This window comes from Lucilia sericata, unplaced genomic scaffold, assembly GCF_015586225.1.
Source record: "Lucilia sericata isolate MDLA Ls3-8-SP2 unplaced genomic scaffold, ASM1558622v1 Contig000990F_arrow, whole genome shotgun sequence".
NCBI classification, from domain to species: domain Eukaryota; kingdom Metazoa; phylum Arthropoda; class Insecta; order Diptera; family Calliphoridae; genus Lucilia; species Lucilia sericata.
The window spans coordinates 13-72,101 of NW_023994973.1; the positions used below are offsets into that span (position 1 = coordinate 13).

The 72,089-nt window shown below is 30.3% G+C and overlaps 1 protein-coding gene and 7 non-coding genes across 8 annotated transcripts; 1 reads left to right on the plus strand and 7 right to left on the minus strand.

Moving 5' to 3' along the window:
- Nucleotides 1–5,901: 5,901 nt before the first annotated feature.
- Nucleotides 5,902–17,219, plus strand: LOC119609487 (homeobox protein B-H1). The gene is made up of 3 exons (XM_037964306.1): nucleotides 5,902–6,893; nucleotides 13,068–13,296; nucleotides 16,420–17,219. Exons 1-3 carry the CDS (start codon nucleotides 6,134–6,136, stop codon nucleotides 17,006–17,008), a joined length of 1,578 nt encoding a protein of 525 aa, XP_037820234.1. The 5' UTR covers nucleotides 5,902–6,133; the 3' UTR covers nucleotides 17,009–17,219.
- A 6,891-nt stretch (nucleotides 17,220–24,110) lies between these two features.
- On the minus strand, nucleotides 24,111–24,192 carry Trnas-uga. The gene has a single exon. It is a non-coding gene; the product is annotated as a tRNA-Ser (tRNA).
- A 274-nt stretch (nucleotides 24,193–24,466) lies between these two features.
- Nucleotides 24,467–24,548, minus strand: Trnas-uga. Its single transcript has one exon. It is a non-coding gene; the product is annotated as a tRNA-Ser (tRNA).
- A 120-nt stretch (nucleotides 24,549–24,668) lies between these two features.
- On the minus strand, nucleotides 24,669–24,750 carry Trnas-uga. Its single transcript has one exon. It is a non-coding gene; the product is annotated as a tRNA-Ser (tRNA).
- A 282-nt stretch (nucleotides 24,751–25,032) lies between these two features.
- Trnas-uga lies at nucleotides 25,033–25,114 on the minus strand. The gene has a single exon. It is a non-coding gene; the product is annotated as a tRNA-Ser (tRNA).
- Nucleotides 25,115–25,403: 289 nt separating this feature from the next.
- Nucleotides 25,404–25,485, minus strand: Trnas-uga. The gene has a single exon. It is a non-coding gene; the product is annotated as a tRNA-Ser (tRNA).
- Nucleotides 25,486–25,573: 88 nt separating this feature from the next.
- On the minus strand, nucleotides 25,574–25,655 carry Trnas-uga. Its single transcript has one exon. It is a non-coding gene; the product is annotated as a tRNA-Ser (tRNA).
- A 1,138-nt stretch (nucleotides 25,656–26,793) lies between these two features.
- On the minus strand, nucleotides 26,794–26,865 carry Trnag-ucc. Its single transcript has one exon. It is a non-coding gene; the product is annotated as a tRNA-Gly (tRNA).
- Nucleotides 26,866–72,089: the final 45,224 nt, after the last annotated feature.

Genomic DNA, 72,089 nt, shown 5'->3' on the forward strand with positions numbered 1-72,089 from the left:
TTCTCCTCAAGTCGAATCAAGATGGATATCCTCTAGTCGAATCAAGTTTGTTCTCCTTTGGTCGAATCATCTTGATTCTCCTCTGGTCGAATCAAGTTGATTCTCCTCTGGTCGAATCAAGTTGATTCTCCTCTATTCGACTCAAGTTGATTCTCCTCTATTCGAATCAAGTTGATTCTCCTCTATTCGAATCAAGTTGATTCTCCTCTAGTCGAATCATGTTGATTCTCCTCTAGTCGAATAATGTTGATTCTCCTCTAGGAGAATCATGTTGATTCTCCTGTAGTCAAATCATGTGGATTCTCCTCTAGTCGAATCATGTTGATTCTTCTCTAGTCTAATCATGTTGATTCTTATCTAGTCTAATCATGTTGATTCTCATCTAGTCGAATCATGTTGATTCTCATCTAGTCGAATCATGGTGATTCTCCACTAGTCGAATCAAGTTGATTCTCCTCTAGTCGAATCAAATTGATTCTCCTCTAGTCGAATCAAACTGATTCTCCTCTAGTCGAATCAAATTGATTCTCCTCTAGTCGAATCAAATTGATTCTCCTCTAGTCGACTCAAGTTGATTCTCCTCTAGTCGAAACAAATTGATTCTCCTCTAGTCGAATCAAATTGATTCTCCTCTAGTCGGATCAAATTAATTCTCCTCTAGTCGAATCAAACTGATTCTCCTCTAATCAAATCTAGTTGATTCTTCCCTAGTCCTATTTAGTTGATTATCCTCCTCTAGTCGAATCTAGTTGATTCTCCTCCTCTAGTCGAATCTAGTTGATTCTCCTCCTCTAGTCGAATCTAGTTGATTCTCCTTCTCTAGTCGAATCTAGTTGATTCTCGTCCAGTAGAATCAAGTTGATTCTCCTCTAGTAGAAACAAGTTGATTCTCCTCTAGTAGAAGCAAGTTGATTCTCATCTAGTAGAATCAAGTTGATGTTCCTCTAGTTGAATGAGGTTGATTCTCCTGTAGTCGAATCAAGTTGATTCTTCTCTTGTCGAATCAATATTATGTAATTGTAATTCCTTCCTTTATAAAGTTCAAGAAATATTTTAAATAATAGAAAGACGCTCGCTTCATGGTTGTTATCCTATATACATCCAACTGTGAGAGTTTTGTTGATTTAAAGTTCAGTCAACGTGCAAAAGCAATAATACAATACAATTGCATGCAATGTAAGTGTCCATGAAGGAAATAATGAAACCACAAACTATATTATTGTTATTGTTGGTATTTTTGTTGCAATGAATTTGAATGAATGGCATTTGCAAAACAATTTTAACACGTGTGCTCTATAGGAACACACACACTCTAAATTTTCTGAGCGGCTGCATGCCACAAACTGCAGGCTTTTTTTGTATTCTAAGTACTTGATATTCTTCAACAAAGTTGGCAAATTTTTTTTCTTATACACAACAACGCTGTTGTCTTCTCTCTAGCATTTAAAGGATAATTACAATTATTTGCAATTATATATACAATTCAACCGCAAACACACCAAAAATACTATAAAACCACAAATAAATTTTAAACTAAAATTTCTATTTAAATAACAAATATTTCCAATAATTGAACATGATAACAAACAAAAGAAACAAAACAGATGGAAAAGCACCTCATTTGTAACTAATAAAGGTTAACAGAGGCACCCTTCCTTGTTTTTTCATTTGCACAATGAAAGACAGACAGACAGATTGGTAGATATTTTCTTTCTTGTTGATGCTCCTTTTTTAATCGTTCACATTCGCATTTGTTTTTCCATTTACTCGTTTCTCCTGTCAAATTAAACATGTAAAACCTTTAGAAAGCCGACATTAATTTCATGATCACAGTGGGCGCGCATGCTCATTTACAATGATCGTATTAGACGAGTTATTGTTGTTATTGTTGGCGTTTGTGGTAGAGTTTTCATTTTGCTTTTAGGTTCATTTAACCTGAAACCGCACAATTGTAGTCGTCGTAATTAGAAAATTACTTTTCTTGATCAAGCAGACAATTGTTTAAACAAACCCACTATTTGTGTGTGTGTATGTGTCTGCTTCAATCATCATTATCCTTTTTAAAGGCCCCTTCACAATTGTTCTCTTTCCGCCATAGCGTTAAGAAATCAATCAAATTGTTTAGAAGTCTTGCCGCGTTTCATTTTAAGACATATTGCGGACAAATTATTATTGATCTAATTACGTTTTTTTTTGTAATTATTGTTCTAGTTGTTGCTGTGTTTTCTGTTAAAAAGCGTAACATTTGAAATTTTACTTCCGTTTTCGTATTTCGAATGTTATTGGTAATTTTGTGGTTGATATTTTTTGCACTTTCATTGGTTAATTAAAGAATATTAATTGAAGAACCATCTGTTGGGTCATGGGAACAGCAAGGAAGCTTAGTTGTATTTAGTTAAAATTATTTTTAAGTCAATGTAATGTAATTATCAAAGAACTTTTTGAATTAAATTTTTTTTCCGGACCTTTTAAAAGAAAATTTAGGAAAATGTTTAGTTTGAGTGAGAAATGTCTTTTAATTGCCCAAGCTTCCTTTTTGTTATGTTTGACATTCTTGTCTTTTACCATATTGCTAAGCCTAGTAAACTGCGAGGGTTAAGATTCGCAATATCCCCCATTTCGTTAAAGAACCTAATCCCTAGCCATTTCAGCCTGAAATTCTGTATCCTATGACAGTAGCATATTATATGCTCGATCGATTCTATTTCCTCCTTATCCTCACTTAACCTACGATAGTCCGGTATACTGCTGTCTCACTTACTGAAAAAGGACCTAACTGAGCAATGCGCCATAAGCATCCCTATCAAAATTCTTAGACTGCGTCTATGCAGTCCTATAAGTATTTTGGTAGCCCCCATATCAAGTTTTGGCCAAAGGGGTTTGATACTCTACAATCCAATCTACTAATCCAGGACTGGTTTATGATGTCCATCCTTTCTCTGTCACCTATATCAAGGTTCGAACCTAATCTAGCTAGTTCGTCCGCAACCTCATAACCATGCACATTACAGTGCGCCGGCACCCAACACAATCTAATTACAAACAGTCTCATAATGTCCCTAAGGGCATTTCTTCAATCTACAACTAGGCGCGAATGTACCTTGTGACAACAAGCCAATGCTCTAAGAGCAGCTTAACTATAAACATAAATTGTCATAACTGACCCCGGATCGATATGATTCCGTATCAGTTCCGTCGCTAGGATCTCTGCTTGGAAGACACTACATTCGTCAGGGAGTTTGAAGGACTGTTTTATGTTGATATCAGCGATATAGACACCAGCACCCGTACGGGGAACCATCTTGGATCCGAGAGGAATTACCCTGATCAAGTAGACCTACATCATACAGAATTTTTGTGTGGTCGTCACGCGAAGGTTTGTCTAACGAAAACTCATATAGTCTTAGAAGATTCCTAGCCGCCACGCCCACTAAAAGAAGTAGTAACCTTGAGTTCCTATTGAGAGTATAGAACATTCCAGTTTTAACTGGGAGTCTTTGGTTGCCTTGCATGCCTCGAACGGGTACTGAAATAAAAAGTCTTAAGACTTCACAAAGAGGATTAATTACACGATTATTGAACAACGATTTTCTGATGAGCTGAATGAAAAAAAATGTATGTGGCTCAATCCTTTAGAAAAGTATAGATTGGTCTCAGGGTTTTGACTTTTTTCAAATATTGTAGGCCTGTATTATCCAAGTTCATATCTTTCAGTTTAGCACATGGGGCTCATCTTTTTAAATTAATAACGAGGATATGTTCTTGGCTTACGGTGCAAGCCACTTGGTCATCGTTACGCACCATGAGAGTTGTGGACTATTAAGCTAATCTTATGAAACTTTTGCGCAGAGGGGGGGAGCTCCATTTCGCTTAAAATTTTTATTATCTTTCTAGGATTCCACAGGAAATGGTTTGACTACCAGAAAGCTTTCATAAAAACTATTTGTAATGTTGTTTTTACTATGAATTCGCCAGAAAGCTCTCTAAAGGAACGATTTAAAAACTTGTTTACAAAGTGTTTATAAGTGAATTTTAGGCTATCAAGTCATTTTCTCATTTTCAAATGAGGCCTGATCATTACGATTTTTGAAGTGATACAAAAACATTTAACATATTTATGAGCTCAAAAGCATTATTCGGGGGGTACGGTTGTATGGGGGCTATACAAAATAATGGACCGATTTTAACCATTTTAAATAGACATGATCCTTGTGTCAAATTTCTTCAAATTATCTTGCAAATTGCGACCTGTAGAGTGCGCACAAGGTTTACATGGATACACAGACAGACAGACAGATAGACGGACGTAGCTAAATCGATTCAGAAAGTGCTTCTGAGGTCAGTATTAACTTCTAAGACGGTCCAGCCTTGCACGTCCACCTGTCCGTCTGTCTGTCTTTTTCGAAAATTAATCTGATGCTCAACGATTTCTTTACATATGTACATACATATGTATATATGTACATATGTCAAGCGTTTGGTCGTGGTTATATAAAATTCGGCATCTACCACTCGTATATACCATTCTTACTTGTAATAATTTTAAATAATTTTCACATTTTTAGCCCTTTTTACACAGAATTCAAAGTTTTAGAAAAATAAAATGATTATATAATTTGCCAATTTTAACAAGAAAAAACTTGCATAAAAATTAATTATTTAATTAAAAACCCTAAAAGCAGCATTCAAACAAAAATAAAACGCACATAAAATTTTCAAAAACATTTCACAATTTGAAGCAGCAAAAAAAGAAACGCTTTTGCACAAGTATGAGTTAAAATAATTTCTCAATACGAACAATTTGAAAAATGGCTGTCAACAGCCCCTTCAATAAAAAAAACGACAAATTCAACTCAAACAAAAAACAACTTAAGCAGACGACAGACATGCTATAAAAAGAAAACAAAACTAACTGTAACACAAAACTCACTTATACTTAAGTAAAAATAGACTCCCCTCCAAACAACTGAAACACCGTAAGAAAGAGAGTGGTGAATTGAAATTCACCTCTTTGAATTGAAAGCAAATAAAGGGGAAGTTTAACATTTTGTTGTTCAAAAATATGTATTAAGAAAACAAAAACACAATTGCTTCCGTTACAAAATTGTCTAATAAAACTGACAAAACAAACAATTAGAAAATCAAATGGTAGAGAAAATATTTAAACACTCTGGCACTCTTACAAAAACACACAAGCAAACATTGTTTAGGCGAGTGTAACTGAGAGATTAAAGGTGGTGAAAAGGAAGATTGAACACTTAATGTTTTTGAAGAAAAAAAAAACATGACAGTTAAATATTGGTACTAAAGACCAGAGACCTTAATGCTAACAAAAAAAAAATTTTTTCAAGAGGGGTCGCTCTCAAAATGTTTAACTGAGAGATAAAAAAAAAGTGATAAAACGATAAGACTTTGTACGCATAGAGACAGAGATACTTTTTTCCTAGGTGTATGTATATGTAATGGTACTACGAGCTAGTAGTGGTGGTAGTAGGAAGACCAATATGGCGGATGTTTGTTAAAATATGATTTGAATAAGTCCCCTAAGAAAGACAGGGATGGCTAGAGTTAACTCAAGAGCGCATGTTTTGAAATAAAAACAAAAGCAATAAAACAACCACCACCACCATTTGAAGTTACAATGAACAACAACGACAAGAACAACAAAATATAAAAAACCTTTTTAACTTGGCAATCAACTACCACTATTTCATAAATACAACAAAGTGAGCAATTACTGGTTTTTATTTCATTCTACAAATATTCAGCTCATTCATCACACACTGCTGCGGCACACACAAGTTCAGGCACACTCAGCAAAAATAATCAAACTACACAAGATACTTTCGTATCGGAAACTCAGGCAGGTGCGGTTAGTTTCGTTTTGAACGTGGATGTGAACGTAGCAAGCGCGTTAAAAGAAATAAAGAAAAGATAAAAAATAAAAAAAAAAAATATTAAAAAATAAACGTTTACAATAAATGTAACAATTTATAACAAAATAGAAAAAAAACAAATTTTTCAAAAAAAAATCTTAAAGATATTTAAAAATTTCATTAACAAATTTATTACATATTATTTTTATAAAATAAAAAACCAAGTGTTAAAACAAAGTGTAAGCTAAAAAAGTTTTATGAAAAGTGTTGTGGAAATGAAAGATTCAATGACCATATTACAACCTTCCTTAACGAATAGCGAACATCAAAAAATGTCCAATATGAAACCGAATCGTTCACGTTTTATGATTAATGACATTTTAGCGGGTAGTGCAGCGGCCGCTGCAGCTGTTGAGGCGGCCAATGCAGCAGCCGCTTTCTACAAACAACATCAACAGCAGCAACAAAATATTAATAACAACAACAACAACAACAATGAGGAACAATCACCTTCAAATTCTCCACAACATCAACATTCCCAACAGCAGCAACAGCAATTACAGCATGCCCAACAGCAACATCACCATCATCTTCAACAACTTCAACAGCAACATCTACAGCAACAGCAACAACAACAACAACATCCTGCACATCATCATCCTTCAATACCTTTAGGACATGCCACACATCCTTTGGCTCATCATCAAAATGGCTCTGGAATACCTCATCATCATCATAGTACACCTGCCCCTCATCATAAAATGCATTTTCCCGTCGGTGCCACACAAATCGGTTCGAATGGTTTAAATGTGGCTCAATATGCAGCCGCCATGCAGCAACATTATGCCAATGCCGCTAATGCTGCTGCAGCAGCTCGAGCTGCCGCTGTTGAGCGTAATCATGGTGTTGATTTGGATGATAGCAGTGATTATCAGGACAATGATGATTGTGACAGTGATAATGGCAGCGGTGGAGGTGGTGGTGGTCATTTGGATGATAACAGCGTTTGTAGTAATGGTGAGGTGAGCTTTATTTTTATATGGGAGGGTGGGGTGCGGTGTGAGAGGATATGCGACGGCGTTGGTGGGGTTTAGGAAGGTTAGGGTTAGTAATGAAAGCAAATGGTTTAAGGCTAGAGATTTTGAATGCAACTTTTTAGAGGAAATTTAACACGACTTTTCTAGATGTCTTTTAACAGTTAGAAATAGACCAGAAATTTTTCAAAAAATTATACTTTTTAAAATTTTTTTTATAAATTAAAGGAAATCTTTTAAACAAAACTATCGAATCTTGACTTTGAAAAGTTAAATTGCTGAGAAATACTAATTTTATTGTCAAATTTCTATTGCATAGTTTTTGTTAAAAGTATAATATCAAAAATGTTGCATACTTTAAGGATGAAAACTTAAAACCATTTTAAAAGAAGAGCGACTTAACTTACAAATATTGTTTTCAAATTCGCAATTTATTGTCGTTTTCATTTAATTTATCTCTATTTACTTTGCCTACTTTAGTTGGTGGGATAGTAGTTAAATTTGTTGCATATTTTTAGGTTAGTTTAACAAGCTGCAAATAAAACCAAACTTACAATTGATTTCATGAATATTTCTTAGTAAAATAATGAATAATTCCTTAAAAAATTTAATTTTTATTGCATATTTTTGCTAAAAATATATTATTAAAACTGTTGCCTACACTTACATAGGTCGTAAAACTGTAAATAGTTTTAGAATGAAAGCTATTAATTTCTAAACTGCAACTATATTAGTTTTATGAACGCGTTCTATAGTTAACTTTGCCTACTTTGGTTTGCAGGATATTAGTTGAATTGGTTGCATACTTTTAGGCTAAATCTGCATTAGCTGCAAACTGATCTTAAGTGCAATTGCCTTAGATTTGCGAATTAATTTCCGGAAAGAAGAGCCTAATTAGGCTCTAATTTAAAGAAATAATATAATATCTTCTCTTTCATTTCAATGCTAAAGTTATGTGTCAAGCACTTGAAAATTTTGTTGAAATTGAGCAAAAATCCAAAAATATATATTTTATAAAGAAAATGTGCGATAACGATTTGCCGACGGCAAAGTTATATTATGTAACAGTCCGAATCTATTAATTACGTTTAATTAAGTCAAGATGATATACAATTTTGAACTAAGGGGGTGGTACATCACACCCCTCTAAAATGTTTCTTTCAAAAAGTTTCCTATGACCACATTTATCATCAACTTTTATTCCACAATTTAATTCTAATCTAATCTCAAACACTCTGCAGATATGGAAAGAAACAAAAGAAATTTGGAAACAATTTAATACATGACCTTTGACCTTTTTCCAAAGAGTAGCAAATTTAAAGCTTTCAGCAAAAAATTAAAGATTTTTCTCCATAAGAAAAGATTTTGAAACAAATAAACTTATAAAAGTGACAAGTAATAAATTTAAAAACAATTTAATTCATAACATTTGACCTTTTCCATAGAATATCAAACTTAAAGCTTTCTGCAAAAAATAAAATATTTTTCTCCATATGAAAAGGTTTAAACAAATTAACTTATAGAAATGACATTTTTTAATAAAATTTAGCTTTTCTCCTAAAAAGCTTTGTCAGCTTAAAAGCTTTTCATAGCAAAAGCTTTTGGCCCAAAACAAGCTTAATCACACAACAAGCTTTTTAGCTTAAAATTGTATTTTAAACTAACATTTCTAAAGAGAATCGTTTTCATATCATAAAAATTAAAGATTTCTTTAACAAAAAGCCTTTTCAAGTTTATGACTTAAAACACTATAATAAAAATATTACATTTTCAATAAAAATGTGTTTAAAAAAAGCTCAATTAACTTTAGGTTATTCCCTAATACATTATTATGCATTTCTCTGCATAACTTTTTCACATATTTTTTACAATCATCTCCCACTGTTCTTAGTTATTAACTTAACATATTCATGTTAACATCTAACCTACAATAAATTATTTTAACCCCCTAGTTCCCATTAACAAAAAGAAAAGGAATAAAACTAAACAATTTATGCCAAAATCCCCTTTTTTGAAAATTACATAAATTTTGTCGCTTAAGTCTTTTGTTTTTTCTTCATGCATATGTATGTATAAATAAAGAACAAAACAATCAATTTAGCAACATTACCACAATGAATTTCAAAAAAAATCTATTTACAAAAACAATTTACAAAAATATACAACATAAATTGTTTAAACTAAAAACACACTCTGAAAAAAAAACAATTCTAACTAAAAAACTTTGTTTAACCAAAAAAAATATGGAGAATTTTGTTAGGAAATTTAAAAATCACTAAAGCATGTAAATAATAAATGGAAAAAATAGACAACAAGACTACAACAAATTTGCAAAAAAAAAAAAAATAATAAAATAAATTTTTGAACATTACATTAATACACATATTAACAGTCTTTTCTTTCTTTGTTGTCTGTAAAAGTGTGCTTTGTAATAGATTTTTTTGCAGTGTTTTTCCTTCTTAACTTTATACACACATACATACATATGTATGTATGTATGTATTTACTTTAGTTAAAAGCAAGAAAAAAATTTGTAATTTCAATTTAATGTTTTATAAAATAGCAACAACAATGTTTTTCTAGTTATAGTTGCAAGTTGTATAAAATTGCATTTTCACGGTTTGTTTAGTTTTTCGTAAGAAGCGCAATCAGCAAAAATTTTTTTTCAGCATAAAATGTCTAAATGTTTTCAATCATGCCTCTTGTCTAGAATAATTGTTTTAAGGAAGTGAAGATTATCTTTTGATAAAAGCTTTTAAATGAATTTTAGAAGATTTGGATTAAAGGTATTTAATTAAAAAAATATGAAATTTATTACTGGATTTTATGGAGTTTTTAAGAAAGAACTGTATATAGTTGGAAATAATAATAGAGTGGTTATAAAGCTTTGAAGAGCTTTTGTTTGTTAAGTATAGAAATATGTAGTGGATTTTATAAAATTTTAAAGCACTTAATAGTTGTCATAGTTTACTTAAGTTAAAAAGCTACATCGATCATTACATATAAAGCACTTTTTGTAACTTTAATTAAAGTTTCGGAAATGAGATTTACGATGATTTTAATTAAGAAAAGCTTTATTTATAAATAAATATTCCCAGTTTTTTTACATTTTTCAAACAAATTAACTTAATTTTGGAAGTTTTTATTTAAAAAGCTCACAAAAAACCAAATAAAAAGCTTGTTATTATAAACGGTTTATTTTGCCAAAAAAGAATTGAAAAAAGCTTTAAAACCAAAAAAGTGCTTTTTTCTTATAGAAAATCTGCGTTTTTTTTTTAAACTTTATGCTTTATGCTTTCGAACAAATGTATTTAATTTTAGAGCTTTTTATTCCAAAAGCTCTCAAAAAAGCTTTCTAGTCACAAGGTTTAAAAAGCTTTTTATTATCAACGCTTTACTTTTCCAAAAAAGATTTCCTCTTTAATATCAATAAAAGAAAACATATAACATTTTATTTTCGAAAAAGCTTCAAAACCAGAAAATAGTTTGTTCTTATAAAAAATCAGCTTATTTTTAACAAAAAGTTTTTCATTCCATTTTATTTTCCTTAAAACTGCTTTTGGACCAAAATGATTTTTCAATAATTTTTGTTTTAAACAAAAGCTTTTGGACCAAAATTATAAAATACAGACTTTTTATTAAAAATAATTTTTTAAAAATCTTTTTTTTTTTGTTTTTTTTAAAGCTTTTTAAATAATTTTTCCCAAAATAATTTTTCAAAAAAGCTCAAACAGTCCAATTTCTTTCTTTCCTTTCCTTACATTTTTAAACCTAAAATGTTTTTAAATCTAAAGAGCTTTTACATCGAAAAAGCTGCTGCACAAAAAAATATTTTGAGTTTAAAGTTTCTGAGATTTCAAGTGTAAACTTAAGTTTTTAAGCTTATTTTTTTCAAAAAACTCAAAATGCTTTAATTTAAGAAAAATATCTTTATTAAAGCTTTATTTAACCAAACAGCTTTTGCACTTGAAATTACATTTAAAAAGTTTTTGTACAAAAAACCATTTAAAGCAAATTAAAGCTTTCTAAGTTACTTTCTTCAAAAAAGCTCAAAAAGCTCTTATTGTCAACTATCTGCAGAAAAGTAAGAAAAATTTCTCTTTAACTAAAAAGCTTTTGACCAAAAAATTTTTTCCAATTAAAAAGCTTTTTCATAAATTTAAAAAAAACGCTATTTTCGCAATAAATCGTGTACATTCAAAGGATGAAAGAAAAAGCTCAAAAAGAAAAATTAGAAAAATTACTCTGTAACTAAAAAGCTATTACATCTTAAGCTTTTGACAAAAAAATATTTTCCACTTAAAAAGCATTTTTATAAAAAAAGTTTAAAAAGCACTACTTATTTTCGCCATAGATCAAGTACTTTTAAAGGACCAAAGAAAAAGCTCTTATTGTCAACTATCTAAAAAGCTTTTACATCTTTAGCTTTTGACCAAAAAATCTTTTCTACCTAAAAAGCTTTTTTAAGCACTATTTTCGCCATAAATCAAGTACTTTTAAAGGACGAAAAAAAGTTTTTTTATTAAAAAGAGTTAAATAAAACTCTATTTCAAAAACAAAACTTTACTTCTTTGTCTACATTTGGTTTTCAAAAGCTTTAAGTATAATTCCCAGAAACAATTTCACATAATATTTCCTTTCAAATAAAATTTAATTTCTGTTTTTAATATAAATTCCTAGTAATTTAAAAAGCATGGTGGTAAAAAGAACACATACAATTTTGCTAAATTTACTTTTCATTTAACGGAAATGGCGATTATTTTCGCCTTAATGTGGGTGTGTGTGTGTCTGTAATAAAGAAAATAACTAAATATTAGCTAAATTTACATAAATTTTGCGGAGAACAACAGTCTAAAAAGAATAATGGTTTTTTAATGTTTTTGTCTATTTTTCGAAAATTAAATACAACGTTTATTTCCATTACTTGAGGGGGAGTTGTTATTTGGATAATTCATGGTTTTTGTTTATTTAGCTAAATTTTGATTTTATTAAAGAAATTTGGGCTTTCAAGAACGCAAATTACATATTTTGGCAAATGACCTCTAGGACTAAAGAAAGCAGAAGGAGCTTTTGTATATTAGGTTTTAGAAAAGGAAGTTTAAAAGAACATAAATATTAATATGGAATAATAACTTGTTTTGTGATTTATATGCAGAACTTTAGTTAGACCTTTTTGTATACAATTTTGCATAAAATTTTATATAAAAAATTACATACCAAATCCATAATATGACAGCTTACCTGCAAATAGCAAAACATATTTAATTAATAAGTATTTTAGTTGTATAATTTACTGCATTTTTCTTATTCATATAGCAGTTCATAAATAATCAAATTTTTCAGAAAAACAAATATTTTATAAGATAAATTTCAATAAATTTATTTGCTAACTTATTAAACTCCTTCTTATCATCAGCGATAACCATTTGTTTAGCGTTAATTTCAATAAATATATATTTTTATCACAAACTTTCAAATCTCTGCTCAATTAGCAATTAATAACTCATTAAACAAAGCTTTAAAAAAGCCGCCTTTATATTATTTCATAGTTAATAATTTATATATTATTAATAATAATTTTAAATAATTAGTAAAAAAAACGAAAATAACAAACATTCTTAAGATAACAAGCAATTAACATTTAAATAAAATAACACAAAAACAATTATTAAATAAGCAAATAAGTCTAAGATTGTGCAATTTGTTAATACCCAGACAGCTAGACAGTTACACTTATAAAAAAAGAAATATGCAAATTATTTTTAAATAAAAATTTAAATTTTGAAAAGATGTTTTAAATAAAATAAAGTTAACATTTAATGATTTAATAAATCATTGAAAAGAAATAAAAAAATTTTAAATTAAAGCTAAAATAATTAAAATTAAATTACGCTTAACACACCAGACAATTAAAATAAAATGAAAGAAAATTAACATTAAGACAAAAGCAAATTTCAAAGAAATTAAACTAAAACAAGTTTCTGTTTTAAGTCTTTTGTTTTTTGGGGAAACAAGGTTTATGTAGTTTTTTGTAGATTTACAAGTTTATGTTAATTTAAAGTTTTTTTTTTTTTATGTAGTTAAGTAAATAATTTGTTTTTATATATTTTTACTAATCTCCGCCCTTTTTTGTGCGTTTTCTTTTGCGTTTTTTTAGGTGGCAAAGATGACGATGGCAATAGCATTAAGAGTGGCTCCACCAATGACATGAGTGGCTTGAGTAAAAAGCAGCGCAAAGCTCGTACTGCCTTTACCGATCATCAGCTACAGACATTGGAGAAATCTTTTGAACGCCAAAAATATTTAAGTGTCCAGGAGCGTCAAGAGTTGGCTCATAAATTGGATTTGAGTGATTGTCAAGTTAAGACTTGGTATCAAAATAGAAGGTAAGAGAAGTTACTTAGACAAAAATATTTAATAAAAATATAAGTTATTTTAATAGAACATGCATAATAAGAATTCTAGAAATTAACTAGAACAGAACTAGAACTGAACTAGAACAGAACTAGAACAGAACTAGAACAGAACTAGAACAGAACTAGAGCAGAACTAGAACAGAACTAGAACAGAACTAGAACAGAACTAGAACAGAACTAGAATAGAACTAGAACAGAACTAGAACAGAACTAGAACAGACTAGAACAGAACAAGAACAGAACAAGAACAGAACTAGAACAGAACTAGAACAGAACTAGAACAGAACTAGATCAGAACTAGATCAGAACTAGAACAGAACTAGAACAGAACTAGAACAGAACTAGAACAGAACTAGTACAGAACTAGAACAGAACTAGAACAGAACTAGAACAGAACTAGAACAGAACTAGAACAGAACTAGAACAGAACTAGAACAGAACTAGAACAGAACTAGAACAGAACTAAAACAGAACTAGAACAGAACTAGAACAGAACTAGAACAGAACTAGAACAAAACTAGAACAAAACTAGAACAAAACTAGAACAGAACTAGAACAGAACTTGAACAGTATTAGAACAGAACTAGAACTAGAACAGAACAGAACAGAACTAGAACAGAACTAGAACAGAACTAGAACAGAACTAGAACAGAACTAGAACAGAACTAGAACAGAACTAGAACAGAACTAGAACAGAACTAGAACAGAACTAGAACAGAACTAGAACAGAACTAGAACAGAACTAGAACAGAACTGAACTAGAACAGAACTAGAACAGAACTAGAACAGAACTAGAACAGAACTAGAACAGAACTAGAACAGAACTAGAACAGAACTAGAACTAGAACAGAACTAGAACAGAACTAGAACAGAACTAGAACAGAACTAGAACAGAACTAGAACAGAACTAGAACTAGAACAGAACTAGAACAGAACTAGAACAGAACTAGAACAGAACTAGAATAGAACTAGAACAGAACTAGAACAGAACTAGAACAGAACTAGAACAGAACTAGAACAGAACTAGAACAGAACTAGAACAGAACTAGAACAGAACTAGAACAGAACTAGAACAGAACTAGAACTGAACTAGAACTGAACTAGAACTGAACTAGAACTGAACTAGAACTGAACTAGAACTGAACTAGAACTGAACTAGAACTGAACTAGAACTGAACTAGAACAGAACTAGAACTAGAACAGAACATAACTAGAACAGAATTAGAACAGAAGTAGAACAGAAGTAGAACAGAACTAGAACAGAACTAGAACATAACTAGAACAGAACTAGAACTGAACTAGAACTGAACTAGAACTGAACTAGAACTGAACTAGAACTGAACTAGAACTGAACTAGAACTGAACTAGAACTGAACTAGAACTGAACTAGAACAGAACTAGAACTGAACTAGAACTGAACTAGAACTGAACTAGATCTGAACTAGAACTGAACTAGAACTAGAACAGAACATAACTAGAACAGAACATAACTAGAACAGAATTAGAACAGAACTAGAACAGAAGTAGAACAGAAGTAGAACAGAACTAGAACAGAACTAGAACAGAACTAGAACAGAACTAGAACTGAACTAGAACTGAACTAGAACTGAACTAGAACTGAACTAGAACTGAACTAGAACTGAACTAGAACTGAACTAGAACTGAACTAGAACTGAACTAGAACTGAACTAGAACTGAACTAGAACTGAACTAGAACTGAACTAGAACTGAACTAGAACTGAACTAGAACTGAACTAGAACTGAACTAGAACTGAACTAGAACTGAACTAGAACTGAACTAGAACTGAACTAGAACTGAACTAGAACTGAACTAGAACTGAACTAGAACTGAACTAGAACTGAACTAGAACTGAACTAGAACTGAACTAGAACTGAACTAGAACTGAACTAGAACTGAACTAGAACTGAACAAGAACTGATCTAAATATAGCTTTCAACACCTCTGACTCATAAAAAACTTCAAATATTTCTTCATTTCATTAATACAATGACATTTTTGCATTTACAAACATCTGTAAATTACCCAAATTTCCAAGAGAGAGAAAGATAAATATTTCTTAATACAAAAGTCATAAATTATATTGGTTAGAAAAACGTATGTGTTATACGTTAAAGCAAAATAATGTTTTTAACCGGGAGCTACTTTTCCAAAACACAAAAACAGACACACACTTACATATAAACATTGGTGGTAATGGTCACTTTAAAGCAGCCAGACAATACTCAAACTCTCTAGCCAAACAACAAGTCCAGTTTGCAGACATAAATGTTTAAGCAGTCATTTGAAAATTTCATGGAATTCTGTAGAATTTATTAATAAACGCAATGAGTATTTGAAGAAAAACTTGTATTGTATTTTAATTGCCACAAGTAGCAAAATACTGGACACTATTGCAGCAGCACCGAGTAGCAATAGTAGTATTCTGCTTAAAACAAAAAACACATTCATTATTATTTCCAACCATAAAACATTTTGTAGCGCAAATAGTTAACTGCTGCAACAAGAGACAAAAAGGGTAACACAAAATTAATGTCTACAAAACTTGCAACCGTATGCTGCAGCAGCTAGTTAGAGAGAAGTGCGTGTGGCACTTTTTTATTTATTTATTTGCCAACTTACTTCTACAAACACTGAGCTGTGAAAGCATCAGCACTAGTTTATACATACAAATAAATAAATTACAAAATTATTTGTTAACAAAAATTTACGTTAATTTGTTTTGTTAACGCAATTCTCTTAGTCAGGGAAAAAATTTAAATGTTCTAGGAATTTTAAAAGTTGCTCAGTTAGAAAATTGTTCATGGAAAATGTTTGGCCCGCAGCCATAGTTTTATGGTGAAACATTATAAAAAGAAGAAAAAAATCTTTAGATAATTTCTTGTAATTTAAGCTATTTAATGGTTAATGTTAGGAAAAGAAGTGATTTTATTAAGTTGGCGCCTAAAAGTAGGCTTAATGTGGCAATTTAATTTTATATAACGGTTAAATTACAATAAACTTGTAATTTTTATAATTTTTTTTAATTGGGCATAAAAAACTAATAAATTTTCTTTTTATTTCTTTTCTTTTAGAACCAAATGGAAACGTCAAACTGCTGTTGGCTTAGAGCTTTTAGCTGAAGCTGGCAACTTTGCTGCCTTCCAACGTTTGTATGGTGGTTCACCCTATATAGGAGCTTGGCCCTATCCCGGGGCCCAACCTGGACATGGTGGTCCTCCTGCTTCCTCAATTGATTTGTATTATAGACAGGCTGCTGCAGCAGCTGCTATGCAAAAACCTTTACCCTATAGTCTATATGCTGGAGTGCCAAATATGACACATTTAGCTGGTCTACCAGTAGCGGCAGCTGCCGCCCCCTTTTCACATCTAACCGCTTCTAGTTCTTTATCCTCCCTAAGCAGTTACTATCAAACGGCCACAGGGGCTCAAGCTACTTCCCCCACGGCAGCCAATGGTGGTCCTACCGCAGGCACACCTCTGGGTGTTATTAAACCTATAGCTACCACCCCATCACCTACTCCTCTGGCAGAATCTTCACCTATACAACGTTCCGATACCCGATCTCCCAGTCCTACTTTAAATCCCGGTAGTCCACCCGGACGTTCAGTAGATAGTTCTTCACAAGCCCAGTCAGATGATGAAGATCATATACAAGTTTGAAGTTATAACAACAATAAACAAATAAATTATTTATTAAACACAATTTGAAAAAAAACAACAAGAGATTAAAGGAATTATTAAGATTATTAAAAATAAACATTTTTAGTAAAACAACTAATTAAGCTAAAGTTTAATAATATAAAAATTACTTAAAATGAAAGTCTCAATATTGATTGTATTAAATGTATTTTGTTACTTAATTATTATTGTTTTTTCTCTCCATATTTAATAATTTTCTCATTACTAATTATTATTTTTTTTCTGTATTTAAATGTATAAAGAAATTTCGTAGTTTAGCAAAAATATTATTATAAAAAAAATCATATTTATGAGTTGTTTATCTTTTTATTTAGCATGTATTATTTAAATTATAAGTGATAAAGATATGTATAATTTAATAATAATTAAATTGAAATTGTAAATTATTACTGTGTGAATTGTTTCAAAATTAATAATCTGAAAGAAAGAGTAAATAATATTGTTTGTTTTTCTAATATCTGTATAATATTATTCTGTAATTTGTGTAATGTACTCGTATTTAAGTCGTAAATGTAATTTAATGAAATTTTTCTTTAACGTATAAAAAAAGCAAAATAAAAGCTCAAAAGTATTATAAATTATAAAAAGGAGGCGTTTTTTTATCATCGCATTTGTAAGGCATATCATTTTACAAAAGGAAAATATGAACCGTATGACCAAATCTTTTAATTTCTATACATGTTATTCGATCTTTTAAATGGTGCACAAGAGTGAGAACATACCAAGAACGCGAACTAAACTAGAACTAATTAGAACTAAATTAGAACTAAAGTAGAACTGAACTAGAACTGAACTAGAACTGAACTAGAACTGAACTAGAACTGAACTAGAACTGAACTAGAACTGAACTAGAACTGAACTAGAACTGAACTAGAACTGAACTAGAACTGAACTAGAACTGAACTAGAACTGAACTAGAACTGAACTAGAACTGAACTAGAACTGAACTAGAACTGAACTAGAACATAACTAGAACATAACTAGAACATAACTAGAACATAACTAGAACATAACTAGAACTGAAATAGAACTGAACTAGAACTGAACTAGAACTGAACTAGAACTGAAATAGAACTGAACTAGAACTGAACTAGAACTGAACTAGAACTGAACTAGAACTGAACTAGAACTAGAACTGAACTAGAACTGAACTAGAACTAGAACTGAACTAGAACTGAACTATAACTAGAACTGAACTAGAACTGAACTAGAACTGAACTAGAACTGAACTAGAACTGAACTAGAACTGAACTAGAACTGAACTAGAACTGAACTAGAACTGAACTAGAACTGAACTAGAACTGAACTAGAACTGAACTAGAACTGAACTAGAACTGAACTAGAACTGAACTAGAACTGAACTAGAACTGAACTAGAACTGAACTAGAACTGAACTAGAACTGAACTAGAACTGAACTAGAACTGAACTAGAACTGAACTAGAACTGAACTAGAACTGAACTAGAACTGAACTAGAACTGAACTAGAAGTGAACTAGAAGTGAACTAGAACTGAACTAGAACTGAACTAGAACTGAACTAGAACTGAACTAGAACTGAACTAGAACTGTACTAGAACTGAACTAGAACTGAACTAGAACTGAACTAGATCTTATCTAGAACTAAACTAGAACTGAACTAGAACTGAACTAGAACTGAACTAGAACTGAACTGAACTAGAACTGAACTAGAACTGAACTAGAACTGAACTAGAACTGAACTAGAACTGAACTAGAACTGAACTAGAACTGAACTAGAACTAGAACTGAACTAGAACTGAACTAGAACTGAACTAGAACTGAACTAGAACTAGAACTGAACTAGAACTGAACTAGAACTGAACTAGAACTGAACTAGAACTGAACTAGAACTGAACTAGAACTGAACTAGAACTGAACTAGAACTGAACTAGAACTGAACTAGAACTGAACTAGAACTGAACTAGAACTGAACTAGAACTGAACTAGAACTGAACTAGAACTAGAACTGAACTAGAACTGAACTAGAACTGAACTAGAACTGAACTAGAACTGAACTAGAACTGAACTAGAACTGAACTAGAACTGAACTAGAACTGAACTAGAACTGAACTAGAACTGAACTAGAACTGAACTAGAACTGAACTAGAACTGAACTAGAACTGAATTAGAACTGTACTAGAACTGAACTAGAACTGAACTAGAGCTGAACTAGAACTGAACTCGAACTGAACTAGAACTGAACTAGAACTGAACTAGAACTGAACTAGAACTGAACCAGAGCTGAACTAGAGCTGAACTAGAACTGAACTAGAGCTGAACTAGAACTGAACTAGAACTGAACTAGAACTGAACTAGAACTGAACTAGAACTGAACTAGAACTGAACTAGAACTGAACTAAAACTCAACTAGAACTGAACTAGAACTGAACTAGAACTGAACTAGAACTGAACTAGAACTGAACTAGAACTGAACTAGAACTGAACTAGAACTGAACTAGAACATAACTAGAACATAACTAGAACATAACTAGAACATAACTAGAACATAACTAGAACATAACTAGAACTGAACTAGAACTGAACTAGAACTGAAATAGAACTGAACTAGAACTGAACTAGAACTGAACTAGAACTGAACTAGAACTGAACTAGAACTAGAACTGAACTAGAACTGAACTAGAACTAGAACTGAACTAGAACTGAACTATAACTAGAACTGAACTAGAACTGAACTAGAACTGAACTAGAACTGAACTAGAACTGAACTAGAACTGAACTAGAACTGAACTAGAACTGAACTAGAACTGAACTAGAACTGAACTAGAACTGAACTAGAACTGAACTAGAACTGAACTAGAACTGAACTAGAACTGAACTAGAACTGAACTAGAACTGAACTAGAACTGAACTAGAACTGAACTCGAATTGAACTAGATCTGAGCTAGAGCTGCAAATAAGAGCAAACTTTTCAGATATCCCTCGTAAATGTCTACAAGAACTTCTGTCAAACACAACACGATTTCCAAACAATTTAACATCTGTATTGAAACATATTAAAATGAAACTAAACTTACTAGATTCCATTAAACGACTGACAGTTAAACTGCAGAAATGTTGTTGCCACTAATAATTAAAAATGTTAATTTGTGGTATTTGAACAATTTTATTGTTTTTATTTTATAATTATTTAACTGAATAGTTGCTTTGTCTCGGGCTTGGGTTAATGGAGTAAATGGAGACCCCTCGACACAGCAGCAGCAGCAGCAGTTAGTTAAATGACAAACAATAATATTTAATTGAGCGTAACCACGTTTAATGAAAGGGTTTTTGCATTACAGTTGCGTAGTCTGAAATACTGCAATAACATTTATGTTCAGTCCTGTGTTGAAATAGTAGTTACTGTTTTTTTTTTTTAGTTATTGCAATTTTTAATTTTCAGTCATTGTTTTAGGGCACTGTAAAACATTTGTGCCAATTTGTTTGCCAAAACTCAAGGAAAGAAAGAAAAAAAACTGTTTGCTTAAAAACCTAAAAACCTGTCAAGCGGCTGTTGAAGGAAAAAACATTAAAAATAAAACCAAATATTCCTACACACTCTCTGTGTTTCAGTGAATGAAATGAAATGCCAGTAGTCAGTCAAGCGTTCCAAAAAGCAGTGTTTAGTGTTAAATGTATTACGTGTTTTGTTACCAAAATTACTTATGAAAAACAACAACACCAACTACAATAAACAGGAGTTTAACAACAACAAAAACTGTTTTTTGTTGTTTAAATGTCCCTGCAGCTAAAGTTTAGTTCGTTTTTTTATTTCTTATTTTTTGGTAGAGTGCAGTGGCTGCTCATTACATGCATTTTAAGTTCACAGGCATTTTTTGGGTTAAAACAATACTCTACTGGAGAAGGGTGTCCCTTAAGAAGATATGTTCCCAAAAGTTTATAAACAATAATTTCCTATTTCATGAAATGTTATAATATTTAACTCCTCTAAACAAATTTTGAAGGAATTTTTGATCAAATTTATAAGGCATTGTTATAAAAGGGACACCCTTTCTTCACATTCTTGTCATATTGTTACATACTCATACTAAATACTACTGCTCCAGCAAACAACAACAACTTTTACGTTATTTAATACTTGGCCTAATAAATGTACTAATTGCGGTTAAATGCATGTTGCATGCAATTATTGTCATTAAGGGTGGTAGTGGTAGATGCAATTTCTTCTATACACACACTCATACTACTATTACTCACATCCATTCATTCTCCCAAACAGCATTGTATTCACTAGTATTTTCTTTTATAATTGTAAGAACATATTAATTGCCTTTTATATAAATTGTTCAAAAGTTTTGTTTAGTTTTTACTTATTTTGTCCTATGAAACAGCTGACTAAAATAAATTTTGAAAAAAATTCTAGTTTTAGGGTCAAGAATAGGAAACAAGTACCCAAGTTGCTTCAGCTAGAGACTCGAGTATCAACATGGAATTTGTGATTGATCCATTCCCTACTCTCCCTCTCCAACAACATAATTCCCCAAACTAAGGTACCTTTAGGGAGTGCCATGCCTAATTCTTCCCAAGTTCTTCCAACATTAACTAATTTCCCAACTCATTGAATCGTAAGGCTAGAACTGTACTAAAACTGAAGGATTATTTTCTGAATCCCACTATTTAACCAGGAGAAAAGATTCCAAATAACTAATTCTATTAGTTCTAAAGATCTGTCCATAGATTTCATTCTCAAGGAGATAATATGTCATATTATTATTATTATTATTATTAGCAGTAGTTTTTGATTGAGTTTACAGGCTTTGTGGGAAATATCATCAACCCTTAATACGTAACACTCGCGAGGGCTTAAGAAGTTTAGAGATTTACTGGCGGTAGTTACTTTTGAACATCTTCTCAGAGAGAATTAATTGAGCACAAGCCAAATATGCACTAACATCTAGTTGGAGGAGCAAACTTACATCGTTATTCTCTCTGCATCCTTCCTGACATTCAGTGACCACTTTTGTCCTTGGTATTCTCAAAATATTTAGTAAATAGATATGTGCTCATACTAAGTGGCTGATTGTTAACGGCTGATTGTCTGCGACTGTCTTTTTGCACAAACAAGTCCGATAAAAGTCCCTCTTTCATCTATTAATTTGCTAACCCTGCTGAAGCCTCGACTTGTGCTGCAAAATCGCCAGAATCTGATAGTTGATTACTACTTCTATAAAACCTTCTAAGCCTCCAAAGATCTCATAGAATCCTACTCTGATGAAGTCTCCAATTTATATGTTGGGAAAGTGTCCCCGATATATTCTACCAGACACGCAAGGAGATCATGAGACTAAAGATCGGTTGCCTTCGAAATTATCTCTATCGACTTCCAATTCCGTGCTCTCAAGCTACAAAAATCCATTCAAAAGGGCCTTTACCACTTAGAGTTCTGTACAAAGAAGAAGAAACGAAGCTCGTCCATATTTTGCAAGGAAAACATGTATAGAAAGATAGGGAAGCCTTCGGAAGCATTTCCGTCCTCAAGTCAATTCCGAAATCTAAAGTCTTCAAATAAATGCATAAATCGACTTGATGAGAAAATGTTCGATGAACTCTCAAAACAGAAGATAAGCTTCATACAGTACGCTAGAATTCCTAGAAAATAAATAGTGATCCTTCTTAGAGCTTCAAAGGCACCCTCAAGCTTCAAAAATCCTTTACCAAAGGGCCTTTACCACTAGGTATTCCGCTTAAAGTATTCGATGTAAATAGTGTTCTTCCTCTAACAGATGATGGATGCTCATATCATCTGGGCGATCATAAACTATAACACCAGTAAAGAAACGATATTTTGGTAAATGGTTGACTTAGCTCTAAGTCTGGCATTCTAAAAGACGTCCCAGAGCATCCGGGATATGTACTCAAGTTTAAGAATTTGATCGGCTTTAAAAAGCCACTTTAACAAAGTTTGGGCAGTCGCTAGTACCGATGTGATACATCTAGCGAAAGAACCACCGGGGCCATGATCCATAGCTAAGATCCACGCTAAGCCACAGACCCTTTAGAATTTCAGATGAGTAGTCCACAATTATTCAAACAGTGGAATATAAAAATTGTGTTGTTGTTTTTGTAACAGTACATCCTATAGATGAATCCTAGAGAAAAAACTTTATTTCGATACAATTTCGGCTGACTTGTCAAACATAAAAAAGTAAAGATCACTGATTCCAATAGGCCTAATATAATCACATCTTATTAAGCAGTGACTCTTCCTCGTCACTTCTGAACAAACACAAGCAGGTCTTAGAACCACAGTAGACCGTATTATCCAACTCCTGATAGTACGGAACAAAGGGGACAAAGACTTCAAACTATTTTATCCGCATTTTTGAAGCATGATTTCACGTTTCAAATGGACATTAAAAGACTCCGATTATTAAGAATGATCGGTTAAAGCTTGGCCGTTTCTTAATAAGAAGCTACGTTTCTATTATACAATATTTTCATATCCTTGCAAACTGTTTTGCATATTTATTATAAATATATGCATAAACATCTACTTAATAAGAAGCTCATTCTACAACCTTTAATTTATAACTTAATTCTACTTATTAAAAACTAGTTACTCTCCTCCAAGAGATGAATCATTTAAAGTTTCATTGAAAAAAAAAAAAAAAAAAAAAACATTATATTCCATTTAAAGTGATTATTCAGAGCATGAAAACCCAGCTGTTTCAGTTTGTTTCCAACTTGTCTGTCTGTATTGACAAATTATATGTCAAAAATTACTAAACTGACTTTGTCACGACATTAAAGTAGAAATTAACACAAACATTTCATAAACAATATTGCGAGGAAGAATTGAACATAAAAATTTTATTTACAAGCTTAACTATAGGAAAGCAAATGCAGCTGCTGTTGCAACATTATGTTCGAAATGAGATGCAAAGGTATAAGGATATGTTAAGGGATAAACTGTGTGCTCTAGGGATAAGTCTTTTATTACCATTTATTTCTAAAAATTAACGATTTGTTTTATTAGAATATTTAATAATTATTTAAAAGAATAAAAAAATAAATTATAAAAAGTTCTCGCTGCGGACAGGATTCGAACCTGTGCGGGTAGAACCCAATGGATTTCAAGTCCATCTCCTTAACCACTCGGACACCGCAGCCGATACAAAAATAGCAACGGAAAATATCTAAAAATAGAATCATTCTATGTGTAAATACAGTGGAACCTCAAGACAATGAACTTTAATTTAAGAAAAAATTAAAGACTATTAAAGTATTCAACAAAATTTTACTTAAGATATTCGAACTTGAATGCGAAAAATAATTTTTACTTGGAAAACCCACCAAATTGTCCCTTCAGATTTTCAATTATAATTTAGCATAAATATCCTTAAATTACTTAAAAAAAAACTTCAAGGAAAACTTAAAAACAATCGCTGCGAACAGGATTCGAACCTGTGCGGGTAGAACCCAATGGATTTCAAGTCCATCTCCTTAACCACTCGGACATCGCAGCTTGATGTCAAATTATTATTGAACTAAAATCATATTTTATTATTTTAACATAATTTTTAAAAAAATATCCTTAAATTGTATAAAAGGATTGCCAAAGCAAATTTGAAAAAAAAAAATAATTCGCTGCGGACAGGATTCGAACCTGTGCGGGTAGAACCCAATGGATTTCAAGTCCATCTCCTTAACCACTCGGACACCGCAGCTTATATAACTTGGGCTAAAAATTTTCACACACACATTTTCAAGTTCATAGCCTACAGTAAAACATGGCTAAGATGAACTTAATCATTCAACTATTATTAAATAAATATATATATTTTAAAGGGAATTAGCAATGAAAGTATTAATTGATAAATTGATGTAGATTTTTCGCTAAAATAAAGTGTTGCTATTATTCGTCATAATCGAGTTTCACTGTAAAAATTAAATATTTAAAGAAAATTGTAATATAAAAAATAAAAAAAATTATAATAAAAAAAGTTACTCGCTGCGGACAGGATTCGAACCTGTGCGGGTAGAACCCAATGGATTTCAAGTCCATCTCCTTAACCACTCGGACACCGCAGCTGATAAAATTGGCAAGAAAAATTACAAGTTTTAAATATATGACAATACAGTAAAGCTGCTCTAAGACGAATTCAAACAAGATTTACGTAGGAAGCTTATGCTAAGCCAATGAATATATTTATGAATAAATAATTAAAAAATGTTACTGAAAATAAAATAATAATATTGCTACGGATATCTATATCGAGGTCTTACTATACTCAAGCACATATGGGCGTGGCAATACTCCCATTTTGTATTATACTAAAAATATTTATATTGAATAAGTTAAATATATAAAAAAATATCTCGCTGCGGACAGGATTCGAACCTGTGCGGGTAGAACCCAATGGATTTCAAGTCCATCTCCTTAACCACTCGGACACCGCAGCCGTTACCTTCGACGATAATTATAAACGGTTAAAAGTTGCTATTGTCAGTAAAATTAAAAAAAAGTATTTCGTTAACAAAATAATTCATCGCTGCGGACAGGATTCGAACCTGTGCGGGTAGAACCCAATGGATTTCAAGTCCATCTCCTTAACCACTCGGACACCGCAGCTACAAATTTCGGTTGGTTTAAAGTTTCATTTAAAGTTAGAAGCGCTATAATAACGAACGGGTTAATGGATAACTTCCGGAATTATAAATTTTATGACCTTTTTATGGATATGATATTTATTAATTAGAATATGACTCATGAAACTTTTCTAAAATGTTTATATAAAGCTAAGTCTGTGTTATTTTACCGGTTTTTAAATTTTATTGTTAAAATAAAAATCTCTGTCTCTATGATCTCTGTATTAATATCAAATTTCTAATATGATTTCTGAGATTTCTTGTTCAGGACACTCTGAAGATCCCTAAGTCCATAGTAACATTCCGGCGAATTGCGGTTTTAATAGAATTTATCGATTTACTGAAATGAACATTGTCTTATTAGTGTTTATAAGTAAATTTTGACCATTAAATCATATTCTGAAGAGGACTCTGTATGGGGGATAGGGTCAAATGAGGCCCGATCATTACGAGCAGTATCATTAAGACTTATATAATACTAACTTTTGCCGATTTTTGAAGTGATACAAGAACATTTAACATATTTATGTATAGGGCCTATATGAAATAATGGATTTTAACCATTTTCAATAGGCTTCGTCCTTGGGTCAAAAATTTCATCCAATTATCTTGAAAATTGCAACCCGTAGAGTGCGCTCAAGGTTTAAATGAACACACTGACGGACGGACATAGCTAAATCGACTCAGAAACATTCTGAGCCGATTGGTATACTTCAAGGTGGATGTGGGACCAATATTTTTGGCTGTTACAAACAACAGAACAAACGCATAATACCTTCCCCACTATAGTGGTGTAGGGTATATACATACATAAAGTTTTATTTGTTAATGCTACTAATATGTACAAACTTTTAGCTCAATCTTTATCTATTTAAGATTGAAGATGTTCTAACATAACATTATTTAACCAAATTTAGGTCCAATTCAAAAACTCATCTGTCTCAAGAACATAAGGTTCTTTAAGATCATTTAAATTCTGTTAATTCCGGATAATGGAGAGATTTTCCTATTTATTGTGACACTTCTGCTAATATCAAAAAGTTTCTTGTTCAACTTTTAAATTTAGATAAATTAATAATAAAATAATTTTTTCAAAAAAAAAAAAAAAATTAAAAAAATTATGCGTCGGCCGGGAATCGAACCCGGATCAACTGCTTGGAAGGCAACTATGCTGACCATTACACCACCGACGCACTTAATTTCAACGCGCACCGAAAACCATTTTATTATTTTGGTGGTTTCTTCTCTTCTTAGAAGACTTAAAATACAAAAATCTAAAAATAGAATTTATTCAACCAAACAGAGCAAACTTTGAAATTCTGGGTCAATACGAACGACACAGCCAAACAACCAAACATACAAACGGCACAGTTCAATTTTAAAAATCAATCAAAAAAACTCAGCAACAACAAAAAAGCAAACAATAGCGTCATCATCTAGAACAACAACTAAAACAATGGTGTGTATGTTGTGTTTTTAATGAAAGGGGTTGCTGATAAAGAACTAATGATTAAAGGTTTTTTAAAAACGAATAACAATTATGTTTTTATTATAATTTTGAGCTAAAGAAAGGTGAATAAATTTTCAACACACAACACATGTGTGGTGAAATATATTTTTTTCAATTAATTTTATTATTTTCGATTATTTTATTATCGAAAATTTTTGTGTGAAACATTTTTGAGGTGAATACATTTTTTGTGGTGAAATATTTGATTCGGGTGAATAACTTTTGTTACTGAAAAGAATGTACAGGTGGGATATTTCCGTAATGATTATTTTTTGAAAAATTTTATTACTTTTTTTGAGAAAATTCATATACGACTTCAAAAATATAATAAAAAGAAGTTTGTTTTAAGTAAACAATTCCAAAAAAAAAATTTTACGAAGAGATTTACGTTCCTATAAAATATGGGCCTATTCTTCTAAAATTTTACAAAGAGATTAATGTTCATATAAAACGTGTTGGTGCCGAATTTCACCGATATTGATGCTTCTTTTAACCAGTTATGAGCAATAAAGTAATTTTCTGAAAGGGGCCTTATATGGGGGCTAGACGAAATCGTGGACCGATATTGCCCATTTTCAATACCAAACAAACTGCATCAACTATATCTATAATTTCAGCTCGCTAGCTACTTCCGTTTGGACTCTATCGTGTTTTCAACAGACAGACGGTCACACAGACGGACGGACATGAATCTTAGAATCTAATAAGGACCCAGAATATATATACTTTTATGGGTCTTAGATGGATATTTCAATGTGTTACAAACGGAATGACAAAAACATCTTTTTTGATGGTGGGTATAAAAATATACATTCAAAATTTTGATTTTACACTCAACAAAAATTATTAACAGTTAATTGAACACGTACGCAATTGCTACCGAATTTACGCGCAAAGTAATCAAAAAAATTTCCGTTTTTTTTTCTTTAATTTAAAACCAATATAACAAATATTTATTGTATTTGCTCCCCCCCATACAAAAGCAAAAGAAGAACCCAAAATACCAGTAATATTTATTTGTAAGCATATAATTTAGCCGATACAAAAGTTCATTTGCATTAAATAAAGTCAAAAGAGGCGCAAAAGAGAAATAAACCAAAATCTAGATTTGTAAATAATAAATCTGCTGCCAACCTTTGGTGTGGGTACAATCTTTAACATCAGCAGCATCATCATCACAGTGCTACCACAATAATATCGGACGTCTGTCTACTTTTATCAAAGGGCAAATGTAGTAAACACGTGCGCTTTTGGTAATACTTTTCGTGCGGTTTAATAGAGAAAATAAGAAAAATATTATAGTAAGTATATGAAATGTGTAGGGGAAATTGCCGTATAGAAGAAAAAAAATTAAGTATATTTATAAGAAACATGACAAACTTAAAAGATTTATAACAATTTTGTTAGAGGAGCGTGCACAGTGGTTAAGAAAAGTTATGATAATATGTAAATCTATTCAGATCTGTAAATAATAGATTAAGGGCCCTTCAGACGATCACATTTTACGTACGATAAGTCTAATGAAAAAGTAAAATGAAATTCCATCCGTATGATAAAAAAAGGGAATAAAAGTTGTATGATATTGTTGTGTTTACACGATTGGTATAGAACAATAACAAAGTAAGATGGAAACAGCTGTTTCACTTTTTTTGTATGTGTTTACATAAAAATACATCCCTGATCTAATGCGACTTGCTTGTTTGTTTTGAATCATTTCAAAAGATGGAGAGAGCCATACGACTGTCAAATTATTCATACGTATTTTCTCTCAATGTATGATGATTTCATTACATATTGCGTTTAGACGATCCCATCCGTTCTCTTCTACACAAAATTTTGACATATCATATTACATGTGTGGTCTTGTGAGTGGCCAATTATTACCCAGGAAAAACTTACATTAAAAAGTAACCAGTTAAAAAGCTAATAAAACCTCTATTCACTACTTCTTCATTAGCATTTTAAGTCATTATTTTAAAACGGTGATGTCATTGGAGGCAAGTACTTCCACGCTCGCTTACAAATAGGTAGTTAAAGAAGTACTTGCAATTTCTGTTACAAAGAAGTTGACAAAGCCGAAAATAAAGTACTTCTATATCAGATTATAAGAAAGTCATTACTAGAGTACATTTAAGTAATGCAGACGGTAAGTAGTAGTCATTGAAAAGTAAGTGGTTATGTAAGTACAACCCATTACCGAGTTTTTTGCTGGGTATTTATCACTTTTATGTTTTGGCATTTGAGCTTGCATACTGATTACATGATCTTACTACTTCTATAAGTGGAAACAGCAGACCATCTAATCTACGTGTGTTCTTAGTAGACCATGGATCAAACGTTTATAATAAGAAAGGGTTATGTACTTATTACAAAAAACCAAAACGATTACAGTGGTGATGCCCACTGAATTCAGGTATCTATTGATGAAATGATATAAAAAGTGAAAAAAGTGAATAAGAGTTTCCTCTTCTTTGTTGTATATTTTAGTAACCCAATTAGTCTCCAGTTCCGTTAGCAATGCCCATATTTTAAGCAGTGTTATATGTCACAACTTCTGCAGAATTGGGAAATTTTATCTCCTGGTGTGTCCAAAAGAAGACTTATCACCGATCTTGACAATAATGGCAGATGATCGTCACATTTTGTTCACATGATCTTTTCCATTTCCTGTACTATATAATCTTTGCATATATAAAAACAAGAATGCGGTATACTAACATAACATTCGTTCTCCACTTCTGTTAGAGTTCAATTTCGGAATGATGCGCCAATTCATTTAAAGATCTCCGAGAGTCAATGGCTAATCTTGACATAATCATGTTTGTTTCACAGAAAAAGTGAAGAAGAGTGTGAGAACTTTTGAAAAATTGGGAGATTTTATCTCCTACTGTGTCCAAAAGGGGAGTATATAAATAAGGAAAATTGATCGTAATATTTAGGTCACATAATCTTCTCCATTCAAAGGAGCATATAATCTTTGCATATACATATACAAGAAGGCGGTATTCTAACATAACATTCGTTCTCTACTTATGCTACGAGTTCCATTTAGGAATGTTCTGCCAATTCGTTTCGAGATCACCCAGAATCAATGATCTAACATAACATTATCATGTCTCTTCTTAACGTTTCCCACTGTAAATGCAAAGAAAATAAATGCAATTTACCTAGAAGAAATAAGACTGTTGGTAGAAAACAAGATACGAGTTCTTAGACTTCGTAGCTCCTTTTTTTATTTCATTTTAATATGGCTCTTAAACTGATTGATTTAAATTGTGATTGCATTCCTTTTATAACGTTTTTTTTGCGATTTGCATTCAAGCCCTCTCGCAGTTTCGCGTATTCATCGTTGATAATTGTAAAATGCATTGCAATTTATTCGGTAAAAATGAAACGCATTCGTAACAGTGAAAAAAAGAAAACCTCAATTGATTTTCTGGTTAAGCATATGACCAAAAAAAATTGGCATCCCATACATTTATTGGGCGCCAGTTTTGTTATTATAACAATTTAACATCCATTCAATATTTAATGATCGGTAAGATGTATTGAATGGAATTGTTGGCAAAACAAATTTCATTTTAGAGCGGAATTTATGGGTTTTTTTGTGGTTAGAGTTGGTTGCATTTATGTTTGTGATGGAGTCAAGATGTGTAAGTGTAATAAACTTGATTGAATTCTAAAGTGAGAGAGAGAGCAGCATTAGTGGTATGGAAATTATATATAATGAAAAATAAAAACAATATGTACAGTAGTCAATTGCCGCCAACAATTTGTAAAGTTAAACGTTTTGATTGTATATCATAAAGGTAAGAAAAAAAAAGGTGGCCAGGTTGGTAAAACCAAATATAATTCAAAAATTTGAACAGATGTTATAAAGAAATTATAGATAAATCAAATAAGAACCATATAGGTCTAAATAATATAGCAAATACCGAGTTAATCGAGTAGCTAGAACGAAAGCTTTATTAACAAAAAGTAAAGCATAACTTAAGGCATGCAAATAACTGTAGTTCATTTCAAAATCATACTAAACTGGTCACCTTTGTCTAAAAATTAATAAACATTATCTTTAAAAAAAAAACTCTGCCAACAATTGTAGGTAGAATGTTGTAAATTATTAACTAACAAAGCTCAAGGTAAAGAAAGCTAAAAACAATATTTAAATTATACAAAAAAGTCATTCTCAACTATTTGTGCATTTTAGAAAAAATTTAAATAATCACATATATTTAAATGAAAACCTACAATTTGTTGATAATTGTAGACAATGTAATAAACAAAAAAAGATAAATGATTACCGTTTTTTATCTAAAAAAATTTTAAATAGCAACTATAGAAACAAATGTGTTTTTGTTAAATTTACATTAAGGGCAATCATACGTATAAAAACCCTTTAATTATTTTATTAAATTAAGTACTTTTACGCGTGCCTTTTAATTTGTTTCACAATAATTAGCAGTATGTTAAAAAATTGCTCTTTAAACAGGACACTTTTGGTATATGAAATATTACGTTAAAATTGCATCGTTCAAGTATCGATCAATACAAATGTTTCATACGATCAAAAAGAGAGACAAATAATGTTCGTTTAAACACTTGACAGGATCTCATGTGTGTGCTCATCATTATGTTGATTATTTTAATAATAGCTAAAAGGGTAATTGACTTAAGGACAAGAGAATGTGCTATAAATGTAAAGGAATGTAATCATAAGCTGGGCTTATTTCAAGAACTGTGATCTTGATTTGAGTACAAATTTTCTTAATACTATACTAGTTTATAGTAGTCTATTGTCTAGTCTATAGTATTCTCTATAGTCTAGCCTAAAGTTTAGTCTATAGTCTAGTCTAGTCTAGTCTATAGCCTAGTCTATAGTCTAGTCTACAGTCTAGTCTATAGTCTAGTCTATAGTCTAGTCTATAGTCTAGTCATAGTCATCTATAGTCTAGTCTATAGTCTAGTCTATAGTCTAGTCTATAGTCTAGTCTATAGTCTAGTCTATAGTCTAGTCTATAGTCTAGTCTATAGTCTAGTCTATAGTCTAGTCTATAGTCTAGTCTATAGTCTAGTCTATAGTCTAGTCTATAGTCTAGTCTATAGTCTAGTCTATAGTCTAGTCTATAGTCTAGTCTATAGTCTAGTCTATAGTCTAGTCTATAGTCTAGTCTATAGTCTAGTCTATAGTCTAGTCTATAGTCTAGTCTATAGTCTAGTCTATAGTCTAGTCTATAGTCTAGTCTATAGTCTAGTCTATAGTCTAGTCTATAGTCTAGTCTATAGTCTAGTCTATAGTCTAGTCTATAGTCTAGTCTTTAGTCTAGTCTATAGTCTAGTCTATAGTCTAGTCTATAGTCTAATAGTCTAGTCTATAGTCTAGTCTATAGTCTAGTCTATAGTCTAGTCTATAGTCTAGTCTATAGTCTAGTCTATAGTCTAGTCTATAGTCTAGTCTATAGTCTAGTCTATAGTCTAGTCTATAGTCTAGTCTATAGTCTAGTCTATAGTCTAGTCTATAGTCTAGTCTATAGTCTAGTCTATAGTCTAGTCTATAGTCTAGTCTATAGTCTAGTCTATAGTCTAGTCTATAGTCTAGTCTATAGTCTAGTCTATAGTCTAGTCTATAGTCTAGTCTATAGTCTAGTCTATAGTCTAGTCTATAGTCTAGTCTATAGTCTAGTCTATAGTCTAGCCTATAGTCTAGCCTATAGTCTATAGTCTATAGTCTAGTCTATAGTCTAGTCTATAGTCTAGTCTATAGTCTAGTCTATAGTCTAGTCTATAGTCTAGTCTATAGTCTAGTCTATAGTATAGTCCATAGTCTAGTCTATAGTCTAGTCTATAGTCTAGTCTATAGTCTAGTCTATAGTCTAGTCTAGTCTATAGTCTAGTCTATAGTCTATTCTATAGTCTAGTCTATAGTCTATTCTATAGTCTAGTCTATAGTCTAGTCTATAGTCTAGTCTATAGTCTAGTCTATAGTCTAGTCTATAGTCTAGTCTATAGTCTAGTCTATAGTCTAGTCTATAGTCTAGTCTATAGTCTAGTCTATAGTCTATAGTCTAGTCTATAGTCTAGTCTATAGTCTAGTCTCTAGTCTATAGTCTAGTCTATAGTCTAGTCTATAGTCTAGTCTATAGTCTAGTCTATAGTCTAGTCTATAGTCTAGTCTATAGTCTAGTCTATAGTCTAGTCTATAGTCTAGTCTATAGTCTAGTCTATAGTCTAGTCTATAGTCTAGTCTAGCCTAGTCTAGTCTATAGTCTAGTCTAGCCTAGTCTAGTCTATAGTCTAGTCTAGTCTAGTCTATAGTCTAGTCTATAGTCTAGTCTATAGTCTAGTCTATAGTCTAGTCTATAGTCTAGTCTACAGTCTAGTCTATAGTCTAGTCTATAGTCTAGTCTATAGTCTAGTCTATAGTCTAGTCTATAGTCTAGTCTATAGTCTAGTCTACAGTCTAGTCTATAGTCTAGTCTACAGTCTAGTCTATAGTCTAGTCTATAGTCTAGTCTATAGTCTAGTCTACAGTCTAGTCTATAGTCTAGTCCATTGTCTTGCCTAGTCTATAGTCTGGACGATAGTCTGTATTTGGTAAATCACAAATTTTCCATCTATTTGATTAAATCTGACGGTTTCTGTAACATGATTTGTTAGTAAAACATTGGATTCACTGACTGATATGAACAACACACTCCTTTATTCTCCTTCTCCTTATAATTATAAAAACTACATTCAAGTCAATTTTCCTTAATTCCCTTATTCCTTTGTGTCTTCCTTTTTTTTTGTGACTTTCCGTTATCATACACATTTTGTCTTGGTCTCTATAACAATAAAGTCTTCTTGCAACATATCCCCCCTCCATGATATTTTTATAAACTTTCAAGCTGCATTGCCGAAGCAAAAGTTAAAAAAACATTAAAAAATATAGTAAATAAAAAAAAAAGAAATTAAAATAAAAAAATGTAACTTGTCGCCTAATTTGAAGTGACAGGACCACCTTGAAGTCATGTTATTGTAATTTAATATCAACGTTTGGGGTTTCCAATACAAAAAAATATATTTTATTCATTAAAAGTGAATATTAAAAAAAACTAAAACACTACTTAAGTGCCTTGTTTTTTTAAAAGTAAGCGTTTATTAAAACTATATTAAAATTACTTACTCATGTCTATACTGTCTGTAGTTTGTGCTTAAGATAGGTAAATACTTTTTTATTAATATAAAATGCTTTTTTGTTTTTATAAAAGGATTATTTATATAGTTTTTATGCATATTTGTATTTTAAATAATGTGGGAAAAAGTGTGGCAGCAATAAATCTTGTAATGAATTTTTTAGTGACCATTATTAAAAAAAAAAAAACTGGTAATTAAAAGTATTTTGTTTCAAAATGTTTTAAAACCGGTAATTTTGTTGAATGGTATGATTTAGTGATTTACCAATACATAGTTTATTACACGTGCACTAATTTAAAATGTTGAACATTTTTTATAAACAAATATAAAATTGTTTGGGTACGTACTGCAGAAATCGTAGGAATGGCAAAGAAAAAGAATCCTGTTGATTATTTTTTCATCACTTTCTTTTTAAGATATGATCCTATACGTTGTAGTGAATTCCCTGGATTGAAAAAAATCAAAACCAATCATTGGAAGGTTCTTATTAAACAAGAACTGATTTAGGATATAGACTAAACCACAATTAAGACTATAATATCAGCTATAGTTCAGACCTAACTATATGTATATAGTGCTATCTATAGACTCGCCTATAGTTCAGATTATAGATTGAACTTTAGTCCAGACTACAGACTGAACCATAATCCAGATTACTGACTTAACTACTTTCTAGATTATAGATTCAACTATAGTCCAGACTATAAACTAAAATATTGTGCAGTCTATATACTAAACTATTGTCTAAACTATAATCCAGATTAAGTTTATTCTATAGTTGTAATAATGAATGATTGCTACGAATATATCTGTCAGATATGGCAGATTCTATTTTCTAATTCCTAAAGAACCATTAACCATTGTTATTATCTTCAGCATATGATCTCATCGCATGAAAACTAGGACAGAGGATCTGAGTCGATCCTATTTCGGACCCCTAGATCTTTAACAATTGTTATGTAAACTCTATTAATAGACCTTAAGGCAACTTAACTATCAGAATAGATTCGAAAATTATTGCCGAATACTCGTCAAAATTTTAGCCCGTGTATATTCCATTTATTCCTTGGTATTCCAAGAATCTGGCAAGGCGAGGGTTGAATATGAATTTTCTCGACATTAGGTAGCTATACGAGGGCTTAGACAATAGGTTTTACAAACGTTATCGAAGGGAAAATCGTAAAAGGCGATCTTAGATTACTAATGGGATTACTAAATAGACAATGTGGTCTCAGATACAACCAATTCAATCATCAAGGCAAAACTTTTAAACATATGCTTTGTAAATGCTTACCATTAGGGTCTTACACCTTACAGACCCTAATGCTTACCATTAGGGTCTTACAAATGAAGGATTATGGGCGCTGCCTTTCTAGTCTCCAATGATATCGCGAGAACTCAACCTTTTAAGGCGAATGGGCTGCGCAAAAGATCCACATTCGGGTCGAAGTGATTTTTTTCCCCGCTTATTTCAATACATTGATCGGTAGTTTAATAAAACCTGAAGATAGGAACTGAACTGAGAAAAACTCCCAGACTATTGAGAACAGTCTAACTGTATTATTCCACTAATTAACTATAAATCATGGGCAATTATGTTATTAAAGTCTTAAAAAGTTCATTAATGACATTTATGAAAAAAAATGTGTAAAAGGTGTCTTTCGTCGGATCCAACAAGTTCCGATTCTGGTTTGATTTTAGTTTTATAAGAACGAACATAATCTTTTACATGACGAACCTGGAAGTTATGAAGTTAACAATGGCGAGAGACTGAACGAAACTTCTGAGCATATACTTTGTAAATGCTTACCATTAGGGTCTTACACATGAAGGATTATGGGCGATGCCTTTCTAGTCTCAAGTGATATCGCGAGAACTCAACCTGTTAAGGCGAATCAATGGGCTGCACATAAGATCCACATTCGGGTCGAAGTGCTTTTGTGGCCCTCTTATTTAAGCCCGCTTATTACAATACATTGGTCGGTAGTTTAAATAAACTAATTAACTATGGACCATGTTAATTAGTAGATTCTCAAAATCTCAAATCACATTTATGAAAAAAAGAATATATCAAAGGTGTCTTTCGGTGGATCCAACAAGTTCTAATTCTGGTTTGATTTTACTTTCATAAGAACGATGATAACGAATCTTTGACGTGACGAAACTCGAAGTTATGAAGTAAACAATAGCGAGAGAGTTAAAGAGTTTTCGTCACCCAGCTTAAGTTGGAACTCTATGAACAAGAACTAATACATAGTGATAACATCTCAGTCCTAGCATTATGGATAACTCAGAAATACAACTGTAGTTCCGACATATTCAATTAAGGTCAGATTATGCAAGCAAAATCAGATAAACATTTTTGAAACAAAATTTGGAACTGGACTTGAATATGAAAATCATTTGAATTAATATGAAAAATTTCTATATACACAAGTAGCCCTGGATTTTTGATATATATAATATTAGGTCGTTGCTCTAAATGGTGTAGTATTTTATCAGAAAGATTCAATTGCAAACGTTAATCTATCGATAAATGAATTAAATTGTTATAAACAAATTACATTCTGAACATAACTATACACCCAAATGACTCATAATTAAAACTTTTTAATAAGATCTAACAAAACTTTTAAAATACCTTAATAATAGCGATAGTCATGCCATTTAAATCATGATTAATTAAATAAAGGACAAATAATTAATATTGCAAAATATTTATTTTCAATTACAACCAATAAATAAATAAAAAACTAACTTCAATCACAGATTCAAATGAAACGATTAAAAAAATAATTGAAAACACAACAAGTACGAGTAAAAGCTCAATTTAACTAAAACAAGTTGTGGCAATTAAAGGTAATAAATGTGGCGATATGATGAGATACGTTTAAAACAACAAATTTTATTTGAACAAAAAAAAAAAAGGTAATAATATTTATGAACATATAGAATTCGTGTTAACAATTTATTGTTTGATATTATTGGCATTTTTCGCATTAAATAAATAAATGGAAAATATTTTCAACAAAACAAATGTTATTAAACTATAAATATAATATTTTTTTAAAATTAATAGCTATCGTTAGTTGTTGTTTTTTTAATTTAATTTATAAAAAAATAAATAAATTGACATGTAACATACTACTACACTATTCTGAGTGTCAACGGAAATGGATCGTTAATTTAAAACAATTAATTTAAAACAAATATGAACATGAACACAAAATAAAACACGCCCTAAATGAGTTTAAGATAAATGGGTGTGGATGCATCAAGTGTTAAGAGGGGGTGCGTAAATTAAAATTATGCGATATAATCTCAATACATAATATTTCCATAGTTGCAGCAATAATATTGTCAAATACTAATACAAAAATAAATATCATGATGATTGTTGCTACAATATCGATAAATCATAACACTTTACAAATCATCAGTATGTATCAACCATAACCTTTACAAGTGACAATTTTACACTTCCCCAGCCATGTATAGGCTCTTAGTTATTAATTTGTCTATTCAGCTTCATCCATCATGTGTCATATTTGTGTGTATTTTACGTAAACATATGTAAAAAAAAGTAAATTGCCTATATTTCCATGTTTAAATTAAGTCTTGATGTCATCACATTATAATTTACCCAAACAAAACTTGTAAATCCTTCTTCGCCACCTTGTTAAACTTTGATACTAGCGTTATATTGTGATTTAAATTTATTATAAACCTAACGATATGGGTAAAGTCTGTGTGTGCCTCTGTTAAAGTTATAATGAATGAATGATGACAATTTTATAGGGATTCTAATTTGCATGAAAATCAAACATCATCGAAATATTTATAATAACAAGGACCTTCATATCATAACATAAACATACCCAATCATGTATCAAAATTGGTTAGTGTAGCTGTGATGTACAATATTTGGCACTAGAGTGTAAAGAGATTGTGTAATAGCAGCCAACATAGCTTGATAAGAGACACATCAAGTTAATAAATACTTATGAAATATGGACCCAATAGAGGCTTATAATGGGTTGATCTATCACATGAAAAGCTCAGACGATATAAATCTGAAGGGGACAGTTTCGAGTCAGCGTAGACACAAGATATGCGTGCCATTCTGTTGAATGTCTGTATTTCTTCATGTCAGTCCATACTTCGAAGAGGGCAAATATTTTATTCATCCGCAAATTTTCATAAAAGAAACTGATAAAAATGTTAATGTGAATACCTGCCTTGATGGCCTAATCTTATGGTGAACTTTTGCATGCAATGAGTGGACTATAGAGGGTCCAGAACTGGACCCTAAATGACTTCAATGAAGACACATTGCTGCAGTACTCGAGCTATACAAAATCTTCCCATATATAAAGGAGACCATTGCATACCCAGATAATGTGAAAAGAAGTAGTAGCATGGAATATGTCCCTTCTACTACCCAACATAAGCTAAACAAATTTCTGGTATCTCTCCGACCCTTTGATGCCATCAAAAGAATCATCTACGGATTAAAGACGGTGCAATCACATTACTGAGATGGCTTTGTTGTTTCGACAACAGCACCTAGGAAAGTAATTGGAACATAAGCTGAACAGATTTCTGGTATCTCCAAGACCCTTTGATGCCATCAAAAGAATCATCTACGGACTCACCCCAGTTCATTCCTCAACAGCACCTACGGAAGTAATTGGAAGAGAGAAGTACGGCTCCGACCAAATTTATTTAATTTGTCATTAGAACTAATATGTCAAGTCAAGCATGGATAGATTAAATTCTAAATACACCCTATCATAAAGGAAAATCACCGACAACACAAAGATCTAGGGAACATGAACCTGTATCCAGCAATTCTATAATTTCACCCAACTGCAAACTTCATCACGCAACATCTTCCTTTGGTAACAACAATTATCCAAACTTCATTTAACATCCAATCTTTGCATTATCAGTTGATTTTCAATATTGTGGCGTTTATCGTTCAAAGAACAGTGACAGAAACTCCTTAATAAATTAAAACTTATTGCGCATTCGTCTTGTAGCCAAAATTTCATTCCCGCAGGATTTAAACCAAAACCACTACAAGTATCCTAAAGGGGCTACAGTCCCCATTGTACCACATTATGTTATTCACTGGTTAGACACCGAGTCAAAATATTCCCAGAAATTCTAGTTTCAACAAACAAGAGAAATTGGTAGCTGATGAAGATTCGACCAGAATGGAAATGAAACTGACATTAGAATTTCTTATGAATTTTCCTAAGAAGTTGTTTTAGGAAAAATCAGTAGTTAGATGTGATACAAATATCAATCACTGATTCCCCGAATTTGAATTGTGTGAGAAATTTCCCATTTGAAACTCTTTGTCCAACCAACCCAGATGTGCAAATGATTAATGCAGTAATCAGAGGGATTGAGAATATTACAACACATGACTTAGTCGAAGAGCTTTTAAATAGAACTTTTTTCTTCACTCTAACAACTTAAAAAAAACTTTAACAAACATTTTCCAAATCTGCCATTCTGACGTAAAAACAACTTTATATTAACCTCAAAACAGCTTCATAAAATATCAGCACTATTATTACTGCCAAATTCGCAATCATTACTCTATCATTTTCAAATAATTCCCATTATAATCTTTCTGCTAATTTGCCAATTTTTTCCACCTTTTCCCTTTCATTTTTCCTTCTATCTCCACCTACTAATGCTTCACTAATGGCTGCCACATACTCTTGCCATTGTTATGGTTCATAATAGTGCGTTCCATTATCTTATAGGTCACACTTAATGGATCATATTTGGCACGTGCTTTTTTTCGTTGACATTTATTTAAAGACTTTTTTTATTTTAAGCATTTCAACCGCAAAATGTTGGTTTTAGGATTTTATCTACTAATATTCTTAGAGTTTAATAGAAAAAACAGGACACACGTGTCCTATGTCTCTTGAATGTATTGTATTGTTTGTTTTAAAGTACTTTTAGGCGTAAAATATTAAATGATACTTTTCTACTTTCAAACATGTGTGGGTGTTTAGAAAGAAGATTTCAGTAAATACTTAAAAGCAGTATTTTAGGGGAAATTAAGGGGGAAAAAATAATGTGACGAATTTGGTTATTAAAATGATATTTATGGGTTTTATTTATAAGCCAAGGATTTAAAAGGGCTAAAAAGGACTTTTTAGTTTTAAATAAAACCTTTTTGTTCTTAACAAAAAAAGACATTTGTTAGATTTGTTTAAAATTATAAACATTATGATTCAATTATCCTTTCCACAAAACCAACAAAATCAACATAAATTTATAAATAAAATGTCCAACAAACCATAAAATCAAGAAAGTAGCAACTAAATTGAAACAACTATGTACATACAAACATATAAACAAAGAAACACACACATGTAAAATAAATTGTGACATGTGACATTTTGATTGTCCGGTGTTGTCAGTGATTTGACACTCACTGAAGTGATTTGTCTATTTTCAAATAAATAAACATAAAAAGAAGCCACAAACATGCAAACAATAAAATTTTCAAGTCAAATAAATCAAACAAACAACCCCCCTTAAGCACTATTAGAAAAGGGGCTCCGGTATATAAATAAAGTCCTTAGTAAATGACAATAATGATGATGTTATTTGAATAAAACTTTTGGGGAAGGTAATAGAAGAGTGACAAGGAAACGGAAAATAAAAAAATTCATACAAATTACAATCAATTACTATTTCAATATTTTAAATCAACACTGAATCAGATTGTACTATATATAGTGGAAAATATGATTACCGATTTTCACTGTTTTCTCGATTAGAGAGTTATTTAAGAAACTACAGCTGATTTAAGGATTTTCATATAAAAACCGTTCTTAAGTGAAAACAAGTAGGAAAGTATAGTCGGGCATCCCCGACCATATAATACCCTACACCATGAGTATATTTTTACAATTTTTATTTTTCATAAAGAAACTTTTATGTTGAATTTTACCTTAATTGCAAAGTATGTAAGAAATTTTTTGATAAAAAACAAATTTTCTAAATGAGGCTTTATATAGGAGTACAGGTCAAACATGGGCCAATCTTCATTAAATTTGGGAAAAGGAAATATTTTTAAATAACAGTTAGTATTTTTGAGTTTCATTGCGATACAAATGGTTACAAGTCAATTTTAGACGTTTAAGACATTTTTTGAAGGGGGGTTTGTATGGGGGCTAGGGTCAAATAAGGGCCGATCATTACGAAAATCTGCAGTGTCATTTATACTTATATAAAACTTATTTGTGCCAATTTTTAGAGAGATAATAGTATATTTGACATAATTATGGCATAAAAAGCCCAAATCGGGAGGTACGGTTGTATGGGGGCTAGGTGAAATAATGGACCGATTTCAACCATTTTCAATAGACTTCGTCCCTGTGCCAAAAAACATGCTTGGTCCAAATTTCATCAAATTATCTTGAAAATTGCGGCCTGTACCTTGCGCACAAGGTTTACATGGACAGCCAGCCGGACAGACGGACGGACGGACGGACATGTCTTAATCGACTCAAAAAATTATTCTGAATCGATCGGTATACTTTAAGTTTTGTGTGTTACAAACATCAGCACAAACGTATAATACCCTCCCCACTATATTGGTGTAGGGTATAAATATGAGTATTATTTCTCTCAATAATTTAGAATTTATTTAAATTAAAAAAAAAAAAAAAAAAAACGATTTAAAGTCAACTTGACATGTGACATCTTTATGTCAACATTATTCAGCCTTCTGTTTATGTATGTTTAGGGGAGGTTTCTAAATGCCATCGACAATTTTAAAACATTTGCAACAATAACAGATTTTTTTTAATACTTGCACAGTTGCTGCCTTTTTTTTTCAATACCAAAAAATTTCCGTCTATTTTCTACTTAACTTTTTTTTCAACAATAACTTTGAGTATAAAAGAGTTTCAACATTTGCTGATTTTAATCTTTTTAAGTAGCCTTTTTTCGTTTTTTTAATCTCCTTTTGAAATCATCTCTTTCACTATCTGTTTAACAGTATCAAAATTCTGTTTATATATGTGACACGTTTGTTGGTCAAAAAGTAGAAGAAATCTTCGTTCACACTTAATTTGTTTGTAATGCCCTGGTAATCTTTGACAAAAAAGGGAAATAAATATTCGGTATTGGAAATATCATCGAAAAATTCTGTATCAACCCTGCTGGCTTACAATGTAATATGTTGACAATTACGGATATTTAATGATTTTTTATTTGAAAAAAATGTACAATTTGTTTGTGTGAACAACCCTCCCTCTTTATTTAGTTTCGTTCATTGATGACTTAATTTGTAAAAGGGAGTTTTTGCGATTTGTCTTTGATGACTAGAGTACTGATGTTTGTGATGTGTATTTTCATCTTTATAATAGGGCTAATGTGACAAATTTTTATTTACTTTTTTCGAGACTAGTATTATGATTTATACATTTGACACATACGCCGCCTGCCAAGTATTACAAATTGCCTGGAATAATGTATCAGTTGTACATGTGTTTACATTATCTACTTATAAGATCATATTGGGTTTACAAATCTTATCGATTGCCCTTTTTGTTGTAAATACTTTGAACTTTGAATGGTTTTTAACAGTTTTTTGTCTATATTTTTAGGTATTTTGTTTCAATTTATTTAATAGAACTGAAGAAGAACTAAACTAGAACTGAACTAGAACTGAACTAGAACTGAACTAGAACTGAACTAGAACTGAACTAGAACTGAACTAGAACTGAACTAAACTGAACTAGAACTGAACTAGAACTGAACTAGAACTGAACTAGAACTGAACTAGAACTGAACTAGAACTGAACTAGAACTGAACTAGAACTGAACTAGAACTGAACTAGAACTGAACTAGAACTGAACTAGAACTGAACTAGAACTGAACTAGAACTGAACTAGAACTGAACTAGAACTGAACTAGAACTGAACTAGAACTGAACTAGAACTGAACTAGAACTGAACTAGAACTGAACTAGAACTGAACTAGAACTGAACTAGAACTGAACTAGAGCTGAACTAGAACTGAACTAGAACTGAACTAGAACTGAACTAGAACTGCACTAGAACTGAACTAGAACTGAACTAGAACTGAACTAGAACTGAACTAGAACTGAACTAGAACTGAACTAGAACTGAACTAGAACTGAACTAGAACTGAACCAGAACTGAAGTAGAACTGAACTAGAACTGAACTAGAACTGAACTAGAACTGAACTAGAACTGAACTAGAACTGAACTAGAACTGAACTAGAACTGAACTAGAACTGAACTAGAACTGAACTAGAACTGAACTAGAACTGAACTAGAACTGAACTAGAACTGAACTAGAACTGAACTAGAACTGAACTAGAACTGAACTAGAACTGAACTAGAACTGAACTAGAACTGAACTAGAACTGAACTAGAACTGAACTAGAACTGAACTAGAACTGAACTAGAACTGAACTAGAACTGAACTAGAACTGAACTAGAACTGAACTAGAATGAACTAGAACTGAACTAGAACTGAACTAGAACTGAACTAGAACTGAACTAGAACTGAACTAGAACTGACTAGAACTGAACTAGAACTGAACTAGAACTGAACTAGAACTGAACTAGAACTGAACTAGAACTGAACTAGAACTGAACTAGAACTGAACTAGAACTGAACTAGAACTGAACTAGAACTGAACTAGAACTGAACTAGAACTGAACTAGAACTGAACTAGAACTGAACTAGAACTGAACTAGAACTGAACTAGAACTGAACTAGAACGGAACTAGAACTGAACTAGAACTGAACTAGAACTGAACTAGAACTGAACAGAACTGAACTAGAACTGAACTAGAACTGAACTAGAACGGAACTAGAACCTGAAAACTAGAACTGAACTAGAACTGAACTAGAACTGAACTAGAACTGAACTATAACTGAACTAGAACGGAACTAGAACTTGGACTAGAACTGAACTAGAACTGAACTAGAACTTGAACTAGAACTGAACTAGAAACTGACTAGAACTGACCGAGAACTGACCTAGAACTGAACTAGAACTGAAACTAGAAATGAACTAGAACTGAACTAGAACTGAACTAGAACTGAACTAGAACTGAACTAGAACTGAACTAGAACTGAACTAGAACTGAACTAGAACTGAACTAGAACTGAACTAGAACTGAACTAGAACTGAACTAGAACTGAACTAGAACTGAACTAGAACTGAACTAGAACTGAACTAGAACTGAACTAGAACTGAACTAGAACTGACTAGAACTGAACTAGAACTGAACTAGAACTGAACTAGAACTGAACTAGAACTGAACTAGAACTGAACTAGAACTGAACTAGAACTGAACTAGAACTGAACTAGAACTGAACTAGAACTGAACTAGAACTGAACTAGAACTGAACTAGAACTGAACTAGAACTGAACTAGAACTGAACTAGAACTGAACTAGAACTGAACTAGAACTGAACTAGAACTGAACTAGAACTGAACTAGAACTGAACTAGAACTGAACTAGAACTGAACTAGAACTGAACTAGAACTGAACTAGAACTGAACTAGAACTGAACTAGAAACTGAACTGAACTGAACTAGAACTAGAACTGAACTAGAACTTAGAACTGAACTAGAACTGAACTAGAACTGAACTAGAACTGAACTAGAACTGAACTAGAACTGAACTAGAACTGAACTAGAACTGAACTAGAACTGAACTAGAACTGAACTAGAACTGAACTAGAACTGAACTAGAACTGAACTAGAACTGAACTAGAACTGAACTAGAACTGAACTAGAACTAACTAGAACTGAACTAGAACTGAACTAGAACTGAACTAGAACTGAACTAGAACTGAACTAGAACTGAACTAGAACTGAACTGAACTAGAACTGAACTGAACTAGAACTGAACTGAACTAGAACTGAACTGAACTAGAACTGAACTGAACTAGAACTGAACTGAACTGAACTAGAACTGAACTAGAACTGAACTAGAACTGAACTAGAACTGAACTAGAACTGAACTAGAACTGAACTAGAACTGAACTAGAACTGAACTAGAACTGAACTAGAACTGAACTAGAACTGAACTAGAACTGAACTAGAACTGAACTAGAACTGAACTAGAACTGAACTAGAACTGAACTAGAACTGAACTAGAACTGAACTAGAACTGAACTAGAACTGAACTAGAACTGAACTAGAACTGAACTAGAACTGAACCAGAACTGAACTAGAACTGAACTGAACTAGAACTGAACTACAACTGAACTAAAACTTAACTAGAAATGAACTTTCACAAAATCTCATCTTTCTGATTACAGACATTATATTTTACACATTTAACAAAAATTTCCTTAACCTCAATTCAAAAACCATTTACTAACCACAAAACAAATCATAACCTAAAATGTTCCACCCACAAATCATTTAAACTTCTATCGATGAAAGCCTTTCATATAGTAGTATGTCTTCAACCATTAACTAAACGAATTATGTAAATTGTATGGAATTATAAACTAACAAACAATATTAAGTAAATATTTGGCGAAAATGTTTGCCAAATATATAATTCAATATTTCATGTCTATTTTGCATATTACCTAAGTTGCAAATTAAAATTGCATATACAAAATATACCATTAGCCTGAGTAAATTTTCCAATGTAAAGTAAACTTTAAATGGATTCATATCATAGACTATAACTGTGTATAGTGGAGGGAGTATTTTAGCAGGAATTTTACACACTTGTCAGAGGTGAATTAGCTTTATTTTGTAGAGAAACAAAACAAAGATAGGAAGACACAACGATTATATTCAATAATTGTTCATTTAGATACTAAATATAGGCACTTGATGAAAGTATACAGGAAGTTATGAAGGATTCATTGGTGGTAAATGAATGTTAGTCACGCTAGAAGTTTTTTTTAGCTATTTAGAAGTAGAAAAGTATGTTGTGGTATATTTTTAAACTAAAAATGTCTTTTGTAAGTATATTTGCAAAAGTAGCAAATTTGTTTTAATTTAGGACCGAGACAAGATTTTTCTTCAAGAAAATGCCAAAAAGTTTTTTGTATACATTTTTAAATAAAATTATTCAGACTAAACTAAAATTTTATTAGGTAATTAATATTTTAAAATATAATTTTTTTTTTAATTCTCTTACCTTTAATAATTTGATGAAAGCTGCTTGGAATGTATTCTGTCTGGAACCATCAAATTTGTTATTATAATTTATTAATTGATTTTTTATAATTATATCAAGGTTGATTATTGCGATTATTCTACGTCTTTATCACTTTCATTTCAAAAATACACGACCGCTTTATACCGTTTTCCGACCGCTACATTATTTTTTAAATACTACCGATTTAACCGATTTTAATGGACGCTTGCAGACACGATCACTTGCTTGAAAATAAACCTCCTTGATCTTTTATTAATTTAAAAAGGCCATGAGCATATTTTTATTAGCAAATATGCATATTTTTCTTTATTTTTTTTTAATAAAACTTATTTATTTTCCTTTTTTTAATTATTTAAATTAATTACTTTTTAAATAACATTGATTTAACTTTTTTTATTTCTTATTTATTTTTATAAGCACTTTAGATCAAGGTTTTATTATTGGACTTTTTCACTTTACTCACACTTTGATAAAAAAAACGATCGATTTCACATTTGATTTCACCTTTTCGATTTTAAATTACGCGACCGTTTTACTGCTATGAAGGTTGTAAATACCGTTACCGTTTTAAAACTTCGCCAATTAAAGTATACCGCTACCGATTTGAATACTAAGTTAGGAAACAAAACGATTTGAATATATAGCCCGGAACTACTGCTACCGTTTTATAGCGAATCGCTTTTAGCGTTTTACAGTCGAGGTCACGAAACATTTTCAGCTTGTAAATAAACAACCTTGATTTATTTTATTAATTTAAAAGTCCTTTACCATATTCTTATACCCTTCACCTTCTTATAAGTTTGTCATTCTGTTTGTAATTTCTATAAAAAAATATATAAATTCCGAATCCTAGATAGTCTGCCTATCAGTCGTTCTGTATGCTTGTTGAAATCTATCTTTTGAAGACATAAGGGATCTTCGGGATCCAAATTCTCAACAATCCTATCAGACATGTTTTCTATTTAAAATCTGCCAAATCGGTTCGTAACTAATCGAGATATGAGCAAAAAAATTAGACAACCTCAGAAAATTTTATCAAAAAGTGCTTGTTTATATATATAGACTACAGACTAGACTATAAACTAGACCCTAGACTAGACTATTGACTATAGACTAGACTATAGACTAGACTATAGACTAGACTATAGACTAGACTATAGACTAGACTAGACTATAGACTAGACTATAGACTAGATTATAGACTAGACTATAGACTAGATTATTGACTAGACTATAGACTAGACTATAGACTAGACTATAGACTAGACTATAGACTAGACTATAGACTAGACTATAGACTAGACTATAGACTAGATTATAAACTAGACTATAGACTAGACTATAGACTAGACTATAGACTAGACTATAGATTAGACTATAGACTAGACTATAGATTAGACTATAGACTAGACTATAGACTAGACTATACTATAGACTAGAAAATAAACTAGACTATAAACTAGACTATAGACTAGACTATAGACTAGACTATAGACTAGACTATAGACTAGACTATAGACTAGACTATAGACTAGACTATAGACTAGACTATAGACTAGACTATAGACTAAACTATAGACTAGACTATAGACTAGACTAGACTATAGACGAGACTATAGACTAGACTATAGACTAGACTATAGACTAGACTATAGACTAGACTATAGACTAGACTATAGACTAGACTATAGACTAGACTATAGACTAGACTATAGACTAGACTATAGACTAGACTATAGATTAGACTATAGACTAGACTATAGACTAGACTATAGACTAGACTATAGACTAGACTATAGACTAGACTATAGACTAGACTATAGACTAGAACATAGACTAGACTATAGACTAGAAAATAGACTAGACTATAGACTAGACTATAATCTAGACTATTATCTAGACTATATACTAGATTATATACTAGACTATAGACTAGACTATAGACTAGACTATAGACTAGATTATAGACTAGACTATAGACTAGATTATAGACTAGACTATAGACTAGACTATAGACTAGACTATAGACTAGACTATAGACTAGACTATAGACTAGACTATAGACTAGATTATAAACTAGACTATAGACTAGACTATAGACTAGACTATAGACTAGACTATAGATTAGACTATAGACTAGACTATAGATTAGACTATAGACTAGACTATACTATAGACTAGAAAATAAACTAGACTATAAACTAGACTATAGACTAGACTATAGACTAGACTATAGACTAGACTATAGACTAGACTATAGACTAAACTATAGACTAGACTATAGACTAGACTATAGGCTAGACTATAGACAAGACTATAGACTAGACTATAGACTAGACTATAGACTAGACTATAGATTAGACTATAGACTAGACTATAGACTAGACTATAGACTAGACTATAGACTAGAATATAGACTAGACTATAGACTAGAAAATAGACTAGACTATAGACTAGACTATAATCTAGACTATTATCTAGACTATATACTAGACTAGACAAGCTATAAATATCCAAACGCTAATTTAGAATCTCCGAATTTCCCGCTAACTTCTAAAACCCATTTTTTTACGCAATCGTCATTTCAAAAACATCAGATTTGACGGGAAAACGCCAAGTTGGCATCACTAATCCTGATGAAATAAAAATCTATAAGAGCGAATTTTTCTGCCCTTTTTCTTCTTTAACTGATGTTTTTGGAATCGTTTATAATAGTGAACCTAAAAGACGCAAAATTAAACACGCTGCAGATTATGATACTTTATCGACATTCAAATGGTACTTTTTTGATTTTCCGAATTATTGAACGTATAATCATACATATAGGAAGCTGTTGGAATGAAAATTGATAAAAGTACAAATGTTGGTACTTGTTCGTCGTTTTGAAACATTTTGTACTTTTTGAATATTAAACCTAGAAACATAATACTAAATACTTAGCATTCTGATTGAATGAACTTCCATTAAAGGGGACTTTCTGGTACTTTCAATGTTTTTCTACAGGTATTTTCTGTTTTCTGTAATAAATTGTTATTTTCTAACACTGTACGGTGAAGGGTATATAAAATTCGGCAAAGCCGAATTAATAAGCATGATTATTTATATTTTTCGGATTTAATATTTATTTTAATTTTTGATTAATAAAACTTCTTTAATTTTTACATATATTTTATAATATTTTTATTTTATATTTATTATTATTGATTTATTTTTATTTTTTTTTTTTATATTTTTTACTAAAAACACTTAAATTTTTTAAATTTTCACATTTATTTTTATATTTTTTCAAATTATATATTTTTTAAATTACTATAAGAAGCCATTAGCTTATTTTTATATTTTTATTTTTGATTTTTATTATTTTTTTTAAATATATAATATATTAATTTTCTTTTTTTAATCTTAAATTAAATTATTTTTTATATTTATTTTATATTTTTGGAAATTTTATATATTTATTAGATTATTATTATAATTTATTATATATTTTTTATAATTTTATTTATTTAACACCATTCTATTAATTTATATTTTTTCACATTTTCATTATTATGATTTTTATTTTACGTCTATTAGCTCCCACTATATGCACCTAATTCTTAAATTAAATTAACTTAAAAACATAATCACTTCCTTAAACAAAAATTCCCATAAATGGCAACTCTATCAAATTCTAATCAATTTACCCTTTTCCGTATATTAAACTACTTTAAAAAAACTAATCAGTCTCTCACTTCTTTAACTAATGATCTCTCAAAGCTGCCCATTTACACTCTTAAAAACTGCACAAATAAAAAATAAAGAAATATAAAAAACCACAACTAAGGAAAAGGAAATTCTAAAGTAAATTTCCTTTTCCTATTCAAAACTCTACCCCTTAAAAAAAACTCAAGAGAAAATTACCTTTGCTCTCCATTAAAAAAAAAAAAAAAAAACTATTTAACAAACACAACAAGTGGACAAATAAACATACTGTATTAAAACCAACAATAACTACATACCATAACATAAACTTACTGCCCTTCCCCTCTAACACAATTCCTTACTCATGAAGCTAAACATCATCATTCACACATACTCACACACACTTGTGGCGAAAAAAACTTGGATACACACTTGATTTGACGAAGAAAAGAAAAAAATTAAGAAAATTTTCTTGTTGAACTTTAAACACGAATTTAACTATTTTCTAATGAACATTTTATTAAACTAACACTTGATTATTCTTAATTAAACTTTTCTAAACATTTTTATATAAAATTTATTTTATTTAACACACTTTTTACTAATTTAATTTGCAATTAACTACGACACTAATTTAAACCACTTACGCATGCAAAGACCGGACATTAATAACTGATGAGTAAGAATAATAGGAAGAAGGTGGTTGGGTTGGGAGTTGGTTTATTGAAAGGGAAATTTTAAATAGAGTTGCTGTGTTATTTGCATAAGTAGTTTTTGCATGGGACTTTTCATGCGCTTTTAGGAAATTATTAAAGAAAATTTAATTACTCATTTAAATTGTTTAAAAAGTGAAAATTAGATAAAATAAGCGCAGAATTTTTGTAATAATTACCCACTTATGTATGTGTTACAATATTCTGTTTCAATTGAAAAATTATTGGAAAATGGGGCTAATATTTTTGCTATTATAATGGTCCATATAATATCATATCCGTTTTAAATAGTACCAAAAAAATATATACTTATTTTCTGACAATTTCAATTATGGGATGTGGTCATTCTGGTATAGTCTAACTCACTTGGTTTTTAAATGGATGTTAAAAGATGAATATCAAACAATTTTAATTAACTTGTTATTACGAGGGAAAGGTAGTATTTTGAGATCTAGATTTTATAGCTAATGACTTTAATTGGAAAACCAAGTAATTATTAAACTAAAACGCATCTTTCATGGAAATGGTAAAAGTTTATTACAAAAATATTTTATATCAATGACTCTGACTTACATATATCCGTTAATATTAACTTTTTTTAAATTAGTGCAAACAAATATTTTGTACTATATGAAATAAACAATGCCTTGGCTCACTAGTTGCGCGAATAAGAATAATTAAAAATATTTAGATTTAAAAACTATGAACAGTCAAAGTCGAAATTTCTAAACAAAAATACCTTTGAAGAACTGAAAATTCGTCACTCTCTGAAGTACTATGTTCGCTTAAATCAATATTTTGTTAAAGTTTCTTAGATCTTCTACAAGAATAATATTAGTTATTATAAATAGATGTGCCATCAATAACTGATGAGTAATAGGGTGGTAAAGTCATTGGAATGATTTTTCACGTTTTGTAATTAAACTATTGTTAATTTATTTGTAAAAAAATTAATTAGAAAAATTTTGCTTTGAACTTTTTTTTAGTATTTTTCACCAAATATACTAATAGCATGTACAACAACTTTTACTACAAGTTACAATTAAAAATCTGATTAATCACGAAATTCCAATTTCAAACTTTTAAACATTTTATTAAGTAAATTTTATAATTTTTATAAAATCTCAATGTCATTCATGGACAATAAAAAAAAAGTTCAATATACATATCTCTCAGAATTTTGAGAAAATTTAATAATATTTTTGAAAGATTGGCCTTAATTCATTAAAATTTAAAATTTCAGCTAATAGGAAACATACATCTATCTGAAATTTTAATAAAATCAAATAATGTTAACACATAAACTGTGAAGGTCAAAGTCCATGTATGCAAAATTGGGAAACTTTCTTAAAAACCGTAGTGAAAAATTATTTTTTTCAGCAGATTTAAATGAAAATTATCCCGATAAAATTGTCGGTTATAAATGAAACGATTCGATTTCAAAAATCACAAACCAGCATTTTGTTGGTTTATAGAATTGGAAAAAAATTATTTACTTTTTAATTATAAAATTTACATAAAAAATAACAAAAATGATGTATGACCTTGTGAGAGATATTGAAACAAAATAACAATTAACTATCGGTGTTCTTACATATCGTACATTAAACAAGTTAAGTTAATTATTGTTTAGTTAAAGTGTTTGTTAGAAGATAGAAAAACTAACAAAAAATATTATTCCCACAAACAAAAAACATTACTCAAAGAGGTAACTCTACTTAGTTAATATTTCTTAATTTCTATTAATCCCCCATCATCTCTTTAACAAATGCATCTTATTACACTCTACAACAATAATAACACTGGCCAAATAAAAAATAACCCAAATAATTTCCTTTTCCTATTCACACTATTTTTGAGAAAAAAACCCTTACCCCCTTACTCTCCCACTGTATTAATGTAACAAAAAAATCTTACCAAATATTTGCCAAAAACAAAAACAATGCATGTATTAACTACCAACAAAACACCACATACTATTTTACTCTAATACAATTTACACATACTCACACACACATTCATACAATTCGCAAATAAATTCTGGATACACACTTGATTTAACGAAGAAAAGAAAAAAATTGAAGAAAATTTTTTTATTAAACTTTACACATGAATTTAACTATTTTCTAATGAAAATATTATTAAACAAACACTTGATTATTGTTAATTAAACTTTTCTTAACATTTCTATATAAAATTTATTTTATTTACTGCACTTTTTACCGATTTAATTTGCAATTAATTACGACACTAATTTAAACCACTTACGCATGCAAAGACCGGACACTAATAACTGATGAGTAAGAACAATAGGAAGAAGGTGGTTGGGTTGGGAGTAGGTTTATTGAAAGGGAAATTTTAAATAGAGTTGCTGTTTCATTTGCATAAGTAGTATTTGCAAGGGACTTTTCATGCGCTTTTAGGAATTTGAGATAAATGAAGAAATTATTAATGAAATTGGTTAAAAGTAAAACATAGATAAAATAAGCGAAAAATTTTTGTAATAATTACCTATGTATGTGTTAATTAAAAAATTAATGGAAAATATGGGGTTAAATTTTTTTCATATTTTTAAAATGTTTTTTAATAAAACCTATGATCTTTACTACCTTTACTTCTGAATTATTTTAAATTTAAACCGTTATATGAACCACATATTATAATGCCTAATATGTTATCCGTTTTAAATCGTATCTATTATTTATACTTATTTTCTGACAATTTCAAATATGGGGTCTGGTTATTTTGGTATATTCCAACTCACTTGGTTTTTAAATGGATGTTAAAAGATGGGTGACGGACAAGTTTAAGTAACTTGTTATTACGAGAGAAAGGTCATATTTCGAGACATAAACGTGAGCATTCATCTAGTTAAGTATATAACGGTTTTTTACATTTTTAAAAACCACTTCTTACCATAAAATCGGTGGCATACAATTTAAATCTTATTAAAAAAAAAAAAAAAAACAAATAAAATAAATTACAAAAATTTAGTTTTAATTTTTTTTAATATTTTGCACCAGAATGTTTGAATGGTGATCTAGAAGTATGTACGTATAGTAACTAGGGATGCCAATCCCGAAATCCCGATCCCGAAAATCCCGGGATTTTTCGGGATTGGCAAATCCCGAATCCCGGGATTTGGAAAATAAATCCCGGGATTTTTTCGGGATTAAGATATCCCGAAACCCGGGATTTTTCAAAATAAATCCCGGGATTTGTTTCAAAAAACTGTTTTTATTTTCTTTTTTTGAGCCATAATTTTCATTAATTTGAAAATTACGATCTTATTTTATTTTCGACTCATGCAAAACAAAATTCCGCAGAGCTAATTTCATACATATTTGAACCTTTTATTTTTTAAAGTGGTATGATTCCATACACATAGCACATATAAATTTATTTATTCACTTCGTTTTTATACCCTACAACACTTTAGTGGGGAGGGTATATTGGGTTTGTGCCGATGTTTGTTACGCACAATAATATTGGTCCTATACCCACCTTAAAGTATACCAATCGGCTCAGAATCATTTTCTGAGTCGATTTAGCTATGTCCGTCCGTCCGTGTAAACCTTGTACAGCAATTTTGAAGATAATTAAATGACATTTTGCATGATCTTCTATTGTACTAGAAACGGATTCTATTGAAAATGGGTAACATCGATCCAATGTTTGACCTAGCCCCCATACAACTGAACCCCCCGAATAGGGCTTTTAAGTTCATAATTATGTTCAATATACTCGTATCTCGACAAAAAGCTGCAAAACCAAGTTCTATACTAGCCTTCATGACTCTGATGTATTTTTTGATGATACGGCCTCATTTAACCCTAGCCCCTATACAAAGCCCCCTTCGAAATATGACTTACATGTACACAATTTTATTCAACAAAAAATAGCTAAAGTATATCTGAGGCAAGGTACAATTCCACTTAGATGCTTTATTATGAACAATAAATCACATTTTATTTTTATAACTGGTGTAGGGTATTATATGGTAGGCATCGCCCAACTATAACTTTTTACTTGTTAACACATCGAAATGTTGGTCGTAGACCGACCCAAAAAGTATACACATTCTGTGTCTGTAAGCTGAAAACACGAGTTAGAAGACTCATTCTATTTGGGCTGCAAATTTGGACCAAAATTGACACAAGAAAACCTAATTGGACCTCCTCTGAAAATCACATTGATGCTCATATTAATATCAATACATTACAATATTTTGATGGTGGGTATTTAATTTCGGCACAGTCGAATACAAACTTTATTTTCCAATAGAGGTTCTAAATTGATGTTCGAATAATTGAATTGGTATCTGTTATAATTATTAGTTCACATGGAACAGTATGAGGTTTTAAAAAGTGATTATGTCTAATTTCGGAACTTGATATTTATTTTTATTTAGGAAGTAAGTATGTATTTAAAAAGTTTCAGAAATTATGCAATTCTGAAAGTTTTTATTTAAAAATTGGAATTAATTGGATTGTTTTAATTTAAATATATCTTCTGTCTGCTAAATTTCCACAAAATTAAACAATTTTCTTTACAAATATGATGATTTAAAGATTTTCATATATAAAATAATTAAATTCATGTAATCCCGAAATCCCGTAAAATCCCGAAATCCCGAAAAATCCCGGGATCCCGAAAAATCCCGGGATCCCGAAATATCCCGGAATCCCGGGATTGCAATTTTCAAAATCCCGAATCCCGGGATTTGTAAAAGCCAGTCCCGTTTGGCATCCCTAATAGTAACTCTAGTTATAGTTACATATAAATATTTCATTATTTACTGACATACATAAAAAAAATTACAAATACAAATTGATAAATGTGAGAGAAAACATTACTTCTTCTTATACAATTTTATCTTAAAAATTGGAGGCAAATGTAGTTTAATTGCGCTTATGAATGTATATGAATATTTTGGGAATTGCAGCCCAAAGAACACAATTCTAATGATAGGACCAACAAAAATTTTATATAGGTATAGTCATACGACAGTTTCAAAACTGCAACTGCAAACTTTTAAACATTTTGTTAAACAATTTATAAAATTTCTATAAAATCTCCATGTGATACATGGACAATAAATAAGGGGACAAAGTAGTAAAAAATTATTCAATACATCTCACAGATAGCAGTACCTGCGATTTGAGTTTTGAGAATTTCTGGTAAAATTTTTTTTTGTAATATTTTTTTGAAAATTTGCCTTAATTCATTACTGTTATGCATTCTATATAAAATCAGAATATGTATAATATTTCAGATAATGAGAAACATATATCTGAGGTTTTAATATAATCGAATAATGTTAACTCATAAACCCTGAAGTTCAAAGTCAATGTATGCAAAATTAAGAAACTTTCTTAAAACCATAGCGAAATGTTATTTGCTTTTAAGTCAATTTAAATGAAACTTGAAAAATAATAAGATAATTTAGTAATTATTTGAGATGTATAGTCAAATAACAATTACCTATCAGAGTTTGTGTAGCAAAAATACTGTCAACATGAAATAAGTTGTTAATTAAGTGAAATAAGTAGTTAATTATTTTTTAGTTAAAGTGTATGTTAGAAGATTTAATACCCACAAACAAACAACATTACTCAATGAGGTAACTGTACTCAGTCAATATTTCTTAATTTATATTAATCCCTCATCATCTCTTTGACAAATGCAGATTATTACACTTTACAACAATAATAAAACTGACCAAATAAAAAAGAACCCAAATAATTACCTTTTCTTATTCACGCTGTTTCACTCACTATTGTTGAGAAAAAAAGCCCTTACCTCCTTACTCTCCCACTGTATTAATGTAGCAAAAAAATCTTATCAAATATTTGCCAAAAACAAAAACAATGCATGTAAACTACCAACAAAACACCACATACTATTTTACTCTAATACAACTTACACTTCCCCCCTTTTTTATATACTCTTGCCTAAAAGCTATGGACATCATTTACACATACTCACACACATTCATACAATCTGCAAACAAATTCTGGATACACACTTGATTTAATGAAGAAACGAAAAAAATTAAGAAAATTTTCTTATTGAACTTTAGACATGAATTTAACTATTTTCTAATATAAATTTGATTAAACTAACACTGGATTATTGTTAATTAAACATTTCTTAACATTTCTATATAAAATTTATTTTATTTAATACACTTTTTACCGATTTAATTTGCAATTAATTACGACACTAATTTAAACCACTTACGCATGTAAAGACCGGACACTAATAACTGATGAGTATGAACAATAGGAAGAGGATAGATGGTTGAGTTGAATGGGAACTTAAATACTGTGTGGCTAATTGAGCTTTTTTAGACGTTTATATGTTAAATTTATTTAAATTTAGAAAGTCTTGAAATAAGTCTTGAAAAATATATTCATAGACAAAATAATGAATTTATATTCTTGTATTTGCATTGTTTTTTCGTGACAGGAATCCATTGTTAGAGTGTTGTAAAGAAGACCAGTAAAATTTTTTATATAAAAAAATAACAACTCTATACCTATAATTCATTTATACCTATAAAAAATGTTTAAATAATTTTATTAAAATATTATTTCTAAAAATACAGATTTTTAAATTTTACTTGATAAAATGTTTTTTTAATAATTTTAAATTAATTACATACTTTTTTATTTTATTAAATTTTTATTTTAAAATTATCTATTCTTTTATTAAACTTTACAAATCTCTCAATTAGCCACATTCATTTACCCCCCACAGTGCTCTCCCTTTCTTAAATAACAACAACAATAAAAATATCCCTTTTTACTTCCTACTCCCTCTTTTAATACTCACTAGTTAATATGTACTCACCAAATAATAACAACAACAAGCATTAAATAGAATCAACGAACATGTCTATGCAAAATATGTAACTACAATAACAAAGATGACAAACAAGAAAAAACAGCAACAACAACATCAAATAAATGCAGCCTCATTAAAACATATGGAATGTTCTAAGAATTTCTTTTAAACATTTTCAATCACTAAAATATTATTAATTATTGCACATTTTATAAAATAAACACTTGATTACTGTTAATTATTTATTAAATTATAACTTTATGTTAAATTTGTATTGATTTAAGAACTTTTTACTATTTAAATTTAATTTTTAATACGACACTAATTAAAGACACTCACGCATGCTAAAGACGCGACAATGAACTGAAAATCAATAGTGCGAGTGAAAAAAGTTAAAGGGATTTTTTGTTTGCAATGCAAATAGAGTAGCCGCTGCAATGGTTTTGTGCAATAAGAAGGGATTAGAATAGAAGAATATAAAAGGGGATTTGGAGATTTAAGATTATTAATGAAATTATATTAGGGCATTATCATCTATAATGATGATGATGAATATTACAAAATATATTTTTAAATACACACTGTACGGAGAATTATTTGCGTCAGTGTATAGTCAAATCACAATTTCCTATTAGAGTTATTGTGGCAAAAGTGCTGTTGACAGTGTTGCCATATATTTTTTGAAAAAAACTTTTTATTTTTATGAAAAAAACTTTTTTTGTACTAAAATTACAAAATACCCAAGAAAAAATGAGCAAATTGAGGAATTTTAAATAGCTTAATGATAATTGGTACAGAACTTTTCCTTAAGATCAGTAGCAAGGAATTACTGGATATTGTGGTCTTAGACACCATAAATTTACACTTGAAATGTCATGATGAATCTATGTAGATTCTGTGTACTACAAGAGGAAACCTCTGAACTTTTGTAACTAACCCTCATTGGGAACTCGAAACACGAAGATTTTGTCTTACCCAGACCCAGATGATATCTTCAAACACTCACCGATTAATCCATTTATCTTCATGCGCGAATTTGGCCTAGTATGGTGAACCAATGGGCTGCACAAAATCTCTACAATATGGTCGAAGTGCATTGTGTCCTTAACGTCTATTCTAAGGGATTAAGGTCATCAACACCGGTTAATTTTTTTCAGTTTTTAGGAATATCTCGAATATTAATGGTATAAAATATTATTTTGTTAATGGTAAACATTGTTTTTTTATTTTAAACTTATTTATTGATTAAATAAAATAAAAACTGAAAAACTGTATAAATTTTCAAAAAACTTTTTTTATTGGAATAAAACTTGAAAACTTTTTTGAATCTCAAAAAACTTGAAAAAAAAGGGAAAACTTGACATATGGTAACACTGGCTGTTGACCAGTGTTATTAATTTAAACAAGATAAGTTAATTAGTTTTTAGTTAATGATAATCCCCACAAATAAACAACATTACTAAATGAGGCAACTCTAATCAGTCAATATTTCTTAATTTCTTTTAATCCCTCATCATCTCTTTGACAAATGCACCTTATTCCACTCTACAACAACAATAAAACTGACCAAATAAAAAATAACCCATAAATTTCACAATGTATACAAATAATTTCCCTTTCCTATTCACACTGTTTCACACACTATTTTTGAGAAAAAAACCCTTACCTCCCTACTCTCCCACAGAATTAATGCAGCAAAAAAATCTTACCAAATATTTGCCAAAAACAAAAACAAAGCATGTATTAACTACCAACAAAACACCACATACTATTTTACTCTAATACAATTTACACATGCTCACACACACATTCATACAATTCGCAAACAAATTCTGGATACACACTTGATTTAACGAAGAAAAGAAAAAAAATTGAAAAAATTTTCTTATTGAACTTTACACATGAATTTAACTATTTTCTAACGAAAATATTATTAAACTAATACTCGATTATTGTTAATTAAACTTTTCTTAACATTTCTATATAAAATTTATTTTATTTACTGCACTTTTTACCGATTTAATTTGCAATTAATTACAACACTAATTTAAACCACTTACGCATGCAAAGACCGGACACTAATAACTGATGAGTAAGAACAATAGGAAGAAGGTGGTTGGGTTGGGAGTAGGTTTATTGAAAAGGAAATTTAAAGAGAGTTGCTGTTTTGTTTGCATAAGTAGTTTTTGCAAGGGACTTTTCATGCGCTTTTAGGAATTTGAGATAAATGAAGAAATTATCAACGAAAATTTAATTACTCATGTAAATTGTTAAAAAAGTGAAACTTAGATAAAATAAGCGCAGAATTTTTGTAATAATTAACTACTTATGTATTACAATATTTTAAATTAATTAAAAAATTATTGAAAAAGATGGAGTTAACATTTTTTTCTTCCTTTTAAAAAATTTTTTAATAAAACCTATGATTTTCATTGGTTTTTAAAAGGATGTTAAAATATGGATATCTGACAATTTTAAGTAAGACAAACTTAAGAAACTCGTATTTTGAGATATACATATTTTTAAACTTATGACTTTTATCGGAAGACCCTATAATTATTAAACTGAAACGCGATTTTTCATTCACTTAAGTCTATGGTCATAGAAGTAGAAATGTTAAAAGTTCTTTTAAAAAATTAATGCAAATATTTTGTTAAGTATGAAATAAATAATAAGTGGGCTCATTAGTTGCGCGAATTAAAATAAATAAAAAATATTTAGACTTAAAAGCTTTGAGCAGTAAAATTTCTTAAGAAAAATGTCAACGAATAACTTAAACTCAATATTTTGATAAAGTTTCTTCCATATTTTGGTTAGATATCTTGAAAAAAATTATATTAGTTATGATAAATTGAGGTGCCATCAATAACTGATGATCAATAGGGTATAGTCACATGAGTGTTTCAAAACTCCAATTTCAAACTTTTAAACATTTTGTTAAGTAAATTTTAAATTTTTTATAAAATCTCCTTGTGTTTTATGGACAATAAATATGTAAGTGAATAAAATAGTAAAAATTAGGTCAATATATCTCCCACATTACTATAACGCGTTCTATATAAAATCTTTTCAAAATATAAATAGGAAACATTTAAACATCTGAAGTTTTAATAAAACTGTGAAGATCAAATTGGGAAACTTTCTTGAAATCGTAGTGAAATATTATTTGAAAAAAATATATATTAACTCTTAAACGTAAATGTATTTTTATAATTATATATGTATATAAAATTTCTTTAATCTACATATGGTTATATGAAATCCAAAAAAACCTAAGTTAAAAGAAATTAAGATCTACTTTTTGATTGATTATGGTGCACCATATCAAAATACACGTTCCTGCAATATTGTACACTCCTACAAGTAAAAGCAACGTCTCTTTCAACAAAATACTAAAAAATTATATTCTAAAATTATCTTAAAATTGTAGAAAATTTTTAATTTTATTTGAATATTTAACTCAAGAATATAAGTTTTTTTAAATTTTCATTTTCGATTTTTTTCCCATATTTTCTCAAAATCGAGTTTTTTTGCTCAAAAGAAAGCGTAGGCCATTTTCTTTAAGAGCTTTGTGGTCACTTAGAGGGATGCAGGGGTATACCTACCAAAAAATATTTTACTCAGAAAGCAAAGTTAAAATATTTTTTTTTTTTTGACATATGCCCCTGCATCCCACTAAGTGACCATGAAGCTATTAAATGAAATGGTCTAAGCTAGGGTTCTATAAATCGACTTTCGAATAATCGAACAATCGACTTCTTGTCGAAAAAAGTCGTAAAGTCGAAGTCGACTATTTTGTTCCAAAGAAGTCGATAACTCGACTATCGTCTATGAAAAAAGTCGACTATGTAAATAAAAGTCGAAAAGCCGGAAAGTCGAAAGGTCGAAGAATCGGAAAAGGTCGAAAAAAGTCGAAAACTAGAAAATAGTAGATAAAAGTAAAAAATAGTCGAAAATTTGAAAAAAGTGGTAAAAAAGTCAAAAACTCTAAAATAGTCAAAAATAGTCGAAATTTCGAAAAAAAAAAATCGGAAAGTCGAAAATTCGACTATTTATGTATAAAAAAAGTCGACTTTTAATTAAATGAAAAAGGTCGAAAAATTGACTTTTCGTAAAATGCAAAAAGTCGACTTTTTGTTTCAACTATAGAATCCTAGTCTAAGCTTTCTTTTGAGTAAAAAAAAACTGAACAAAAAAACGGTCATTTTGAACAAATGTGGGAAAATGAAGTGCCAAATAATGAAAAAACCTTATTTTTGATTGATAAATATCCCACTAGCATTTTTATTTTTGCAAAGAAATAGCTACAAATATAAACTTCTTTGTAAAATTTTTGCTAGGATAGACCTGGAAATGTATGTCTGGCCTACTATCCAATAGTACTAACCTTGATGCAAATTTCATCCAAATCGATTTTTTCAGTTGGGTCACTTGAAACGAAATTGCACATATAAATATACTCAAATCACAATTTCCTATCAGAGTTCGTAAGGCAAAAATGCTAACGACTATTGTTATTCCATTAAACAAGTTAAGTTAATGATTTTCGTTAAAGTGTTTGTTAGAATACATAAAATGATAATCCCCACAAACAAACAATATTACTCAATGAGGTAACTCTACTCAGTCAATATTTCTTAATTTCTTTTAATCTCTCATCATTTATTAATCCCTCATCATCTCTTTAAAAAATGCACCTTATTACACTCTACAACAATAATAACACTGGCGAAATAAAAAATAACCCATAAATTTTACTATGTATGCAAATAATTTCCCTTTCCTATTCACACTCTTGAGAAAAAAACCCTTACCTCCTTACTCTCCCACTGTATTAATGCAGCAAAAAAATCTTACAAAATATTTGCCAAAAACAAAAACAATGCATGTATTAACTACCAACAAAACACCATATACTATTTTACTCTAATACAATTTACACATACTCACACACACATTCATACAATTCGCAAACAAATTCTGGATACACACTTGATTTAACGAAGAAAAAAATTGAAGAACATTTTCTTATTGAACTTTATACATGAATTTAATTATTTTATAATGAAAATGTTATTAAACTAATGCTCGATTATTGTTAATTAAACTTTTCTTAACATTTCGATATAACATTTATTTTATTTACTGCACTTTTTACCGATTTAATTTGCAATTAATTACGACACTAATTTAAACCACTTACGCATGCAAAGACCGGACACTAATAACTGATGAGTAAGAACAATAGGAAGAGGATAGATGGTTGAGTTGAATGGGAAATTAAATTCAGTGTGACTAATTGAGCTTTTTTAGACGTTTATGTTAAAATATAAAATCGTTGAATTTATTAAAATTTGAATCAGAAACATGCAAATTATACAATGTACATACATATGTACATATGTAATATAATATTTATATTTAGGTCCATTATTACAACTTGGCAATAACTAAAGTCAGGATTTTATAATGCAGACAAGTTGTACTAGTAGGTCCTGGTATATAATTAATTATAGTAAACAATATATTTTAGATAAAATTATGAATTGATCTCGTTGTATTTGCATTGTTTTAGTAATTAATTCTAAAATCAGAATCATAAATAAAGCTTATTTTGGCCTGATATTTCAAAACGCAATTTCACTAAATACTACGACCCAAAATTAAGTTTGCGTGTCTAAAACTAACTGGTACGGAAGCAGTTCCGGAAATCGGTAGAAAAGTGTAAAATTGAATAAACAATACTAGACTCAAAATTAAGTTTACATGTCTCCTGTTTAGGTTTCCGTAAAGTTATGAATTTTGCTTAGATGGTTGTAATTTGGTGCATTCCTAACTCTTGTATTTCTTCCAAAATTGTGTCATATAAATAAAAATAACAATTCGACATTTGTCACTCTTTATTAATATTTTATACTTCTTTTATAGACAATTTTCTCTAGAAGATATGATTTAGTCAATTTATTTATATCTTGAATTTTTTGGGTAAATAATGCTAAAACCAGAAACATTCTGGATATTATAATAAATATTAAAAAATGTGAAAATAATTATATTTAATAAATAAGTTAAAATTTATGAATATTTAATTCAATTTAATTTTAAATTTCAAAAATTATAGTCTTATTAAGACAATAATTTAACTAGAATTTGAATATAAAGTTATTATATGATAATTAACTTTTAAATTTAAATGTATTTTTAATTTCTTAATAGGTAATTAAAGTTGCATTATAAATATTGATAAAGAGACAAAAAAATTTAAATATTAAATTTTGAATAATAAAATTAAAATATTTAAAGGGCAATTATAATAAAAATAATAATATGTACTAGTAACCAAATTCATGAACGATTGTTAGAGATATTAATGCATTATAATTGGAATTTTTTGTAAGGGAAAATTGTTCCATAAGTAACAAAATAAACCGTTGATATCATTATAAATATACAGGAAAGATTGTGAATATTTTGTGGTTAATATTTGGTAAACATTTTATAAAATATTTTGAAACAAAAATTGTGGACTATACCTTAAATATATCAATTCATAATTATGATGATTACACCGGCCTACGATGAAAAAGCTTTAATAAAAAATTTTCTGCATTTAAATTTTTTAGTCCTCGTTACTGTACTTGAGTCCCAAAGATACAATTCTATAATTTACAAGAAGTTTCGAATATAGGCCGTCTCTAGACTTATACTCTAAGATATTAAAAAGCTTTCTTAAAAAATTCAGGGCTAAGGCTAAAATGCTAAAATTTTTGCAAATAATTTTTGCAAAAATGTTAGCATTTAATTTCTATTTTGGATTTTAATAGCAAAAACTTGGAATATTTATGCAATTATAGCTATAATAAGATTAAAAATCAAAAATTGGTTAAAATTTTTAAAAGTTATTGCAAATTTTCCTCAAATTATTTATTCAGCCCAATCATAAATAAAAATTCCGCATGAAATTTCTCACTTTTCCCTTTTCTCCTATTATGAATGAAAATTCCGCATGAAAAAAATTCAATCAGAAAAAAGTAGCTATTCTCAACAAATTTAAATTTGATTTTCCCCCCGAAAAATTTCACTTTCAAAACAGAAGGGAGTTTACATAAAAATGTTAATTTAAATAAATATTAGAAATAATTTGTTGTTCTTCTAGGTTGAAAGCAACAAATAAAGCCCGAATACATTGCTTGCACCAGTCTGATATCCTCCCTTGGCGAAAAAACATTTTCTGAGTCGATTAAGCTATGACCGTCCGCCTGTATAAACCTTGTAATCAAATTACAGATCAAAATTTGAAGATAACTTAATTAAATTCGGTACATGATCTTCTATTGTACCAATGTGGATGCCTTGTTACAATGGTTGCAATCAGTCCAATATTTCACCTAGCCCACATACAACCGGGGCAACCGAATAAAGCTCATAATTATGTTAAATATACTAGTAATTTAACACAGATCGGCAATAGTATCACGATGAATTCACACAAATGACTTTTAAATAAACAAAAACCCGCCAGTAAATTTTGTGAGGATCGGTTCACATTTGACCTTAGCCCTCATATAAATAGCTTTTCAGATAATAAGATTTTCATCAATAAATTGCTTAAATATATCAGAATTAGGGTAAAATTCAAAATAAATGCTTTATTATAAAAATAAATCACATTTTAAATGTAATTTTTTATTACAATTTTTTGATGATGCTACTTTCTCATATTTTTGCTCCCGCGGAATTTATAATTGGAGGATTTTTTTCTCGAGAAAAATGTTTTCCGTGAGAAAGAAATTCTTTGAGAATATTCATGATTGGGCTGATTATCACAAAACACTTAAATGAGAAATATTTCAAAAAATTCAAAAATTTTTGGGAAATATTCTAATAAAAACATCTAATTACATTATATATATTCGAACTTAGTTAAATATGAGTTTTTATCTTTAATATAGATAATGTAAACTGTATTTTTGGGTTAAGTCGTATATGGGAAACCCTTCAGGTGGTAGTTTTAAAACTCCAATTTCAAACTTTTAAATATTTTATTAAGAAAATTTTAACATTTTTAGAAAATCTAAATGCGATTCATGGACAATAAATAAAATAATAAAATATTAAAAAAATTATGTAAATATCTCTTACAGATTAATAGTAGCGATTTGAAGTTTCAGGAATTCGAAAAATATACTTGAAATCGAGTTAAATTGGTTATAAAACCTTAATTTCGTTGGTTTGTGTTATTAGAATGAATCCATTCAAAGTATAAGTAGTTGTAAACTTAAAAATTGTATATTGTTTAAAAAATAATTGTCAAATTAATTTATGATCTTGCGTTTTAATTCTCATATTGTCTACTATTTTTTATTTAATTTAAAGATTTTCTTTATATCATTCATTTAAAATGTTTAAATAATTTTGTTAAAATATTATTTATTAAAATAACAATTTTTACTTAATAAAATGTTTTTTAAATAATTTAAATTACCATTTCTTTTTAGTAAATTTTTATTTTAAAATAATCTATTCTTTTATTAAACTTTCCAAATCTCTCAATTAGCCACATTCATTTACTCCCACTGTGCTCTTAATAAGAGGATATTTTAAATTACCTCCCTCTCCCTTTCTTAAATAGCAACAACAATAATAAAAAAAATCCCTTTTTACTTCCTACTCCCAATTTTAATACTCACTAGTTAATATGTACTCACCAAATAATAACAAACAACAACAAGCATTGAATAGAATCAACGAACATGTCTATGCAAAATAACTACATACAATAACAAAGTTAAAGAATAAGAAAAAACAGCAACAACAACATCAAATAAATGCAGCCTCATTAAAACATGTGGAATGTTCTAAGAATTTCTTTTCAACTTTTTCAATCACTGAAATATTATTAATTATTGCACATTTTATAAGAGAAACACTTGATAATTGTTAATTACTTATTAAATTATAATTTTATGTTAAATTTATATTGATTTAATCACTTTTTACTATTTAAATTTAATTTTTAATACGACACTAATTAAAGACACTCACGCATGTTAAAGACGGCGACAATGAACTGAAAAGTGCGAGTGAAAAATGTAAAAGGGAATTATTTGTTTGCAAAGCAAATAGAGTAGTCGCTGCAATGGTTTTGTGCAATAAGAAGGGATTAGAGTGGGAGTAATAGGGAAGAGAATTTGGAGATTTAAGATTGTTAGTGAAATGATACTATTTTCATTAATTATTGCATAAACGTATTAAAAAGAATTATAATAAGTTAATTAATTTAAAATTAAAGAATAATAAAGAAATTAAAAAAACGTCCTAGAATCTTTTAAATAATTTTTGAAATTTAAAAGTTTTCTTTATAAATGACATCTAAGGTATATCAGAAATCTTGTACATATCCTATATATATATAGTGAGTAATACTACTCATACAAATTAAATTAAAACTTTTATAATTCGAAATATAAGCTGATAGTAGTAGCAGATTCTGCAATTAACAAAAGTATAAACTAAATTTTTCATATATACCACAGGGTGGCATTTTGTCACCTTTAATCTGGTTTACCACGATTAATAGCCTCCTAAGGATCCTAACTTAGAAAGGACTTATACCTAAGCAGACGATATCGTAATACTTTTAAAAGGAAGGATCCAAATTACTTGTGTAGATGAGCTGAGGTGGCTCTGAATACGGCCCTGAGCTGGACTCAACCAAGAGGCCTCAATGTCAAGACAAAATTTTCTACTTGTACTGAACCTTGCTGTCTGGGCAAGAAGATACCGGTGATAGACAAAGTTAAGTACTTAGGTGTAATCCTTGATCGGAAATTGAAATGGAGACACCACATAGAGGATAGGACCAACAAGGCACATCGGTGCTGGGCCATATGTAGGAGAACTATAGGCATGAAATGGGGTCTTTGTCCACATAATATATCGGAAACTTCGAAAATGCGAATGTAATAGCTTTAAAGGGAGGGGAGCTCGAGGAAGTTAACCTGACAAACGCAAAACCATTCGACTCAACAAAAGTTGAATTAAAAATATGGGTAAGAGAATCCCCTAAGGCCTTTTGGAATAATGAAACGGTGGGTAAAACCACAAAGATCTTATGGGGTGACCCCGATGAGAGGCGAGAAATCTCGTCAAAATGAGCAAGTCTGAAGTTAGTATGATGGTTCGTATTCTGAGTGGACACACAGGATTACGAGCACATCTATCCAAAATTGGACGCGTGGATTCAGACGAATGTAGAGCTGGTGGAGAGAACAGTGATACTCTGGAGCACTTTCTTTGCCACTGTCAGCTATTCGTCGATAGATCCAAGTATCTTGTTATCGATTTAGATCCAAGTATCGTGGAAGTATGATTGCAAGATTCTTAGCAATTACATCCAGGAAACTGAGTTTCTGAACATTCAAAAATAATATACTCAGTGAACAATTTATCCATTGACAAGGGAAGCTGAGAAAACTTGATAGACGATTTTGAATGAATGCTGCTGTTTTTAGCACTACAGCATTAATAGCGATGGAAAATGGATCCATTGTGATAATAATGAAGGGTAAGAGAAGCTTAGCCAAACGGTTGAATCAAATCATAAAATAATATCTATGACGTTAAAGTAATGCTTTCTATTTGGTGGGATTTAATGGGTGATACCTATTATGAGCTGTTGAAATCTACTCAGACAGGCAGCTAGTACCGAATGCAACTGGTTCATTTTAAACGAAATTCGTTTTTAAAATGTTTCAGGGACTGTGCTTTGGGAGCTCAAAGAAGGACAGTTTGAACATGTAAATGTTTTTTCATTAAAACTTTTGAATATACAGCTTAGGAATTTTGAGATTTTTATTTAAAATAAAGGTCAAATACGGAACTTTTTAGGAGCAACAAAAGGGTAACAGCGCTTTTCCCAATATATATGTTAAACAATTAATTTTTTCTAATCAATCAATTATATATTACCCACTTTCAAATCTGTTTAAAATAACACCCCATAGACCAATTTATACTTTTTGCTACAAAATAAAAGTGAAACATTATAAAAGGTAAATTTAGCCACTTGTGGTTTTCATACCAGAAAATCATTACCACAAAATATAAATTTATATAGTACTAAAGTTATATTTAGGGGTTGTCTATTTAAATCCTATATATTTGCAAAAAAAAAAATAATTTTCCTTTTATTTCAATCATAGACCAAACTAGCAACTCCCCATGAAACCAACCACCCACCGAGTATTTTCATGAAACAAACCACAAAATCCTATAAAACTTTCATCGGAGTTACATCCATTTCAAGTGGTAGCAATGACAGTTTTGAAGAAACTAAACACACTAAAAATCCTTGTTTTAATATCCAATAAAAAGGGGGTGTTAAATTTCACACCCTTCACTCTGTATGTGAGCTAAACACAGTTGGAGTTGGTTGGCTTTTTTTTTGGTGAAAAGGAAACTTTTTCATGACACGTACCACCAGTAGTGTCTATATAATATTTGTGGGTCTGTCTATATTTACTTTTGCAGGCCAATATATATGTAGATTGTTTGTTGTACGTCTGCAAAGTATTGTTTTGTGGGTGACTGACTCTGGGATTTTCTTTCAAGTTTTATTATCGTATAAAATGTTGTATGTATTAGCATTAGTTTTTTTATAAGTGTTGGTTTGTATACATACATACTTACATATATATTAGATTTTGTCGAGTGTATGACAATGCAATTATAAATGGTGACAAAATAATTTCCGCTTTTGTGATTTTTATGACAGTTGTAGTTGAATAATTTTATTGACTCAAAAATTATTGTATTAAAATGAAATCGCATTAAAAATACATTTTAATGTGATGTTGCTATTTACTTTTGTCACTCAGTCTATACCCAACTGACTGTCTGTCTGTCTGCCTATAATGTTGTAGTTACAACATAATTATGTGTTTATTACATTGTTAACCGTGTTTATTTGTAGCTGAAGGCTAAACAATTGTAACAGATGTTTAGGTTTTTTGTTGTTGCTGCTAGTTTTAGCTTTAGTTTTGATTAGATTGTATTGGTAATGATTTGTTAATTTCTTGAAGCAATAGGTTTTGAAAATCTTTAGGCGTAATTTTTGTTTATTGCTTCAATTATTTTGTTAATTAGGAATAAAACTAGCAGTTGTAGATAGTTTAGAACTTTCTAACAGCAATAGCTTCTTCTAAATTAGTGAGATTGATAAACATACAAGCCTAAACTTTCCTTTAAAACTCTAACTGCCTGATCTAGGGGTTGATGTCCAAATCTTTTTAATCGATCAATATTTCCCAACGAACATGTTTTGAACAATTATCTGATGTATTGAGATCCAATCTCTACAAACTACTTGTGTATATTACATATGAATCCGACATGGGTCTCTTTTCGAAGATACTTAATACTAAGGTAATAAGTGTTAGCATGCAAGCTTCAACTTTCCTTAAAAATCCCAACTGCCTGATTTGGGGTTGATGTCCAAATCCTTTTTAATCAACCAAGATTCCACAGCGAACGTATTCTGAACAATTAGCTGATGTATTGAGATCCAATCTCTACAATGTCCTCATAACAATCCGGCATGAACATAATACTAATACGAACCTCACATTATTTAACTCAAAATTCGAAACTACCGTAATTGCGGAATCGTGATGTCAGTTTTCCTTAATAAAAACCTAAACTGTGTAACAAAATTGAAAACCTGAATGTTACAGACGGATCGTGGATATATCTGACACTATCAGACAGAACAGCCAGAAGTGCTACGAAATTGTGAAGTAGTATAGTAGGGAAACTTTCACTATAAATCTTTTAAATGGGAATCAAGAACGAAAGAAAAGTTGGACTCCTGTTGCAGCTAATGAAACATTAGAAAGTATTGGATAGTTTCCATTTATTCTATGAATCTTCGGCTCTTGATTCAAGTACTATACAGTTGAAGATATATCGGAGTCCTTATATAGTAGCAGTGGTAACAGCACTTCTAATGCACAGCTTTCGTATTTTGAAGATAAGCTGACATCTAGAGACGAAATAAGCCATTTGTTCTTAGCAATGCTAGCCTTCGTGTCCTCGTCGATATCTACCATAACAGAGACCTTTCTTAGAGTCGTGATTCCTATGAAAAAAAGTGTCATCTTTTGACTATATTGGCTTAAGATAGTGGCACTCTTCCCTAGTGTCTACCTTCTTCTTACGCGTTGGTAGTCTTCTTTGTTGGCTTTGTCAGTATAAGTGTTTGAAAATGGGGAGCCTTTCTTCCTCGTCGGTCTGTCATCAGTGTTCAGTTTTTCAGAGACTCTCGTTCATTTTGTTGCAAATGCTAAGAGAATCGGGTATATCTTCGAAGTGTTCTGGGTTGCTGAAATATCATGGTCTGGAGCATCTCCTCCAATCGCTCTACTTCATTGTCGGAAACCTCACTCACGCTCCCCATAACATGTTTACATAAAAAGTAATAGTTATCCTAAGAAACAGACCTAAAACTAGATCTAACAGAGCAGTTACTTCCCCCAAAAACCTGGTATCTCTAGTAAAATACAACTAAATATATTCACTTAAACTACCATTAAGTATTTTTCTCCAGTATATAAATAAAATTGTATCAATTAAAATTGTATTTATTGCTTACAACACCTGTCGAATTTTCGTTTTTTTTTTCTACATTCATTGACTTGTACAAATTGTTTATTTTTATTACCACTCTCCGTTTTCAAGTGGTCGGTGGGTCGTCTTGTCTGACTCGTTGCATAGCTCTATTGAAAGGGAATTTTTTTTTTTCTGTAAAAACCAAAGTGACGATTTTAATTTACCCTAATGTGTCTATAATTTGGGCCATTATAACAATCACATTAAGTCTAAATTCTCCCCCACAAATAAATAAATTTTACTAACGAAAGCGGTCAGCTATCAACCCTTTTAACTGAACAACAATAAAAAGGTGAACGAGTGGTATGAAATGTATGTTTACTTGAATTACAATAAGGGCTTCCGTGGTTAGTAAGTGCGGTTTGTGTTAACAAAAAAATAATAACACCAAAAAAACACCTTGTAAATTGTAGAACACCAATGGTGATTGAAATCTGAAATGGCTGAAGGACTTTGCAAGGGGCCTTCGAATAAAGGCCAGTTTTAAAATAACTAATCACAACTGGAAAATAATACCAATTCTGAAATCTCGACAGGATCTAAGTATTATATTTGAGGCCTTTATATTTGTTTTTGCCTTAACTATTACCTTAACCCTCTACTCATT

Coding starts and splice junctions, on each gene's coding strand:
- LOC119609487 (XM_037964306.1), top strand. CDS start 6,134: ATGAAAAGTGTTGTGGAAATGAAAGATTCAATGACCATATTACAACCT. Junction 6,894..13,067: donor TAACAGCGTTTGTAGTAATG/GTGAGGTGAGCT, acceptor GCGTTTTTTTAG/GTGGCAAAGATGACGATGGC. Junction 13,297..16,419: donor ACTTGGTATCAAAATAGAAG/GTAAGAGAAGTT, acceptor CTTTTCTTTTAG/AACCAAATGGAAACGTCAAA.